Source organism: Sprattus sprattus (genome assembly GCF_963457725.1).
Source record: "Sprattus sprattus genome assembly, chromosome: 4".
Lineage (NCBI taxonomy): Eukaryota > Metazoa > Chordata > Actinopteri > Clupeiformes > Clupeidae > Sprattus > Sprattus sprattus.
The window spans coordinates 44,932,770-45,000,670 of record NC_137923.1 but is presented as its reverse complement, the minus strand read 5'-3'; the positions used below and the strand labels follow the sequence as shown (position 1 = coordinate 45,000,670).

Below are 67,901 nucleotides of genomic sequence, written 5' to 3'. Positions count from 1 at the left end.
GATCTGATTTGGATCCATGTTTTCTCTGTCTCTGTCATGTCTCTTGCTCTCTTGCTCTCCCTCTCTCTCTCTCCCCTGCTTTAGCTGTTTTTGAAAGACATTCACTCTGCAGAAAGGATTATTAAAAGACCCCTTTAAAGAGACTTTGTTGCCTTTGTCTGCGTTCTGTTCCAAACCTGTTTTTCTAGCCCTCAGCCGCTGTGACAGAATAATCCAGTCAGCAATATGGAACCAGAAGACAGTGATCCTGTTAGGGCAGCCGTTGAGGCACAGGGCACTCTTCTAGGGCATTACCAGCAGGAGCTCGCCCAGGTTCACCATAACCTTTCTACCCTGGGAAGTACGCTGCAGGACCTCACCGCCCAACTTCAACGGTTGTAGATCAATCCTCCTGCGTCACCAGCCGCTGCTGCACCAGTTCCTCCAGCACCATCTCCAGTGGCGGTTCTGCATGGAATTACGCCCCGGGCGATATCCCCTCCGAGCGCCCACCCCCCCCCCCCCCCCCCCCCCCCCCCCACCCGAAAAAAAAATCTTACTTTTTCCAATTATAACAATATAAGTCAAAGAAAAAATGAAATGTATCAATTGCACAAATCCTTCAATAGAACATTTGAATAACACACTTCAGATAATTATTGCACACATAATTTACATTAATGTTAGCTAACCAGCCATCTGCAAGTTATGTTGTGCAAGTGCAACGCTTGCTAGTCTAGTGGTGTCAAAAGGAAATCTATGGTATAACCAGCTAGCTATCGACCTGTTAATTATTAAGATTATACTAGTACTCTGTATGCTTTTCAATTGCACAACTCTTTCAATAGAGCATTTAAATAACACACTTTAGATAATCAATGCACACATCATGTGCATTAATGTTAGCTAACACCAGCTCTTTGCAAGTTATGTTGTGCAAGCACTCAACATGCATTATAGTTAGTTGAGTTTGCTAATAGTGGCTAATGGGATTTCGCTAACGCTTGCTAGTCTAGTGGTGTCAAAAGGAAATCTGTGGTCTAACCAGCTAGCTATCGACCTGCTAATTATTAAGATTATACTAGTACTCTGTATGCTGTTACATTATGTAGTTGTGGCTAGCGGGATTTCGCTAACACTTTAGCCTAGTGTCAGATGAATGAACATGTTCATACCCTATGGTCAAATCAGCTAGCTAACGCTAGCTAGCAAACAACTCAGTTGGTGCTCAACATTAGCTGGTTGCCTTACAGTAATAGAGTATTGGTTAAGCTACACTTGATAAAATAAAACACATTTTTACCTTGTCCACTCGAGCATCCTTCAATAGCTTTATCGATAATGTAATAGACTACTCTGTTAAAGATGTATTACATTTCCCTCGGGATGAATAAAGTATCTATCTGACTATCTATCTATCTATACTCTGCTCACTATTACCTTCACCAGTTGGATAAATTGATGCAGTTAGTGGTCTCCTTCCACCAATTAACCTTGCCCTTGGTGACCACATAATCGTTCTGTATTACCTATTTTTATAAGCCATTTCACACAATTCAGAAAAACAAAAAGTATAGGGTAATTATAATGTTTATTGGGAGACCCAGAGCTGAACTGCCCGCCGCCCCCTCTCTCTTTCTCTCTTTCCCCCTTTCACCCAGGATTGCGCTGCACCTTCTTAGCGAGCAGGTGCGCCTGCAGCTGCAGGGGGCGCCAATTTGCCAATTCCTCACGCAGTGATATGACATATAGAAATAGAAAAGCGCTTCGCGGCCCAGATTATTATTACTATTTTTTTTAAGTGCTCGTGCCGCCCCTCACGTGTCATGAAAAAGTGCCGCCCCGGGCGGCTGCCCGGGTCGCCCGTGCCTAAAACCGCCACTGACCATCTCCCTTCAGGGAACCACGCCTGCCACCTCCACAGCCGTATGCAGGTGAGCCTGGTTCCTGCCGCTCCTTCCTGTCACAGTGTTCCCTCGCTATGGAGCTACGGGCTATGGCGTTTCCCACGCAGCGCTCCAGGGTCTCCTATTATGTCACCCTCCTCACCGGCAGAGCACGGGAATGGGCAAAAGCTGTCTGGGACTCTTAACGCCCCCTACTGTTCAAGCATTTAGGATTTCACCAATGAGATGCTCAAGGTTTTTGATCGATCCCCAAGGGGACGAGACGCGGCAAGGGCACTAATGGGTCTAACACAGGGAAATCGTTCTGTTTACGATTTTGCCATTGAGATCCGTACACTGGCAGCCTGTACAGACTGGAATTCTAGTGCTTTGTTTTATGCTTTCTATCATGGTCTCAATAGCAACATCTTGGATGACATCGTCCCCCACGAGTTGCCTAGTAGCCTGGAAGGCCTCATCGATCTGGCCGGCAGAGTGGATAGCCGTCTGCGAGACCGCATCCAGAGTAGAGCTAGAGGACCTTTTGCCAGAACGATGTTGCCTGTGGCGGTCGATGCCCCTCTCCTTGACCCAGAACCCATGCAGATTGGGCGAACTTGCAAGTTCTCTGGGAATCATGTGGAGTCAATTACATTTTTTGCTATGGATAATTCTTATGCATCACTTGTTCTTGGACTTCCTTGGCTACAGCTCCATAACCCCCCCAATAATTGGCAAGACGGCTCCATCCTTTCATGGAGTTCTCACTGCATGGCTACCTGTTTTTCCTCTGCCCATTTTCCGGTATGTGCAAAGATCTCTGACCCTGATAAAGACATTGATGTTTCTAATGTTCCCCCTGAATACCTGGATCTACGCTGTGTTTTAAGCAAGTCTAGAGCTACCCTTTCTTCCCCCTCATCGCCCATATGACTGTTCCATTAATCTTCTCCCTGGCCCATCTCCTCCCAAGGGACACATCTACTCTCTTGCTCCTCTAGAGAGAGAGGCTATGGACAAGTACATTTGAGTCTCTTGCTGCTGGGATAATTCGCCCTTCATCCTCTCCGGCCCGGGGCTGGATTCTTTTTTGTTGTGAAGAAGGATAAGTCCCTAAGACCGTGCATTGATTATCGTGGTCTTAATGAAATCACTGTGAAGAACCGGTATCCCTTTCCACTCATGTCGACTGCTTTTGAGTTGCTGCAGCGTGTTCGGTTCTTCACCAAGCTAGACCTCCATAATGCATACCACTTAGTCACCATCAAAGAAGGGGACAAATGGAAGACCGCGTTTAATACTCCAACTGGTCATTATGAATATTTGGTTCTTCATTTTGGTTTGACAAATGTGCCTGCTGTATTTCAGGCTATTGTGAATGATGTTTTGAGAGATTTTATGAATCGTTTTGCATTTGTTTATTTGGACGACATTCAATTTTTGAACGCCCATCGTTCTCATGTGAGGTGAGTTCTGCAACATCTGCTGGAGAACTTTTCATAAAGGCTGAGAAATGTGATTTTCACCAGAAGTCTGTGGCTTTCTTGGGATTTGTGGTCTCCCCTGGTGTCAGCCAGATGGATCCAGGCGAAGTAGAGGCAGTAACTGGGTGGGCTGTTCTTTCCTTTCCCTCCTACAGCGCTTGGGCTTTGCAAACTTTTATCGCAAGTTTGTTCGCAATTACAGCACTGATGCAGCCCCGCTTATTGCCCTCACATCCACCAAGGTCCGCTTTCTCTGGAACAAGGACGCTGAGAGTGCCTTCTCAACCCTCAAGACCATGTTCACCACAGCTCCAGTGTTGGCCATCCCGAACCATCATCACAGTTCATTGTTGAGGTTGATGCATCAGGCACAGGGGTGGGAGCAGTTCTCTCTCAGAGGTTAGCAAGAGACAAGAGTGCATCCCTGTGCCTACTTTTCACATAGGCTATCTCCGTCAGAACTACGGCATTGGAGATCGGGAATTGCTCAACATAAGATTTGCATTAGAGGAATGGCAGCACTGGCTGGAGGGAACCGAGACCCCTTTTCTCATCTGGACTGATTACAGGTACCTTGAGTATTTGAAGACGGCAAAGCGTCTAAACTCACGTCAGGCTAGGTGGTAACTTTATTTTTCTCAATTTAATTTTGTGCTCTCTTACAGACCGGCCTCAAGGAACGTCAAGCCATATGCTCTCTCCAGACTGTATGCTCCGGTGTCTCAAGAAGCTTCCGACACTTTTCCCCCCCCACTGCCTTGTGGCTACCACACAACTGCATGTGGAGACCCTGGTCCAACGGGCCCTGGCACATTGTGTCCGTACTCAGGTGCTTCAGTGGGGCCACAGTTCACTTCTGGTCTGCCACCCTGGGATCGCTTGGACCCTCTCCAACCTGAAGCAGCGGTTTTGGTGGCCAACCATGAGCAGGGATGTTAAGGGCTTTTTGGCTGCTTGTGATACCTGTGCAGGAGTAAGACCAGTAACCAGCCTACTGCGGGTCCTCTCATACCTCTCCCTATTCCTCACAGGCCTTGGTCGCACATTGCTGTTGATTTTGTAACTGGTCTGCCTCCGTCTTGTGGTAACACTTGTGTCATCATGACCATTGTTGATCGGTTTTCTGAAGCCGCCCTGTTTTGGAAAAAATGTTGCAGGCTTATTGGTGCTTCTCCAAGTTTGTTGTCAGGGTTCTATCCTCAAATTAATAGCCAGTGGTGGAATGTAATGAACCTAGTTACAGTACTTAAATAAATGTTTACGTATGTGTACTTAAAGAATTATAATTATTACCTGTCCAACAGCACACGTGCAAGTTCGCTGTCCCTCTGCAGCCCGATCTTCTCGCTTAGCTTCCTCCATTCGTCAAATGTGTCGCCCAAGAGCATGTTTAAAAATAATAGTGCATACTTTTTACTTTGACTCCACTACATTTTGCAGCTATATCTATACTTTTACTCCGCTACATTTCTACAATATGTGTCGTTACTTGTTACATTTTATGAACACAGTTTCGCCGAAATGTTGCCTACACAAAAATATGGATTGCGTGATGTTTTGGAATTTAAACCAATGTAAGCTCCAATGATAGCAGAATGTGCGTATGGCAGCAGCACTAGTTAGTCTTGCATGTTATACTAAACATTCAACAGACAGCCTGACCAACGGCCTTTTCAACATCCAGAGTCAGCCTCAACTGAGCACTGTTATGAGCCACACTTGGCCTTATTTAAAAGATATGTTCGAGTTCAATGGCCCCAAGAATGATTCGTGGAGATTTTAATTTGTTCAAAGGGAGTTGCTAGCCTTCAAGAATTCAAAATTTAAAGTAGCATATCGAGGTAAGCAGAGTTCTTAATGAGTAAGTTAATGTCCCTGACTTTGAATATTAATTTGGTTACTGACATGATATTATACTGTTATCTAGCGAAATGCATGTTGACATACAGCAATAGCATCAAAATAACATGCTTTTATCTTTGTTATATTTGTAGTGGTAAGATAAAGCTGGTAGGTTAGTCATGTCAAGCTAGCGTGCCTTGTTCTGTCCAGTTTTACAATAACATTTGTTTTTCATGTTCCATGTTTCCATTTTTTACACGTTTACAATTAAATACAATATTTAAAAATATAACAAGTTGTCCTTATTGGTTTGGCTTAATGGAATTAACTTAAGATAAGCATATAATCCGTGGTAGATAACTTGTCATCCGCAGGGGTAGCACAATAAGTACACCAACCTTTCCAATAAACAAATGTTGTTGCTTGTTATTATTACTAGTAGTGACTTCGGTAGAGGCAGTATTACCAGTAGCTATATCAGCATTCTTTATAAAAATGGCAGGGCCCTAGACATTGAGAGACAACCGATTGCGTGAGTACTTTTACTTTTACTTTTAAAATAAATGTAAAAGTAAGTACTTTTTACTTAAGTAGGATAGTTGATGTAGTATTTTTACTTTTACTTCCTAATCTAGACTATCTCTTCCTAATCTAGACTATCTCCGCCATGGGACGCTGCTGTAGTCTCTCCACCTGGTCTACCTGTAGAAACCCTCGGCCAATTGCACCCACCGCCACCGCATTGCCATACACTTACCCACTTACTCACTTACACTTACTCACGTACTCACTTACACTTACTCTACCCCATACCCTATGCTAGCATTTATATACAATATACATTACTGCCACCACTTAAATGTTTCTCTGTCCCTACATCCCTTACCCCTGAAACAGTAACCCTATGGTATACCCACTAAACTGGTCTTGCCTGTATCATGAATTGAATATGAGTTTTATTTTCCTGGGTACTTGTACTTTTACTTAAGTACTAAACTTCAGTACTTCTTCCACCACTGCTCATAGCCAGACAGAGCGCACCAACCAAAAGATGGTGGTGGCACTGCGCTGCATGGTCTCTGAGAATGCTTCCTCTTGGAGACAATGGTTGCCTTGGGTTGAACTACTGTCACGATATGATCTGGATCCATGTTTTTTCTGTCATGTGCCCCATTTCTTGTGTTATCTCTCTCTCTCTCCCTCCCCCGCTTTAGGTTTGCCCTGCCCTTAACTCACTGACTCTTCCAGGTGCCTGGTCTAACTCACCCGTGGCTAATTGGACCTCGTCTCTTTCCTATGCCTGGCCTAAGGGTGGACTCACACGTACGCGTTGGAATGCGTTGAGCCATCAAGGTTGACGGATCCCCATTCACTTTGAATGGGGTGTCATGATCCTTTGTCGAACTGAATTGTGGCTCCGTTCAGTTTGGCAAAGTGAATGGGGATCCGTTAACCCTGATGCATCAACGCATTCCAACGTGTACGTGTGACCGGTGTGTTAACGAATCAACGCATTCAGACGGTAACCGTGTGAGCGCTCTGTAACACACCGGTCACACCTATGCGTTGGAATGCGTTGATGCGTCAGGGTTAACGGATCCCCATTCACTTTGAATGGGGTGACGTCATCCTTTTGCCGTACTGAACGGAGCCCCAATTCAGTTTGGCAAAGGATGAATTGAATGGGGATCCATTAACCCTGACGCATCAACGGATTACAACTCATAGGTGTAACACTGCTGTTGCTAATTGGACCTCGTCTCTTCCCTCTACCTGGCCTAACACTGCTGTTGCTAATAAGACCTTGTTTCTTCCCTGTGCCTGGTCACACACCTGGGTCTAATTGGAACTCACCAGTGCCTGTGTTAAACCGTGCTCTGAAGAGCATTCAGTGCTGGATTATCTCCTCGCTTGCCTGGACCCTGCCTGGAAACCTCTCTTGCCTCGTTTTTCTGTTGCATTCCTCCTGCCTATATGTTAGCCTGGAATTACTTTTGGATTCGGGATTTAACCCTTTGTAGGTTTTCTTGGATTGCTTTGGACTGTGGATCTAGCCCTAGCCTAGCCTGTGAGTTTTTATGTTTCTGTCTTTTGCTTCCTGCCTTGCCTCATTGAGATCCCCATGTTTAATCTTCTGAGCTTTGTTGTTTTTCCTGTTGGATCTCCTGCCTCTGTTGTTTTAAAGACATTTACTCTGCAGAAAGGAATATTAAAAGACCCCTTTAAAGAGACTTTGTTGCCTTTGTCTGCTTTTGGTTCCAAACCTGTTTTACTCGGCCTCAGCCGCCGTGACAAATTATACTGAAACCGGTCTTCTTTACACACCTACTTTTCATAAAACGAAAGAGAAAGCAAGATTCGGTAAATGACAACTACAACGAGAGGTTTCTGTGAAATACTAAGACTGTTTCTCAGGTAGGCTATTATCTATGCATTATAAGTTATCTGCTAGAAATACTTTTTGGTTAAACCTATTGCGTAGACGTTTATATTTTTATTAGTGCTGTCAGTTTAACGCGTTATTAACGGCGTTAACGCGAACCCATTTTAACGCCGTTAATTTTTTTATCGCGCGATTAACGCGGTGTAAAAAAAAACAAAACAAAAAAAAATAAACTTTTAGCCGATTGATTTGTTAATGTATGGCTGCTGTGAGCCACAGGTGTTGGTGCCTGTGCCTGTGCCGATGACACACCTGCTGATTTAGATTGGTTTTAGCCAATTAGAGGTTTTTGTCTAGGCTACTTTAACTCGCCTTTTCTTTTGTTCGGGAGAGTTTTCCTGTTTAATAAGACGTTAGTCTTAGGAGCTCTCACTGACCAGCTAAGATGGTCCTTTTTATGTAGTTGACGGGTTTGTTTGTATGGTGGCTATGCTGCCCATGTATTGTCATTTTGCAACGTTGTAATTATTTATGTAATATGTTCAGTGATCTATAGCCTTATGGGCCTAAGGATGAGGAAATAAAATCACCTCTTTCCAACATCTTCTACATCCTGAGTCCTCCATGAGTTTCCATCTAGCTCTAACCGTGACGGCTATCCAGACCTTTTACAATGGTCATAATAATTTTGGTATTCACACCACTTCATCAGAAATACAAACTTGAATTAAGCATCTTGTATAAGCCATTGTTTATACAGGTCAGTCAGTGGGCAGTGTTTTCGACAACTTTTCCTGTTTCCAATTTCTGATTAAAAGGACACCATCCGTGTACTTAACTCAAACCAATGTACCATAATTGAGAGTGAATTTTCAGACTAACTTGTTAGCAATCTTTGGAATGGTTATCTAACCACACTGCATTCCCATTACAAAACCGGTCTCTACAAATACAAAGCATACGATTCAGAAAACGTATCACTTGCTCGCTTGAATCAATGCCAGCTCCAAACTCTGAAACCGGTCTTCACACACCAACTTGTCACAAAACGAAAGAGTAAGCAAGATTCGGTAAATGACATCTGCAATGAGAGGCTTCATGAAATATTAAGATTGTTTCTCAGGTAGGCTATTGGTAGGCTATTATCTATGCATTGTATGTCAAGTTATCTGAAATTAATACTTTTTGAAGCATAGGGATGCACAATAAAATGAATAACCGCATACCATATTTGGGTAATGATACGCCAAAGTTACAACGTTTTATTCACTTGTTTGACTACAGGGAAGATGAACAACTTGAACAACCCAGACTGGAACATAAGCCCCGACCAGGGGGAAGGTGGGGGTAACAGCAAGTGGAATTATGCCCTCCTGGTGCCCATGCTGGGCCTCGCTGCATTTCGTAAGTACACTAAGTCCAAAACAATTTCCCTGGAAATAGTCTAAATTATCACCAAGCATTGAAGGACATTTGAAGGGCATTCTGTCAGATGAGAAGTAGTTGTGAGAATATTTTTGTATTTGATGAACATGAATTAACTCATAAGTATGAAAAGCCTCACTCAAAAAAGTTGAAAAACAATACCAAACAGGCTGGCTGCTGAGAGGTGGACAGCCTATTTGTAAACGAGATTAATTGACTTTGCCATGAGGATCCTAGGAAATGGGAGTGGTGCCAAACACACAGAAAACGAGAGAGAGAGAAAGTAAGAGAGAGAGAGATAGAGAGAGAAAGAGAGAGAGTTAGAGAATGGGGTTAGTTCTAATTGGCCTTGGAGAACAGCCAAAACACAAGAGAGTCTAGGTTCCATCAAAATGACTGACCAGTTATTCATACAGTGAGATCGAGCTTATCCATGAACCATCTCCTTATTGTGGCTTAATGGCTACAAACGACTTCAGATCTACACATGAGGCCTTTTGACTCTTGATTGTGGAATTTCAAAAAAGTAGCTGGTTTTCGCCACAACATAGTTTCACCTGCTATTTCCAGTGAAGGTGGGAAAGTGGTCTGTTGCAATTAAACCCTCCACCAAAAACATGACAGTGTGGTGCTGTAACACAAGATGATTTTAAAACACCACACATACACACCAATTAAAGAGAGCCTCGTCATCCACAAACCTGAAGATATGTAGAGGTAGAAATGTATTTATTGTAACCGTTTTCCCATCATCTGTACAGGATCGATTTGGTCTAGAGAGATCCGCAAGGAGACAGTACGGCTTGAGATGGAGATAGATATGGAGCGCAGGCGTGCCCAAGGATTAGAGCAGGCCTCGGCCTTCCAGAGACAGCAGTTTCTGAATGAGAAGCAGAAAGCTGTCCTAGGGCAGGTGGAGGAAAAGCTGATGGAGAGGCAGAGCATCTTCTGCAGCTACGTGGTGTCCAGGGATAAGAGGCGGGCGATTGAGAAAGACCTGCTGGTAATGGCTCGTGAGCCTCCCCTTGCTCAACTGGGCATAGATGACGGTCTCAGAAACATCTTTAGAAATGACCACAAGTGTGCAGAGATCCAGAACACAAACAAGCACAGGAACGGAAGTCTGATGTGGGTCTATCTGAAGTTCTGGAAGCAGCAGATGGAACAACAGAAGACTCAGGCGCCTCTGGTGGCTACACAGCCAACTGAGAAATAACATGATCAGGAGGATATTGTGACCTAAATTATGTAATTATGGTTGGATTTTTTGTTAGGATAGCAAGGGTGGCGGGAACCCCAGTGGCCAACTGGCTGTCGACAGCCGCAACACGTGTCGTATGCTGTACCCGGGATCCGTAAAGACTTTTCCTTCACAGTACAACATGTGCTGTCTGTAGCCCAGTTCTATTGATATCTGGAATTTGTATGTGTTTTGTTGTGGTGAGTTATGTTTAGGTATTTTGGCTGGCTTGGTGCATGGGGAATTTTAGTTAAACAAACATAGTAAGGGTGGCAGGATACAATAGTGCACAACTGGCTGGCAACAGGCGCAACACACATGCTGTACCCGGGATCCATAAAGGCCTCCTTCGCAGTACAACACGCGCTGTCTGTAGCCCACTTCTGCTAACACTACAACATGGCCAACAAGAAGAAGTGAATAATGTTGCGACGGGTGATGGGTTTTAGACGCAATTATTCATGACTATAGGATGCACTAAAGAGGAATGTGTTTAGTCTCGATTTGAATATGGAAAGAGTGTCTGCATCTTGGATGGAATCATTTTGATATTTACACCACTATATCAATAAAAACATTCTTAACATTTTTCATATTGTATAAGCCATATTTTGTGTGTACCTGGATTTAATTGATTTGCCCTGCAGAACTAATGTTTTTTACTGTGAGCAGTTCCCTTTTTGGTTTAGTATGTGACCAGTATCTACACATGAACCGCACATGCAAACAAGATTTGAAAAGGAATTCAACTTTGTAATTCTGGTAAATTCCTTTTGGAGGATATATTGCAAGTCACTTCCCTTTAAAAGGTAAGCCTATTAAAGGCAAGAATGTTAAATAGGAAATTGGAGTAGGAGTCCCTTTGACAGTTTCTTAACATTCAAACCAACCACAATTTCTCGTATTAAAGCAGCAATACCGAGTTCTGTTACAAAACTAGTAAGCTAACTACCTAGAAGGCATTGCAAACACCACCAGCACACTGATAGAAGATTGCCAACACACTAACTGCTGTCTTTTGGCAGTTTATCTGGCAATGTGATGCGTGTGAAAGCTCTTCTTCCATTTTTGCAGGGTGTACCAGCCCGTCACACAGAACTACATAGGGCATTTCCTGGATGGCTAGTGGGGAAGATACCAGTCTTAATCTGTCCTTCACATGACCATATGCTATCAAAATGAATTTGATGATGGTACCTAAACTAGTCGCCTATAAAACCATATCTCAAAAAGTGTCAAATTGTTGCAGTGTTACTTTAACATGCAAACCAACCACAATTTCTCGTAGTAAAGTTCAAACATTGCTATAGTGTTTGGTTACTGTACACAGTGCATGCCAAAATTTTGTCATAATAACCTGACAGAAAAATATTGCCATTCATACCACAGTTACATAGCTAATTTCAAAATGACTTGATGATGCTCCCAAGACACATACGGTCAGTTGTGTGTATAAAAAAATGCCAACTTCACAAACTACTCTCTGTTTGGTTTGAATATATATTGTCATTGTGCACGCTAATGTTGTGGCAGTCCACGAGAAGATGATCTGGAAAGAGTTTCTAGCAGGATGTTTGCAACATTTTGTACATCAATTACCAATTTACTCCATAGGGCTCAGTTCAGCTGCAGGGCCTGTAGAGGGCAGCACTGGCATTCATATATTCATTTGTTGAGAGAGGCATTTTCAAGTCAGGGACACTGACGGTTCATGGTCAGAAACTGATAAATGTAAACATTTAAAAAAGAAAAACAAGTTGGAATCACATAGATTTTTATTATTTATTTTCTACATCAGGATTACATTGTTATCTGGTGTGGTTATTAGGAGGTGGACAACTGGACGTTATAGCTTTGCAACTCCATAAGGACATCAAATGGGCTACTGTTTTGGAAGACCAGAGAAGGGCAGGAGGCTGAGAAAGAGACGGTACCATCTCATTAACTAATAGTCCACAGTAATCGTGCGGCCTCAGAGTGTTCCCTTACTCGTCCCATTCAGCGGGTCTTCTCCATCTTCCCCTGCCATACAAACAGCAGCCAATCCCCAGTGCCCTCTCTAAATATTGCAGCAGCTAGTCTTTCTCCATACTGCTGACACCTTTGTAATCTATAAACCCAGGAGGCTGGCTCTAGTTGCACTTGACATTAGTCCCTCATCACCCCTGGGTATCCAAAAAAAAAAGCCCAAGTCATCCTATACACAGTAGCCAGGTTACCGTTGACATGAAACAACCGTTGTCCTGGTACCCGGAGACATGCTTCCTCCCATTTCAGAAATTCAGTGGTCTGCCTCAAGCAGCTGGCTGCAATCAACAGCATTACTTAGGGTTAAATGTATACATTTGTGTACAGATATAGTAGATCTATTTCTAATCATTTACAAGGATATATACATTCAAGATTCGCTGCAGGCAAGACATCTGCACAAAACATATCACTGTCACACTAATAACAGCAATATGTATTTATATGTACACATTATATTTATAAATATATATATTTGCTATAGATGTGTAATTATATATATATATATATATAATTACACACACACACACACACACATATTCATATATGTATATAACATTTCTCCTTTTATCTAACCCAACAGATGAGACAGCTCATCATACTTTCTCGTAGTTGGCTGCAACAATGGAACAACAGAATGACAGTTAGCCAACTAGTATGGTTGAGGCCACCACAAAGTAATTTGCACAACTTCACATTTCTATAGCAACATGATACAGCATAAAGAGAAGGGGGCACAGCCTCAGATCGAACAGGAAGCGAGTATCAGCACAGGAATAGGATGCTATCATCACAGGTGTTCGGAGTATAGTCACTACAGTATGTGCTTCAGGACAGTGTGCTACATGTCATGAAAAGGCTGGTGGGTGAAGGGCCACACCTTGCCTCATGCTACACTTTCACTTTTGTTTTAGTTTGTTTGGTTGCTTTTGCCTCATGGAGCAATTTCCCTTCATATCTTTATTAATTCGAGTGCTTTGGTTTGTGATTGTGCACGAGGTCACTTGAAACGTAGACAATGCCACCTGTAATGGATATTCGTATGGGGTGAGGGGGGCATCATGATTCCAGGTTCTGGGACAGCAGCCCCTACTCGGCAGAGGAACAGAGCAGAAATGATGACATCTGCCCAAACCATCTTGTCCAAAAGGACCAACAGATGATCAGCACTCAAGCAATCCTGAAAACTCCTCGGGACGAGAGAAGCTTCAATTCCCTCGCACTTGGACACGAGTCCCACACACAAAGCAATACACATGGATGGATAGCGAGGGCAGAACACCACAAGGGGCTCTTGCGCTCTTGATGAGTGGGTCTCCGAGGAGCCAGGAGAGGGATGTGTGATTTAGGTCTGGGAGGTTGCTGATATACTCTGGGGCCCAGAAGAGCCTTTTATTTGTACAGAGTCAGGAGGAGCTGCGTGGGAGGCGTGGCCTACTCAAATGACCAGATTTCAATGTCCTGCACAACAAAGTCCTCTTTCTTGGAGAGCATTGGGTTGCCAAATGTCTTGCAGGAATGACTCCGACCACGATAGAGATCGCCGTCCAGCCACAGACCAATTTCACCCCTAAAACACAGAAAGGCATCCAAGTGAGTTTGGAGAAACAAGTCTATATACACACACAGTAAAAAAAATAATAGCCTGATGACAGAATAAGCTACGAGATAGGAGATGTTCCAACTTACCCACCACCTCCAAATGCTAAGGAATCCATGTCTCCTTTCATAAAAAACATGTTGTCCCCAGTCCATTTGAACACCTGAAAAAGGCACATTAAGTCTATTAGCATTAGAGGTAAGCCTCTAATTTCAATATTCTAGACCCTGTAATTCCAAACCTCAGGTCATGAAGATACACTGCCGATGCTTCCTCACCTCAAAGTCTGGACAGAAGGTGAAGAGGAATGTCTCTCCTGTGCCATAGAAGCCATCGCTGACCTTAAAGGGCTCCGAAGCCAAAGCTCCAAAAACCTGCCAACAAGAAAACCATTTATACCACAACTCAGAGTTATGAAGCAAAAACTCAACTGATTTGGTTGGCTTGCAATAGAAATGCTGAGGAACATTTTAATACCTGCCCGTCGTTGTCTTTAATGACCATAAGCACTGGAGAGTCTAATCCCTGCATTATGCGGTAGAGGGTCTTGATGCTCATGCCATTTTTGGACGTACTGAAGGCCAAGGTCCATGGATACCCTATTGTCCGAGGGGGCAGGTTCTTTGCAAGCTGGAGATGGCACATAACAACAGCTTTAGAGGGTACCAAATGTGCAGTATGATTGTTGAATTACTATAAACTACTAGCAAAATGTGTACTAGCAGGAATGTTTGTAAATCTGTGAAATATACAGACAAGGTAAGCCTTGAGTGTGTGGCAGTGGTCTGACTCCAAGTGGAACTGAATTGATTAAATAAAGCTGATAGAATGCTCCAAGAATGGTCAGAAGGATGGATGCAAAAAAAAGCCCTTCTCACCTTCTCAATTTGTTCAGTCTGTAGCAGATCACTCGGGTCACTCAGATTGGGCCGGAACACCTCTGGTTCTGGCTCAGTCTTTGCACTAGGACTATGCTTGGGGTTTACCTCCGCCTTTGTGGTGATCTGTGGACATAGGTCAGAAACCCATTCAGCAGGTGGGCAGTAGTATGGCACATAAGCCCAAGAGTCTCAGGCTGAAGAGGAGAGATAGAAGGAGAGGAAGGGGAAGGGGTTGAAAGCAAACGTCACTCAGCATGGGATGCTATGAGAGCTCAAAGTCTGAGGGCAAGTCTGGGGAGGAAAGGGGAAAACGTCAAATCTACATCAGCGACTTGTCACACTCAGCACGGATGTAGATTGAGAAGTGCTGCGTTTGGGGCCGCACTGCCATGCTGGAGGGTTCTGTTGCTATCCCTGTCTTAAGGATTTTCATCTCTGAAGCGGGTAAAGGGTTTATAGGGGTACAGGGCAAGAGGAGCAGGATAAATGGCAAAGCAAACCAAAGGCAAATATCCAAGAAGCACAGGACATTAAAACATTCCCAGTTCAACGTTTTGATTTTTTTAAAAATATCTGTTAGTTGAATGTGTATCTTGGGAATGTCTTCTATGCTTGTTTGAGATACTGTGCCAGGTTAGATTTTCACTCTTGGATGTTTGCACCATGTCCAAGCTGATGGTTATGGTATTAAGTGTTAGTGCTAAAGACCAGCAGCTTACTATAAAATGTTAGTGGGCAGGAAACGTTTGCAGACGTAGATGGGAAAACCCCTTTCAACCCTGTCAATCAACCCTGCAGTCTATCGTCAGTCCTCTAAATATGCCTAAAAAATAAGACTGGTTATAAAGTCGGCACTGCACTTCATGGCTGTCTCTTCCCAGCTGAGACAGGAAACAGTCCAATAACTGCAGTGCTGAATCTATTCCAGTTCCCTGACCTCTACTGTTAAATGGATAATGTGTCTATCTTACAGTCGCACAGCTTGTAAAGACATGCTTATGCTAACTTTACCATAACACAAAACACAATTTTTTGTCTGTGCCCTGCCTCCCACCCGTGTTAGTTCAATAACCAAAAATAATTTGGATGGCTGGGGGAATGCGCATCAAGGAATGAATGGGGAAGTTGTTTATTTATTTGGTTCTGAAAGAGAAATCAATCGGTGCTCTATTGGCATATCAAACTTCTGGCCAATCTCAGAGTTCCACTGTCTACACAAAGGCCAAAGCAGTCTGCTAATGAGAGAAGCCTGTGCCCCCACCCCCCCAAAACTATTTTATCCACGCTCTTCGGATCACTTTAATTTTCTAACGAGGCCAAATGCAGGCCGAATGTTACCCGAGCGTCATGCCATTAAAAGGATCCAAAAATGTTTTTACACCCAGTGCTCCCATAAACAAGCTATTAAATACGGGCCGTACACTGGCCGCATGTTGAAGATGGGCTCTAGTCACTTCGACATGCCCATCATTAGCAGACTGCGAGGGTCAATGCAGGAGCGCAGTGGAACTGGGCGGGCACCTGTAAGCGCTTGCAGAGCGAACGCAGATCCTCGCTGTTTAGTGCGTCAATCCGCCGGTAGTACTCTGCCACCGACACTACCTGTTACGGAGATAGGAAGAGCAGTGTGATGATACATCTGTCTGCCCTGAGACCATAGTGAGTTAAGGGGCCCTTTGGAGAAGGACAGGCCAGTGTTAGAAAAAAAACAGGTAGAGCCTTCAATCATTTGACACCACAACCAATGTTCCCATCCCTTCAGCAGTACCTCCACTCATTTTTGGAGAGGTGTAGGGTTTTGCTGCGATGGGGGATATATTTTGTGATTAACAGTTAGTAGTAGCTTGCCGTGGTTATACATCCTTAGTAAGTACAGTGATTAAGGCATTAGCATGAAGTTAACCTTTAGGACAGAGCACCAATCAAGCACAGTTATCCAGCAAGGGAACAGAACATGAGGCTTCATTGTTAGAACTCCTTCCCCCATATGGCAACAGTTGTGCCAAGTCATCTGCAGAATCCCATGGAGCTGTCTGGTCAGGACACGGTTCCTCCTCCCTCTCTTGGGAGCAAAAATGGGTAGGGTGACAGCTGGGTCACTCCCCCTGTACTTATGAGCAACAACAGAGAGCTAATGTGGACTAAATCAGTTTAACTTTAATCTAAAGAGATCTCCATGATAAAATGCACTACACAAAGCAGAAAGTAGGCGTGTATGTCCAACCCCAAGAGTTAGGCTTCACCGTGCATACGAAATATTTTTTCCAAATAAAAGATTCTAGATCAATCTTTAAACAACAAGAAAATACCAATGGCTCAATATGTAAGTGAAGATGGTCACCCGCGCACAAAGTTCAAGCATAAACAAACATATCCGAATCTACATTAAATAAATAGCCTACATTAATTAGTTAAGAAATAATAGGCCTACGCTACATCATCTAAAACCTACAAATCGGAAGTTCAACTTGCTATACACCCGTTTTTAGATCCGCCAAGCTTAACATCTTAACAAGCGAATCAATCAATCTTAAAATCAATCATTGCGAATTGTCATGAATGGCGTTTTGGCTGAATTACACAAACTTTTCCAAATAACCGTAATAAAGAATAATTAAGTATAATTTCTGTTTGCTAGGTCCATACTTCATGTAATGTGCTCCTCGTGCGAACGCTGTGATTGCAGAAGATCACCCCAACTCCCGAGGGAAATGCTCGTTCAAACATGCTGAAAGTTGGCGATGCCGCTCCCAGGGGCAGCCCGAGGTGATCAATTCTGACCTGGAACAGTGGCTTACTTGCACAACCTTAGATTTGCATGTAGCTTATAAGTAACACGTTTTTGGGAAAAGTTGCGCCATAATGCCATGCTTCCTGTATCAGATCACGCAAAGATGTATAGCCAAACCCTACATCCAGCGTAAACCACTGATACCGTGCTAAGATACAATATTAAAACACATCAGACTACTTGGACGCAGCCATGAGATAGAAACTCAAGAATGCAAGTATTACCAAGCCAAAGCTGTACTTAGGTGCCAGTTGCGGTCCTTCTTTGATTCTTCTGGAGAAAAACATGGTAATGCAAGGTGGCTCCTTGACATAAATATTATCCTGAGCCAAGTCATCCAGTGGTAGACCACGCTGAACTCGAACAGGCGACACGGACAGAAACGAACCCTGGATTTAAAAGGGCCCGTGCAAGGCGATGTCTGGATCAGTCATGAACCAATAGGAATCCAAGATAAGGGATTACTCATCTCCAATTCGTCGCTTATTCAATGAAGACTACAATTTGCTCACTCGCGACAGCAGAAACAAATCTATTTTCTATCTATGCATCATTCCCGATAAACGTTACATTTCGCAGGCAAGTCCATATACAAGTTTATTTAATTCTATATTAAATGAAAGATATCACTGAGTTTCTTTTACCCAAGGTAAAACTATTTTATCCCATTATTAATATACATATACATACACTATTTATATATATTTTTACACTTAACATTTAAAAACACACGAATACTATAAATGACCCTACCACAACCTATTGATCTAATGATACAAGCTTAACCAATTGTAACATGGAATTTCAAGCCAGAGGGTGATGAATTCAGTCAATATCAAACTTTTTTTAGGCTTATTGTGTAATACCTCAGTTTGGACAAACAGAACAATGTGATGTAATGGGCACTCAACAGTGGATTGCAGAGACAGAAACAGACCAAATTCAATTATGGAGGAAATGTATATGTATGAGTCACTACCAAGTCATGCATCTTCCTCATCCCAAAGCACAGCACTGAGACGTGAAGACATCACTACATACCGTTTGAGTGCATCCTTTCAAGAGAAATTAAGTCTTTATACATAAAAAAAGAACTAAAACAAGATATTTAATTGACACTGACAGACAACAAAAGCGTTCATGCGGTCAAACAAGCATAAATATGTGCATAAACATAGCAGATCATCCATATTTGCAGGCATCCACCCTCACCACAGAGCTTAGTTAAAGCTCTAGCTGCAGTGTAAATCACCGTTTAATGGGTTTGTTGAGGCACAAACAGGCAAATTAGACATCTCCATAATAAATAACCAAACAAGATTAAACCACAGTCAAACTGATATTGATAACACAAATCACACAGTTATATGTAGATATAACACAACACAAATATGCACACATCATACATAAATTGCAAGAAAATTAAATAACAGGCAAGACGATGAGTTGCAAGACACAAGTGACACAGACCGTTAGCAGGCTGTTGACACTGGATAACAGGGGGAGTGGATGGGAGAAGCATGTTTGCATCACTCTTACCTCCCACTCCTTGGCTGTGATGTCAGCCGGCGGCTTTTCCTCGCCGTCTTCTGGTCCAGTGCTTTTTTTCACGACTACGAAGCCTGGCTCGCGGGTCACACCACTCTCACCGTACATGTCAGGGGTCCACTGGACAAAGAATGAGAACAGGTGGTCCGACCTGGAACCAAGAAGGGGACGGAGAGGGTCTCCAGTCAGTCGTATGGGTTCCGAGGAGGGTAAAGAAACAACTTTGTCAGATACAATGTGTGCTTATTGTCATCAAGACTTTAATGGTCGCTGAAATGGGACTGGATCTGATCTGCTATGAATCCACCCACTCATGGTATAGCCTAATGGCCGAGTACATTAATAGTGAACTAGGTGACACTAAGAGACATTTTTGTTCCCAGCATTATTGCAGTGTTGCACCATGCTACAAATCTGTACTCAACACAGACACAGTTGAAAGGGAAGGTCTGGTCTTTAGGACTCAGGTAAGGAACACACAATTCCCTGATGACTCTAAAATCATGTGGTCAAAGAGAGCGGGAGAGAGCGCAGGAGCAAGGAGGCTGGCTCGATCACACACTGTTTGGACCAGTGCCAGCAGCCTGCTGGTTCCCTAGAGCTATACTTGCTAAGTAGCGCTATGAAATGTCCACTACACTGTGTATGGCATGGCCTGACCATTGTAGTGCACTGCACGCACAAACAGGCAAACACACAAACACATCTTCCGGGTGGCCACACAGCTGGGTCAGCCTGCAGCAAAAATCATAATCTGCAATGTCTTCACCAAAAAAGACTGCAGCAAGGGGTCTGTCTGATTTGGCCCATTATATTTAACACATAATATGTACCGGCACGACTACAAAAGAACTAGGCAACATGTTCCCAGAAACTGTGCAGAAATGATTGGTGTTTACATTACTGTCTGAGTGAGGTGACTACTGGAACATGGGGCCAGTGGCTACAATCCATATTTTCACTCCTGTCAAGTTATGGCTAATGAAAGGGAGCTTTGTTCAGAGTGTGCAGTTTCAATGAAAAGAATCTCTTATGCAATTTATCCCCCCCCCACGTTAACATGATGGGACTTCACAGACTGACCCATAATGCAATTACACTGTTATGGCAAATTAAATCGAGATTCACTGTCCTAGAAAAGAAAAAGATAAAAAAGCTGCGTACTGCATACTGCGTCTGTGCCTAATCTACTTTGAGGAGGAACATGTGAAGCCTCTCCACGTCAATCTCAGAGTTCATTAGGAAGCACTAATAAAGAATATTCCAACTGATACGACTCAAAGGAGAAGTCAGAGTCAGTCAGTGAGACATTTCTCCCATGGATTTCTCCCACTGCATGACCCTGGGATGCTTTTGGCTACAGTGCAGCACTCAATGCTGTAATCAGTGAAAAAACACATATTGACAGTTCCTGAATAAACGGCACTAGTATATTATGATCTTTTACTGTTTGATTGCTTCCTCTTCTATGTTTCACTGGGAAGACAGTGTTGCTCTGAGCAGGAATGGCCTTGATATACTTTTCTGTTTCCATCTTGGCTAACGACAGATGGACTAAAGACTATGGCTCTCTGTAAACGTCTGGGTAAATGGGCTAAGCAGGAAGTCTCCAAAAAACTGGCAAGATGAGTGCCCTATTTTTTTTTTGGGGGGGGGGGGGGTGTTCCAAGAGTATGTGTCACCTGACCTTGAGGCCGACTGAAGTGGAGTTGAGTCTGGAGCTTGTGCTACAAACAGCGCACTCACCTCTCAGGCGGGACAGCGAACCAGTACTCATGCTTGCGGTCCCTCTGGGCGTACTGCTGCATGGAGGCGCTGGCGTGGGACAGAAATGTCTTCCGCATGGCCTTGCCCACCCGCAGACACAGGAACTTGTGAGACTGGGCCTTCCCCTTCTCCTTGGCCTCCGAGAGTCCTAGGACAGGAAGCACAGATTGTGTTGGCCCACCAGTGCCAGAAAGACCTGACACGGTACCATATTATGCAATGGCAGAATTGGGGCCCTAAAATAACCACTAAGGAAAACTGCAGTAAGCGTTTGTATAAGCAAATACAGCATGCAAGTACACAGGATGTGGGGCACGCTACAATCCATGTCAATAACAAGATTAAAGAATCATATGATTATATTTTTTGAGCATTGTTACTGTAATACAATTACATTTAAAACCAATATGAAAGTCTTCACTTCAGTAATCTTGAGTGTGCAACTGCAATCTCCACATTTGCCTGCCTCAGAGGAGAATGCATTGAACTCATTAGCCTACGTCTCAGTAATCACTGCTCCAGGATAAACAGCAAATCAATGTCAAGCCCATTCCTCTACCGAAACAAGGCCCCACTGCGAAATTAAGCAGCTTCTCTTAATTTGAACAGACCTTGAGAGCGAATGCATCCCATAATCCCTTTCAGTTTCAGAGGCATAACCCAACCCGTATCTCACAGCATTCATATCAGCACACAATGTAGCTCTTAAAGGAACAGTTTGTATTCAAATGAAAAATCTGTCACTGCCTGTTCATACTCATGTAAACAGTCTCCCATTAAAGTTTTCTGTTTTCAGAGGATTCTAGTAGCAGTTTGAGACAAGAGTGTCATTCTAGAATGAAGGTCAGTTCTGTCTGGGCATTGACATTGACAATGGATAACTAATTTAAATAAAGTCTAATAGATTGGACTGTACCTTTAGCCAAATAGAGGGTTAGAAACCACAAGGTAATGGGAAAATGTTCTACCTTCTTCTGCACCTTGACCTTTATCTGTCCCATCAGGATTGGCTGGTGTGGTCTCGCTGGTGGTAACCTGACTTCTTTCCTTATGCTCACTGCCTGGTTGCAAAGTGTGGCTGTCCCCTCGCTGCCTGAGTTCCTCCTTGCCTCCAGAGGGCGCTAACTCGGTGTCACTTCCTCTCTCCACTTCCGGTCCTGAGGAGGGAAGGTCCGCTGCCACTGTATCTGAGCTCTGCGACTCCGAAGGGGTACGAGAGCCGACACCTATCCCATCACCTGGCGCAACGGGCCCCTTTCCTGGAGCATCCAGTCCTGCAGCAATAGCCCCAGATGAGCTTTTACTGTCCCCAGTGCTGCTGTCTCTCCTGCTGCTCTGCCGTTCCACCGGTGTCCCCTCCTTTGCCCAGGCCCCTCCCGCGCCCTCCCCTGCGGTCCCTGGGGTGGACGGCTCAGCCTGGTTGATGGTCTGCACGGATTCGGAGGAGGCGCCGGAGGACTTGTGGCGTTGCAGCTCGTCGGAGGAGGGCGACAGCTCGGACTCGGTGAAGACGTCCTCGGAGAGAGAGGCCTCTGTGCTGCGCGGCGCCGTGCTGGCGCTGTCGTTGCCTGCATCGTGCAGGCGCTGGGCAACCTCCTCGGCGTTCCCGCGGCCCGTCCGCTTCACATGGCTCACCTCTGGCACCGACGCCTCCAGCTCCAGATCACTGCAGAGTTCAAAACAAAGATAAGACAGTCTGAGCTAATCCCTTCCAGCTCTGATCTATCCCAGCCAGTTTGCCTCAGTTTATTGAAATATTTTATTCTATTAAAATAAATAATATTAGGTTGTGCCCCGATGGCTTTCCGAGGTGCTTCAGAAAACGTATAAAACTAACATCTCCCTAGAAATGAAATATAAAATTGTAATTTTGAATAGTTGGAAGCTCCAAGAAACAAAGGCAATAGTAGTCATCATTTACTAATCTAAAGGGATTTCATCAAAGCCAAAGTGATAATCCGTCAATCAGACTTCTGACAGACTGGAGATCGCAGTTTCAGGTCAGAACTGAGACATGTCCATAGAATGTCAGAACTGTGTCTGTCAGGCCTTAAGCTTGGATATTCTAAATAGCTGGTAAAGCATTTGAAGATTTCAATTAAAAAGGACTTTCTGTGCCATGTCTGGACAAGGATAATTCACTCTTGTGTAACTGGTTCAACCTCACAACCTCCCCTTTGACCTAAATATTCTATTCCCAACAATATTTTTTTCGTCTTGGCTGGAAACTGATTCATTCCATTTCTCAGCCCAGAAGCCAGAAAAATGACTGTGGTAGTGGGACATTATGGGTGGAGATATGGTCCACTTAAACAGCGTTCAGTCCAGGAACAACTTAAACACTACCATGTCCTTTATGTCATGGCTGGATCCACCTTACCGATACTCCCTAGGAATCAGTCCCCTTGGTATATAGCTTATTACATATTCCTACAGGACTAGTTGTACTAAAGCCATAGTTGCTAATAACGACAACGGATAATCAGCCAAGTAACCTTTTCCCCCCTTTATCACTGGTAACAGTTGTGTACAGAAATAGGTGAACTGCTAAATCTAGCACAAAGCACCTCTTCTCATATGACAATGACGTCTTTAACACATGGCCCCTGACGACCAAACCTAAAAAGTCAAACTGAACTCACTGAGGCACAAACTCGCGCATCCTGGTGTCTGTCACTTCGCTACGCATGGCGGCTGACACCAGCTCCTCCAGTGGGCACATGATACCGTACTCCTCACAGCCGCGCTCCTGCACCAGCACGTCCGCCTTGTGCGGGTCAAACATGATGTTGTTGGGTGTCACCAGCAGCACCCCGCTCACTACGCCCTAGTGTGGCGAGAAGAAATGGGGCCAAAGCAGAGGGGAAATGAAAGAGACAAATAAAATAAACTAAGATTGAATAAACACTGTTAGAATGTGGGTGTGGAGTACATAGGGGGCAAGATAATGTAGACCAAGAAATCCAGTCCTTAAAATTTCTTAAAAATACACCCCAACATTCTCTGACACTATGCTTTACTATCAAATAATGTGAATGAATTCAAATTCTTCTACATAGCTGGTAGCTAGCCCTTTAACTCTTTCTAAATCCTTGTGCAAATCTACCCACTACTCCTAAATTATTTGCTTAAAATAACATAAATAATGAACAGGACAGAAATACGAAACACGACAAAATAATATGAGATTCTAAACAATGAGAGAGAGAGAAGTGAAAGAGTGACCCCAGAAAGCTGCCCATATGTAAGAAAAATTAACAATAACCAGAAAGGAACAGAGAAACAGGGGACCTGAAGGGCAGACTGAGCACATGTTGGTAGCAGATCACAGACTGCCTCACCTTGCCATCAGTGATGTACTTGCAGTTGATCTTCAGGAACTTCTCAGTGAGGGCCTCCTCCTCCTCAGAAGTGGATGAGACCACCCGCACAGGCCGTGGCAGCGGGTGGGCGGGCGACGGGGGAACATTCCGGCGGTGCGTCTCAGAGTCCTGCAGGGGAGAGGGAACGGTCAGGAGAGCGTTGAGAGAGAGACGTCTGCGGGCCGTCATGCAGATGCTGACTACCAGCCCGGGGATCATGGCAAACAAAAGGAGCCGACAACCACACAGGTTCACAGCCAGTTAAAAGCGCACAGCTCTATACTACAGAGGCAGTGGCTGCGATAACAACAACAAACCTTTAACAGAGAGAGAGAGAGAGAGAGAGAGAGAGAGAGTCCCAGGTGGGCTCATTGCAATGAAAGGGCCTGACAGGAAGAGGTCCCCAGGGAAAGGGGAGCCTTTCGTAAGCGCTTATCAGCTGAAGCTATAGGATAACCATGTGACCTGCTCTCTGTTCACCTGTCACTGAAAGGAGAGAAATAAGCAACGTGTCTGTTTCGCACAAGCTTTCACCCCTATAGCAGACACGTATAAACACACACTATTTTGCACACACACACACACACACACACACACACACACACACACACACACACACACACACACACACACACACACACACACACACACACACACAGGGTTCCAGTAAGCGACAGCCACTGAGGATGAGCAACTTCTGAACCTCCTCGTCTGGTTTGGTCCAGGTCCAAACCCATCGGTCATCTGTCAGAGCTCTCACTCAAGAGATTACACGCAGCTCGCAGCCCCAAAACTCTTGATGTCCCCACGTCCCTCCAAAAGCCTGCTCTTGGTGTCTCCACAGCATGGATTCAAAGGGGTCAATTTCAAACAAGTAAGGACTGTGAGCAACGTGGAAACGTTAGATGCCTGTGCGTATAAAACACAGGAAACCTTAATGTCCGTTTTACGTGTTTATTTGGTCTTGATGGCGTTGCTAAAATCGCCAGCCTTTAAAATGGCATTTTTACAGCCTGTACCCAAATCTACTTAAGGAGCAATTTGTAAACGCAAAAACACTTACTCCACCTCACTTATTCAACCTACTCCCGAGATCTACTGACCTTCACTGAGCCAATTGCGTAACGCGGTCCAAAACAAATCTGATTTGTGACTGTGCCAAAGCGTCTGCACTCATGACCCGATCCAAAGGGAACCTAATTGGTGGGGTGATGAGATCCAAGGAACAGATCAGTACCCCCCCCTTCCCCATCCCCCGTATCAGACAAAGGCCTCTTTCAGGTGGGGCCTGGTGCTGAGGCGCATAGAGGTGCTGTGTTGAGGGAGATGACCCACAAGCTTTGGGGAAGAAAAGCAAACAGCCCCGAGTTTTCATTACTGGCAACATGAGCAAGAGGGAGAGAGAACTGCTGGCTAATAACGGGCACGCTGTTAACACCAGGGGCCCGGCAGCGAGAAGAAGCTGCATTCCGGTCCCCTAATTGAGTGTCCCTGGTTTTTAATTGCTTGTGTACGGATTCATTCAGCAGCTCTACTTCAAAAACAAAAACAGTTCTGCAAAATAGCTGGGTTAGGGTTGGGGTTGAAGGAGGTCGTGTTCGCTTTCATACATAGTCTAGTGTCAGTAACGGAGATGTTTTACTCTTTACCCTGGCAGCATGGGCTATAAATGGGGAAACAATTCAATATCACAGCACAGCATTCCATGACTGGGACTTTTCACATACCAAACCTGGTAAACATGTTCATTATCACAAGATCCAGACCAAAACAATCTTCCACTTTACTGCCTGGAGACACATGGTGTGTGTGTGTGTGAGTGTGCACAGAAATGTGTGGTCTCCATGTGAACGAATTACAGACAGCAGTGTGTCAAAAGTGAACAGATCACTACACTCCTTGGCTGACAGACTGGTCAATTTGGAATGTGTCTGTGTGTGTGTGTGTGTGTGTGTGTATGTGTTTGTCTGTGTAGTGTGTGTACACCTGCATGTAGATATGGGTGTGATTGAAATTCACATGATGTATACAACTATACAGGCACTACATTTCTGTCTGTATACCTACTACCAACCTGTGTGTGAGTGTGTCTATGTATGTGTGTGTGCTTAGCATGCGTATACACAAACTGTGTGTGTGTGTGTGTGAGAAAGAGAGAGAGAGAGAAAGCGTGAGTGTGTGTGTGTGTTTGTGTGAGAAAGAGAGAGTGTGTGTGTGAAAAAGAGAGAGATAGTGTGTGTGTGTGTGTTTGAGAGTGTGTACCTGAGAGAGAGAAAGAGAGAGAAAGAGAGAGTGTGTGTGTGTGTGTGTGTGTGTATGTTTGTATGAGATAGCGTGGTCTGGTGACTCATGAGGCAAATGGGCGCACTCCCTCTCCTGCGTCGCTGGCACGGGCCGCCTGGCAGCCTCAATCCCCGACCATCTGGAGCCCTCCACTAGTCAGCCTGCTGGTATTAGCCAACCATGCTGTCACACACACACACACACACACACACACACACACACACACACACACACACACACACACACACAATGCACACTGAAATAAACACGTGTGCTTAGATAAACATACAGATGCAGCCAAACAATCAGAGAGACAAGCTACTACAACAGACAACATCACGTACACGCAGTCAAGCTTGCAACCAGGCACGCACACACACTTGGATCCATGCACACCATCCAGGCACGTGCATGCAAACACAAAAAATACACTAAGCCTTAACAAATGAACAGTTGTTTGGCCCTAAAAAACAACAACAACCAGATACACTTCAGCCTGTTAAGAGCCAGAAATAGATATTTTGGAGTATGAAGCCATTTTTTACTATCTGCAGACCTTTGTCTTACTTTTGCTTTGGTCAAGTCAAAGATCCAAACATGCTGTTTCAAAGCCTTGTAAGGCACATGAAACCCTCTACCTACCCCTAGTGGTCATAGAAGGGGGTGAAAATGAAATGCCAAACACACATTACGACAATTCACATGTAAAAATAACACCACAACAGCAGTAATACTTCCAGGTCATATGCCTTTTTCCAGATGTCAAAGGCTAGGGTATGAACAGGACATTAAGCTTGACCCAGATTCAGATTACACATTGCCAAACACTCCTCTTAGCAATGCTGTATGTCTGGCTGGATAAATGTTTGTAAACAGATATTAAAGCAGGTTATATGCAGACAGGAGGAATGTCAGCTTAATGCCCTAAATCCCACAATTGGTTTCTGCCTGTTGACTTGACAATCTCACACTGAACCGTTTTTAACATTTTTTAACACTTTTTAACACACAAAAAACAAACATTTCTGTAGCTTTTCTCTACAGGACTATGTTTTGTAACAACAACTAGTAAGAAGGATGGTAACAAATGACCATTTGTGATTACTTGAGTTACATCTATGGATTCAAAAAGTGGATTCACAAAAGAAAGCCAAATCTAAGCAGGCCAATACAACACGCTTTCAAATTTGAATAATTTTTCAACCAGTGGGACTCCGTGGAATAATCAACTCTGCAGGAGAATTTCGGATTTTTTTTATATTCCACAAAGCAGACAGAATACATTATACATGTTGCATGGCAGAACCATGGAGAATCACTCCATTTTGCACGCACACACACAGACACTCTCTCTCTGTGGTTGCAGGCTCTTATCTGTGTGCACATCATGAAAAGCTTTCACATAAAGAGCCAATTAAGCTCAACTCAGCAGAGGGCTAATTTTCCTACCAAAAAAAAAAATCTCATCAGCCACTTGCAAACACATCCTGTGTAAACACTGCAGCTACTGATTGGAAGTTTGTCCGCCCCTTGTGTGTGTGTGTTTTGTGTGCTTGAGTGAGAAAGTGTGTGCCTGTTCTTGTGTGGATGAGTTTGTAAACATGTGAGATGTGACCGTCTGAGTATGTGTGCGTGTCCTTGAACAAGAAAGCATTTCAGTGTTGTGTGTGTTTGTGTGTGTGTGTGTGTGTGTGTGTGTGTGTGTGTGTGTGTGTGTGTGAGAGATATTGGCTGGGTGTGTTTGTGTGTGATCACTGTGTGTACGTGCTTGTGCAAAGCCTCTACAGGTTCCTTAACAATGTTCACAAGCTGTTGGTTGAATCTCTATCGATTTTGTCATCGTCTGTTCCATCTGCCACTACAAAAAACAAACAAACTAACAGAAAATCACGCCTTCGAAAAAAAACTCCCCATCCCCTGTTGGTTTGACCAAAAACATATAAGGGTTCAAAGGTTCATGACCTTTCAGGGACAGACCAAATCCATCACAGACGGGGGGGGGGATGTTAAGCATGGCGAGTTGGGGACAACTGCATCAAAACAAGCAGAGGCAGTAAGCCTGACCCAGATTCCTGGTTCAGCATAGATCCCCTGCTATCCGTGACTCAGACTCACAAATCGGAATGCACTGGTGCCTTAACCTCCCTGACAATGACTGCTTTATCAGCCTGGTTGACTTATTAAAGGCGTATAGATATATATAAAATGTTAACCAGTAAGAGAAAAACAAAACACCGCAATTCCACCAATTACTTAATATTTTCAATCCTCCAAACGTGACGAGGGAGGAAAATACCAAGATCTTTGCAGAACTGTCCAACTCTCATGCATATAATATCGATGCAATCCAGCCATCTATACTGCCTCTGACCTTATGCAAAGCTAAATTTGCCATCTAACCACCACTGACCACGCAGAACCATCTCAGATTTAGAACCCCTTACAGGAACAGGATTAGTGCTAGATTTACAGTCAGCCATTTTCCGATGAAACATGGCCGCAAGTAAAACGTAAAATTCCTATCTACTGTATGCAAATCACTCATCTGCAGAGAAGCTCAGAAGTTCATGCATACATTACTGTAATACAGTGACCACCACTCTCTGCAGATCTTAAATCACAGGCTGCTAGGCAGCACGGGTGGGGGTGGGGGTGGGGGTGGGGGTGGGGGGCTGACGGGCTGACGTCGCGAGGAGCTTTAAATATTAATTGCTTCACCTCCAGCTGTCTTTTTCAGGGGAGTTTTACTCCATTACTGTATGCATATCAGCAACTCTCTCCCCAGTCATAGTTACGGTGGTGGAGGAGAGCTGTGATCCTGTACCAAGAGGAAGAAAAAAAAAGATGTGCCATCTTCAGCCATTCAGGGTTTCTTGATCTCATTAGAGAATAAAAGGACCCAGTTGAAGAACCCTTACAGTTTCAATATTGGACACAACAAGATCCATCCAAGTTCTAGCCAAACAATTTATTTTTCTTTCTTTCTCTACAAGGAGTTTGCACTCTCTGAAGTAGAGGGATTGTGTGCCGAGCTGGTGACTGTTTGCTCAGTCAACTTCAGAAAGAATCACTAGTGTGTGTAATGCAAATAGCCATAGGCCAGCATGGTGGGAAGCTCTGTGTGAATGGCCAATACGACTAGTGACTTTATAATCCATGGTGTTGCCTCAAGGGGGATTATGCCTCTGATGAATCTAGTATACATTAACAAAGTTGACCATGTTGGGCTCTGTGTGAATACAGCATAAGCGTCAGGGAGACCTTCACTGTGTAAATCTTTTGTCGGTTCCTCCTTAAACATTTAGGGACTGATTTACTAACAGGATTGCGCCCATTTCTGGCGTAAAATAGCGGTCGTAAACATAAAACGGTATTTACTAAGAGGGCGCAGCGCATATTAACGCTTTGAGGGTGTGTACCTGAAAACAGGTGGGATGGTTCGGAAACGTGGGTGGTAACGTAGGCGTGAAGCGCTATTTAATGGGAGGAGTGCGCCTAATGATGAACTGCGTGGTATTTACTAAACTGCCCAGCGAGCGAACATCTCTGATTTGCAGGCTAATTCTCCGCCTCATAAAAGCACGTCTTAACCAGGAAGCGCATTTCCACATTTCCACTGAGTCTGAAAACGTTGATATGGCAGCAGCAAGGCAAAGACATAGACAGAGACAGCGAACAGAAATATTTTTTTCAACTCGTATAATTCATATATTCATATATGAAATTAAACTTTCCGAACGTAATTGGAGAAATTGATCGCACCCACATGCAAACAGTCCCACCTTCAATCCGCGAACACGTTTACCGAAACAGAAAGCACACATATTCAATGAATGTCCAGGTCATATGTGATGCCAACATGACCATTACTTACGTGGTAGTGGTCTGTCCATGACAGTTTTATCTTCCGGAATAGTGCCATCTATCCATGATTGAGCAACGGTGATTTTGGAGAGGCCTGTCTACTTGGTAAATGTATTTGTTTCAGTGGGGATATATTGTAGTGAACCCATGTCCCTTGAGGAACGTATTAATCTTGCCATGTACACATATATATTGTTATAATAGACAGTTTATGCATTAATGCCACCAATAGCATATTATTTATAATCGTGTTCTTTTAAACATCTCTCTGTAGGTGATGGCGGGCAAAACAACAATATAACCCATTGAATCAGGTTCAGTGATTGAGCGAACGTGAACCAATATATCTATCTCGCTATCTATTCTTCCTCGAATCTCCATGGTGGCAGTAACTTGCTGGCAAGTTCTCCAGTCTTTTAACGGTGCGCTAAATAATGATTGCCCAGCGCGTATCTGGCTTGATAAATATCAAGGAAAATGCGGGGAATCACCGTGCGTTAATGTGCGCCTGGCAAAGGCGCAGATTAAGATGCGTTCGCAAATCAATCTTAGTAAATCAGGCTCTTTAAAGGGCGGAGTAAGCACAGTTTGCCCAGCGCAGATCTGGCTTGATAAATACCACGGAAAATGCGCAAAAACAGCGTGCGTTAATATGCGAACGCAGATTAAGCAGCGCTCGCATATTAGTAAATCAGGCCATTAGTGTGCAAATGTGTTCACACAGGGAGGAGCTCTGTAGGACGATAAGATGAGTGGTGACCTACCGCGGTCAGCTTCTCCAGGTCAGCTTCGGAGGAGGTGGGAGAGTGGGGACTGATGGGGCTGAGCGACGGCGAGCTCTCCGCGCTGGACACATACTCAGTATCTGGGACGTACAGGACCTACAGGAAATACAACCACAGCACTTGGGTCAGAGTCAACACCATAAGGAACACAACGTGAAGAACAGTGAAGCACATTTTTAAAAAAAAAGGAAACAAAAAACAAACAGAGGCGTTTACCTAAGCACGCAAGCAGGAGCATGTTAAAAAATCTAATCTAATGTACACACGAGATGTACACATTTTATTATAAATTGATTAGGTGTAGCCCAGAGAGAAATACCTCGTTGACATATAGCAGGTGAGTACTGTACAGTGTAGCATGTCTACACATAAGGGATGCTAGAAGCAGAAGTGGACACAGAGGGATACACATTCATGCACAAGAAAGAAGGAAGAGTTAGAGGCATTTACATGCAGACCCTGCCACACATAGTGCCAGCACACAACTATATAAATGGATACACAGCAAGAGAAATACAGAAAAATGACAAACAATTAACATTTCCCTTTCTACCACTTAGATGTATGCCAATCACACACACACACACACACACACACACACACACACACACACATACACACACACACACACAATTGCAATTACACAGAGCAGCAGGCACCAAGAAGGGCATGGAAGGGTGTGAGTGTTTTGTCGGCAGAGTGAGATCATCCCTATCTCCACTGAGCAGATGCCTCGACTGAGCAGCACAGGGCCACGGAACCGTCCTGTGAAGCGGAGTCTCTGTGCCAAACGGAACGTGAAACGAGAACCGTCCCCCGCTGTTTGTTTGATTTTGTCAGCCGGTGCCTTTCCCAGCAGGGTCGGGGTGCCGGCTGATAAAAAAGCGCCTCTACAATGTCCCCTCTGGAAAGACGGTGTTATCAGAGCGAGTGACGCGGTGGCAATGGCCCCTTCCAGCGTGGGAACACAGCAGGGGCGTCTTGGTTATATGCTAACAACTCGGTGAAGAATGGCCTTGTGAGTAGGCCCCCTGTGTAGCCCTCTGTGCCATAGTCAATCCTTTAAATATAGAAGAGTCTACAGACTCGCCATCATAATAATTGGAGATTTATTGGATGATCAATATTAACTCAAGTTGTCTACCTGACAATGTACTGGGAGCTTTTTAACAGTACATATTGTCTTTTATTATTCATGTTTAAATACTCATTACTTAGATCATCTCCAGGCTAGAAATTGATCATTCCTTAATTTTATTTTAATCACGTTGCCGGTTTTGGTGAAATATGCAAGGCTTTCACCTTGCTCCGCCTCAGGAAAAACCTGTGAGTTTTATGTGTGTGTGTGTGTGTGTGTGTGTGTGTGTGTGTGTGTGTGTGTGTGTGTGTGTGTGTGTGTGTGTGCATGTGCGTGACAAGAGAGGGCCACAGAAGCAAAGCAAACACTGGCAGAGTGCAAGGAAGAGTGTATGAACACAGACACACCACCTGATGTGTGCATGAATTTATAGACACACACTCCCCAAGGCATTCAAAAACTCACACACCAAAGACTGTTGGCTGGAAATAAGTCAATACATGGTGTTTGAGCAACGGTCTCATGACTTGGCTGATGTGTAATTTAAGCTTCAATCATCCCATTACATATTATGTTACTCCTATGCTTTAGGCAATGATTGTGCTTGTGCAATAACGTTGTATACAAGTTAAATTATCCGTGATTTCTTTGTCATCTTTGGCTCAGAGGTAGAGTCATTTATTTGTTGACTAAATCCATCAGAGGCTCTATGCAGAGTATGTAGGTGCAAGCATGAGGTGAAGTCATATGTTACCTTCCCAGGGACAACCGCCCTGGAGAAGAGCTTGTTGAGCTGAACCAGTTCATTGGGTGTGGTGTCAAACTTCAGCGCTATGCTGTTGAGGGTGTCCCTCGATTCCACCTGTGAGAGCAAAAACAACAACAAAAAGTATATTATTCTGTTGTATGCTGCCAATTACTTCACACTGGAAGTAGTTGAACTACAGCAAAGCTACTTAGAAAAAGTACTTAAAATTACAGTTTTTTTTTATTGACAGTGTACATGTGAAATATAACAAAATACAATACAAAAAAGGTCACATGCCAGTGAAAAACAACACATAATTGAGTTTATTGCAAAAAAAATGCCTGCTTGTTCACATGTCATTAATAAACCAAAAAACAAAATACCCCACAATTAATGGGAAAGTGAAAGGAAAGTCAGCCTTGGTTCTGTTGACTGATGGACATGTGTAAAGACACCTGCCTTCCAGAAACTAGGGTCCAGGTGGGATTTTTTTGCACCAAGCAGGATTAATCAGTTAGTCAGGTATCTTTTGAAATAGCATGAAACAACTTCTCTAAACATTTGTTAATAAATAATTCTGAATCAATGCTAACTGTCACCCAATATATTTAAGTTAAGTTTTAAAAATTTAGATTCAAAAACAGCCAAATAATTTTCACAGGTGAGCTGACAATTCAGCTTGAGACCTTAACCTGTACTAAAGTAAACAATTCCATCTGGGCTTTTCACAAGGACAAACTGGGATGTTATATTTCTGTTGTAAACAAATTTGGATATGGTATTATCTGACTACAACTAAAACAGAAAAGAAAAAAATCCTTTTCATTTTGTAGTTCCAGTAGTAAAAAACTCTATGCAAACATGTAGTTGAACTACCAGCAAACTAATGCAAAATGTAGTTCAACTATTAGTTTAATTACATGAAGTTCACTGCTTCCCAGCACTGAGCTCATACCTAATGTAGCATTCATGCAAGTGCTTAACCTGTTTTTATGTTCTGTAGGTGATCTTGCTTAACTGTGTATTTTAATGTGACTATGAGTTGTAAATCACCAGGGCATGATTTTTTAAGTGGTGTTTCGCACCTCATTAGATCCCTTGCTGTCTCATCAACTTTTTCATGGAGAGTTTTTCAATACACTGGGATACTCTCATGGCATTTAAATACATCAGGACAAGCCACTGCATGCAGCTCCACCAGTTGCTGTAAGGAAAGCTCTTTCCCCCCTTAATAAGATCTGGACACACCCTATGATTCATTTTGCCAAAACCCAAGCCATTTATACAGTGCTCTAAAAGCCCTTAGCCAGGTCTAAAGCACTTATTAGGAAAATCAACACTCATCCAGTTTATTAGTGCTTACATCTTGGTGTCTTATTCACATGAGCTTAGAGCAACTGATCAGAAGTAGATCTACTGTATAGAGCATCAGGACAGAGGAAGATCTATAGAGCATCAGGACAGAGGAAGATCTATAGAGCATCAGGACAGAGGTAGATCTATATAGCATCAGGACAGAGGTAGATCTATAGAGCATCAGGACAGAGGTAGATCTATATAGCATCAGGACAGAGGTAGATCTATATAGCATCAGGACAGAGGTAGATCTATAGAGCATCTGGCCACAGGTAGATCTATAGAGCATCAGGACAGAGGTAGATCTATAGAGCATCAGGCCACAGGTAGATCTATAGAGCATCAGGACAGAGGAAGATCTATAGAGCATCAGGACAGAGGTAGATCTATAGAGCATCAGGCCACAGGTAGATCTATAGAGCATCAGGACAGAGGTAGATCTATAGAGCATCAGGCCACAGGTAGATCTATAGAGCATCAGGACAGAGGTAGATCTATAGAGCATCTGGCCACAGGTAGATCTATAGAGCATCAGGCCACAGGTAGATCTATAGAGCATCAGGCCACAGGTAGATCTATAGAGCATCAGGACAGAGGTAGATCTATATAGCATCAGGACAGAGGTAGATCTATAGAGCATCAGGACAGAGGAAGATCTATAGAGCATCAGGACAGAGGTAGATCTATAGAGCATCAGGACATAGGTAGATCTATAGAGCATCTGGCCACATGTAGATCTACAGTAACGGAATACAGCATAGACAAGCCCTGAGGGCTGTCTGTTTGCTTAGCACACAGAACAGTGAGACCTCTTGTAGATTCTTTAAATGTCAGGCAGGCACACACGCACACACAAAGCATTACGATGGGGATGAGCTATCCAAGGGTACAGGTTATACACACACACAGACGGCACAGGGAGATGGGGGAGGGTCTTCCTTGGGGAACACACACAGTGATCTGAAAGCTTTAAGGGAAACATTTATATGTGGGACATGCTTTCCCATGTCACTAGCTGTAGGGGGTGACCACCTTGAAGTGAATGCAAAGGTCAGATGCATGCTGTATGTAGAGGACAGGCAATCAGGAACATGCAGTGGGAGACCATCAAGGATAATATGGTATCCTCTTCAAATGTCAGTGGACATTCTCCAAAGCCATTGTATATTCACCAAAAGTGGTGCCTTGCGTAGAACACAGGTTCGTGCATACATAATAATAATTAATTTGATTTTTAACGCACTTTTCATTCCAAAGAATCTCAGAGTGCCTACATATTAGAAATTAACTATAATAATACAATAAAATTAAAAACAAATTTAAATATTAACATAAGCATAACAGAAAAGATTTAACACAAGGCCAGAAATGCCTTCCTGAATAAAAAAGTTTTAAGTCCAGCTTTAAAGGAGTCCAGCGTCTTCGTTGCCCTTCAGGGAGTCTGTTCCATAAATGTGGCACTGCAGAGCAAAAGGCCCGGTTGCCCATGGTGCGGAGCTTGGTTTTGGGGACGCGGAGGAGCGAGCTGTTTGAAGACCTGAGGGTGCAGGTGGAGGTGCATGTCCATTAATGCATGTATGGGTGATTATAAGGACTTTGTAGTCTATCCGGAAAGAGACAGGGAGCCAGTGTAGTGAGTGTAATATTGGTGTTATGTGCTCATATTTCTAGCCTGACGATGTCATACTCATAATTCTAGTCAGAATATGAGTCTGAGACCGGACCACTGGGCTGTGATTATGGGGCGTGTTTCAACGAACCAGGAAAGAAAATTCCTCTTCGCTGAATTGGATACCTAGAACCAATCAGAGCAACGTAGTATTATTACCATCTGATAGATTAAACTTTTACCTGATCCCGTAGGAAGGACGGCAAAAACATCTTTTCAATCGACAAATGCCTTGATCGCGTTTCTCTGTTCCTCTTTCAAAATGAATGCGCTGTCAATATCTGTTGAGACGTTACTTAATTAGCACTCAAGGCTAGAAGCTACCATTAGTTCTAATGTTCTTTTTGTCTACGCTGTTAGCATAACCTTTCAATAATGGTCTAGAGTGCATAAGTTAAGACCTACAATCCTAGGCAACATTGGTGTTGCGTATACACAACTAACCGAGTCAATGTAGACATAAAAAAAGTCGTGTAGATACCTTAAATCATATCAAATATGTCCCACTAAGCTCCCGAGACGGCGCCATCTTTGTTCGATGTATACCGGTATTCTATCTATGTCTGTCCATCAACGTATAAAGCCCGCCCTTACAATTTGAATGGTCAGATCCCTTTTCGGGGCCGTTTAAACCCTCCCAACTAGCTCGACTCCAGACTGAATCTCCCGGACCAAAAATTTTGTGGGCGGAGTTCAGGCTGGTATCCAGGCTATCATATTTCCGGACCTTCATCAGAATCCTGGCAGCGCTGTTTTGGATGTATTGCAGCTTCTGGATTTTCTTGCCAGTGATCCCATAGAAAAGGGAATTACAATAGTCCAGTCTTGAGGAGATAAAGGCGTGGACAAGCTTCTCTGCATCTGATAGGGTTAAAGTGGGGCGGAGTTTGGAGATTGATGATAAAAAGAGGTTTTGCACAGTTGTTTTATATGATCATTAAAGTTCAGGTGAGAGTCAAACCTAACTCTGAGATTAGTGACTGTGGAGGAGAGGGGGATGACCGGGCTGTCGAAGGTGAGATGAGTCAAGGAGGATGACTGAACCTGGTGTGGAGTGCCAACAAGAAGGGCTTCAGTTTTGCTTCTATTCAGCTGGAGAAAGTTATTGCTCATCCATGCCTTTATCTCCCCAAGACAGGCGTTGAGAGATGACATGGCTGCAGTGGGGCTTGGGGCAGTTTTGATATAAAGCTGTGTGTCATGAGCATAACAGTGGAAAGACATCCCATGTCTGCTGATGACGCGTCCGAGGGGGAGCATGTACATAATGAAGAGGATGGGGCAGAGGACCGACCCATGCAGATATAATAAAATAATCATGGCATTATATATTCCTGGAGAGTCAGAAATGGTTAAGAGCAAACCAAAAAGAGCAACTCTGTTGTGTACCTGAGTGCTGATGCCCCTTACCCTCTTACATGTCAGAGCTTATTGATATGGGTTCAAATTTGCAATCGAGCTCATAGCCACCATAACATAGGCACCACAAGTTCTAATTATGCAGTCATATTTTGAGATCTGTTAAGATGACTATGAGCCTACAATGAGAATAACACAAAACTGCACCACCACCCCTTAATTCATAAGTAATGAATATAAAGAACTGTGTTCCACTGTTCCCACTTGCAGTAAACAAGGAAGACTGCAATGAGGACTGGAGAGGGGCCATGGGGCAGACTGCCACAGGACTGGACAGATCTCTGACTAAACCCCCAGGTCAGGGCATAACAAAACAGGAAATGGACAGTCTAGATAGGTCACCGATTCATTCGAGTTCCGACATGTGGGAGTGGCAGTCCAATCCCTCAGTGGCCAAGTCTCGGATCACAGGATCACACAGCCACCTGATCCGTTACAAGCCAAATCAATGAATCTCATTGGGTATCACTTACAATCCAACAGCCAATCATGAATTATTTAATGGATGCATCTCGTCACATGCTTTCTAATTTCCCCCTTTATAGGATGGTATGGCAAGCTCTCTGGGCTTCACAAAAGTATTAAGAATAAAACAAATTTTCTAATAGCTTATATCAGTTCAAAGCACAAGGGTGACACAATGAATATTTGTGCTTGGCTAGTAACCACAGAGAACGTCCAGTGTTTCAACACAGACAATGATTTAAAGGCAAATAAATCAATACTGGCTACTAAAAGGTCATCCCTCATCGAAATAATGGCTGAAATGGATCTGCTATAAAGTGTTGAGTTTCACAACACAGACAAAAACTCACCCACAGCTACACTCCCTCACTAGACATATCTGGTGCTGTTCACCGAAAGAAGTTCAGCCCACTCTCTTATCTACGTCTTACAAAACAAAACAAAATTTTAGGAGTCACTTAGAGACGACTCTTCAGAGGGCTAGCTTCAATAGCTAGCAGTGCTTTGACTAACAATAGCATTCAGTCTTTTGAGGTGACCTGCCTCTGCTTGGTGATAACTCGTTGTTTGGGTGTAGACTGTTTATGGATACATTATATGCCCGGTCCTTGGAAATAGGGAGAAACTGTGGCGATCACTCTGTTATGCTTCTTTCACAGCCTGGTGTCAGGCATGCTCCATTTACCCTCTACACGGATGACTGATCTGAGAACAGCCAACACAGACTCAGATCTTGCAGTAATTGCAATCAAAACTTATGAAAAGCTGTGCTGGAACCAGCCAACACCCAAATAAATCCTGCTTTTAAATCACAACAAATTGAGTTGCTGAAAAGGTGCACAAATCACAGTCCCAGTTGAGGGAGTGTTTGTTTGAGAGTGTTTTCTCTGGAACGGATTCTGCTGATCTGTAGCTGTGGATAACACTTCCTCCATGGTGCCAACTTCCTCTTGAGGGAACTTGCACTTTTCACACACCCTCCAGCGGTGGGTAAATATGTACCATATGCCAAGCAGTTGGGTGGGAAGGTATACGCTTTTGTATGGTTGCAGAAACAGCAAGGTAGGCAACTTGGGGGTGGTAACTGAGCTATGTTGTTTTGTCGATCAGTCGAAGGGAATAAACACTGTTTATTGTAAACAGGTTTTATTTTCATGTGATCTGTGTTACAGAACAAGTTGTTATGTAACAAGCATTCCACATCTATCTACTCAAAGGGATCTGGATACTACCCTCATTTTGTAAAATCAAGTTATGGCCACCGATAGTGATATGACTAAGGAACTCAATCTTAAACCTCATTCTTTCCGTGTTCAATGAACCCACTGTCTACAGAATTTCACCATTCTTAGAGTTATAATACAACATACATCATTCACATTTACATTACAAGGCCTATGTATGAAAATATCCAGTGCATAGTGTTGCACTTTTAAGATTTTCTTTAGTTTTTGAGCTTGTATGCCTATAATTGATAGATTAGTGAAGAGTGCAACAGGAAATGAGAGGGAGAAAAGGTGGAAAGTGGACTGGAGAAATTACCGGATTCTAACCCGTGTCCTCCATGGGCGTCAAGCCCGAATGTGGTCGGGGCTACTGTTTGCGCCACAGTGCCCCCTCATAGTGTTGCACTTTAACCCAAAAGGTCCTACATCTAATCTGGGGGACTGACAAGTCAAGCACAGGGTATCACATGTTCATGGTTCTGATTAAGTTCATCACTATGCAACACTATGACAACACAACCCCGTGTCAGTGATGTCGGGTTCTCCATGTTGTCAAAGTTGCCATGACTCATGTTTTGTGAACCGAACGGTCATCCAAGCTGCTAACTCAGGGCTGTGAGGGCAGTGCTGAGGTGCTCTGGAGAACAAGCCCTTCCCCTTCCCATGTCCCTCTCTCAGCTCTTACAGTACGGAAGACTGGGAGCACAGACTCCACACTGACTGACAGTGGAACTAATCGTATAGAATAGCGCTCAGAAATAACACATGTCCAGAGACAGGACCTCCACACCGGATCAGAGAGGGCCAATGCATCATTAGAAGGGACTGACAGGAGCAGGCTGCCTTGAGGATAGATTAGCTTGTAGGGTCTCCATATCGCCCTCTCCCTCTCGCCCCCTCTCTCTATCCATCCCCATATACCCTTCCTCTAATCTCTTTATTTCTTTCTTGTGCCCTCACTCCTTCCCTGGCTCTCGCTGTTACCAAAGGAGAGACGGCAGCCCCAGATTTGAGGGTCATTTCAAGAGCACAACAAGGAGGCTACGGCTCAGTTACCAGTTGGGGACAGGGAACCAGATCTCTTTTTCTCTTTCTGTCTCTCTCTCTCTCACTCTACCACTCCATCCCTATCTTTCTCTCTCTTACTCCCTCCCTCTCTCCCCTTTACACCAAATCAATAAAGATGATAAATGCTGGAGGAAGGGTCATTCCTGAGTTCAGCACGGAAGCATATCTGCTCCCACATAAAGATGCACAACCAGAGAGAAACATAGAGAAAGAGAGAGAAAAGAAACAAATGAGAGGAAGAGAGAAGGAGTTGTGAGGGAGATAAGCGTGCAAAAGAGACGTAGAGAGAGAGAAAGGTCGGGATAAATGGATGGAATGATAGATAGCGCGCGCGAGAGAGAGAGAGGGGGGGGAATAAATATAGATAGATAGATAGACAAACAGAAAGATATATAGAGAAAGAAGTAGAAGCAGAGGTAAAGATAGAAAGGTGGGGTTATAAATATAGATAGACAGATAGAGAGAGGTAGAGGTAGCTAGAGAAAGGTGGGGTTATAAATATAGGGCACAGAGAAATGGAGGGAATGGAGAACAGGAATCATTCAGATGAGAGAAGCGGTTCTCTGTCTTCAGTAGAACGCCAGCCCTGAATCCCACCACACACCAGGCACGTGGCAAGATGAGAAATACAGAACTTAGCATGTCACAGATAACCTCTGGAGCGATGTGTGTGTGTGTGTGTGTGTGTGTGTGTGTGTGTTAGACAACAGACACACATATACAAACACACTAACGTGAGCGCGCACACACACCAACAGCAACTTATGTAAACAAAGACACCTGGACTTATTATATTGAAGGGGAGAGGGGGCACAGCACCAGACAAACACACATACACAAACATACACGCACACACACACACAGAGCAAGGAAAACAATAGATGCACGCATATGGGAAAAGAGAGGAGGAGACAGACAGAGGAGGCAGAGAGAGGGAGCTCAAGAGAGAAAAGGAGAAAGAGATGGAGAGCAGGGAAGAGAGAGGACCAGTACTCACGCTGTACTCGATGGTGCCTTTGGGTCTCTGGAAGGACATGCGGCGCCCATCCTTGCGCTCTGTCTTCTTCTGGCCAGTATCTGAAAGCAAGCGAGGGAGAGCGCGCGTTACACCGGTCATGGTCCTCCTCTCCCGTCTCTTCATCTCACCCCCGCATGTCACCCCACCCTGCCACCAGCTCCCCTGCCAGCCTGTGCTGGCTAGCCACCGAGAGGAGGGGGGAGTAAAACAAAAAACAAAAAAAGAGAGAGAACGAGGGAGACAGGAGGAAGAGGAGAGGGACAGATCTGCTCTCTCCACAGTGAGCCTGGTGTCTCCTGCCTCTGTTGTGTTTGTGCGAGGAGTGGCTGCTTTCTCTCCGTCTCTCTCCCCCTCTCTCTGTCGCTCGTTCTCGCCTGCTGTCACTAGTGCACAGGTCTCTCTTCACCTTGCCCCCCCTCCACCACCAATGCCCCACCCCCTCCTCCTCTCTCTGGCATGGCTGTTCAGAGCCGAGATCCTAGCAAGGGCAGCTAATGTCTCCACTCTAGGGACCCAGTGCAAAGGAGAGTGTGAGTGTGTGTGCGATGAAGGAAACTGCTTGGTATTGTGCATGTATGTATAACGGTGTGTTACAGAGATGGCACAAATATGCAGATAGATAAACAGAAAGACAGTAACAGAGAGGGTTTGTGAGTTAAAAACATTGGGCCTCATTCTCCATCATTTTCTGAAATTCTTCAGAAATGTTACTTACGCGACTTCGTAAAAACAACGTAAGGGAAACACCTCCGCCGCATTCCTGCACGCTTGAAAATGCGTTCATAAGCAGCCGAAGTCTTCTCAGCTGTGTTCCCCCGGATTAGTTTCTTAAATTGATGCGCGTTCTCGGGAAACTGGATTTGCATACATACACGCCCCGCCAGCTCCTTATTTGGGCCCGCAACTGTACTAACTTGTGCTGTCGGAATCTCCCGAATCCACACGAAAGCACCTCGTAAGGCGAGTCATGTCTAAGCGGAAAGCGAGCAAAAAACGCAGATTTAACTTAACCGGTGCAGACATGGAGGTACTGCAGGATGTATACGTGTCCATTCTATTCCACTATGGCTATTTTAACGCGATTGGGTTTAGTGTTTATTTATTTATTTACTTACTTACATTTGCAGTGTTCGTGTTGCCTACATTTACATTCAGATCCAGGCATTTAGCAGACGCCTTTGTCCAAAGTGACGTATAAGGGAGAGAACAGTCAAGCTACGAGCAATAGAAACCTAGTGTAACAATACATTAGCCTGACGATGTCATACTCATGATTCTAGTCAGAATATGAGTCTGATACCGGACCTTTGGGCTGTGATTATGGGGCGTGTTTCAACGAACCAGGAAAGAAAATGCCTATTCGCTGAATTGGATACCTAGAACCAATCAGAGCAACGTAGTAGCCTATTACCATCTGATAGATTAAACTTTTACCTGATCCCTAGGAAGGACGGCAAAAACATCTTTTCAATGACAAATGCCTTAATCGCGTTTCTCTGTTCCTCTTTCAAAATGAATGCGCTGTCAATGTCTGTTGAGATATGCCTGCTCACGTTAATTAATTAGCATTAAGGCTACAAGCTACAGTTTATTTCGATGGGTTTTTTGTGTACACGTTAGCAATGATATAACAATAATGGTCTAGAGAACTTTAGTTAAGACAAACAATACTCTGTAACATTCGTGTTGCACATGCACAACTAACCGAGTCAATGTAGACATTAAAAAGTCGTGTAGATAGCTTAATTCACATAAAATATTCCCCACTAAGCACCCGAGACGCGGCCATCTTGGTCGGAGTTCGAATCTACCGGTTAATTCAACTCAAGCGTTGGTATCTGTCCATCAACGTATAAAGCCCGCCCTGCCTATTTGATTGGTCCGGTTTGATCCTACAGATGAAACTCTCTCCCAATTAACCCAGAGCCAGACCAAATCTCCCTGACAAAATGTTTTGTGGGCGGGGTTTGGGCTGGTATCCAGGCTAACAATACATACTACTTTACATAAGAAATAGAAAAACGAGGTAGAAAAGCAAAAAGAAGTGCAGTAATGCAACTGCTGTAAAGTAAAGCACTAATCGAAGTGTCAGTTAGGAAGGGAGGTGCTCTCTGAAGAGTTGGGTCTTCAAAAGCTCCTTAAAAGGTAGAGAGGGATGCGCCTGCTCTGGCAGTACTAGCTAGGCAGTTCATTCCACCAACGTGGATCTACAAATGAGAATAGTCTGGATTAGCATCCTGGTGTAGTCCTTTTATTTATTTAATGACATCACGATGCCTCGTAGAATCATGACTATAAATGTGAAACGTAATTGTTAATGATACAAATATTCTCGTATTTATTATTATTATACATATTTTAATCCAAGGATGTCTGTAGAGCTGACGTAAACGCAATTACCAACGGTTTCTCACAAATTCAGCCATTAACCCCCGTCGGCCATCTTGTGGTTATTTGAGGAATTGCATTTGAGAAGTTTCCGGCAGAGTTACGACCAGGGTGCGATTTGTCCAAAAACCAGAGGGGGGGATGTTTTTTTTTGTCATGAAAAAAAACAAGCAATACATAGGCCTAATTCTCTTCATATACATGCATCATATATGTCTATGATATGATAATCGCTGCTAGACGCTCAGTTATTGTGCTCCCTCTCATTCACGTTGAAATACTGAAACCGAAACTGAAACTTTGAAACTGAAACGCAACTGTTTTGGACAGAACTCGCTAATTCAGTGAACAAATATTTTCATATTCATTGTACAGTAGCCTATACACGGAAATGAGCAAAGCCAGCGAATTCTGAGAATGCCGACAGTTAGGGTAAGGTGAACGTTTGTGCCAGCGATGTAAGCAAGTGTAAGAAAACGCTGTCACAACCTTTTTCATTGTTTTTTTTAATAATTGAGGGTTATCCCCCCCATGTATGAAATTCATCCAGCTGAGGTGGGGATGTAAAAACCAGAGGGGGGTCAAATCCCCCCCATCCCCCCCCGGCAAATCGCACCCTGGTTACGACTGCTATTTCGCGTTCTGAAAGTCTTCTGCAGTTCAGAAGAAATCCCAGATGAGAAAACTATGGAGAATGGCAAATGTTTTCCTAAATCCACCGAAGTGGAGTTCAGAAGAAAGTCCTTCTTAAAGTCTTCCCAACTGCTGTCCAGAATGAGGCCCATTGTTCATTTTTCATATATAATTAAAGAAAATCGATGAATTACCTTTTCTATTTTTTATTAGAGAAAAAGCTTTTCCTTGTCACAATTATGACTATCAACAATGTAATAAACGATGCAACTTGCATTTCAATACAAAATGGATGTAAAAAAAAAAAGAAAAATCGATTAAGAACTTTCGTGAATCGAGACAGAATCGTTCTAGAAGAATCGATGTTTTCCCCCCACCCCCATTTCATTCTGTTAAAAATAGTAGAGTATGCTGCTAACCACTCATGCCCCACACTCATTAACACACTGGGGAGCCTAGCAATTAGCAAATTATCATTCCCTAAAATCAGTAGATTGTTCTCTTGGATAATAGGTTAGATAAGAGTTACGTGAATAAGAGTTACGTGAAACGGATAGAACAATTTTTCTCTCCATCTACCAAGGTAACCTTGAACCACAACTCTCACAAAAGAGAGAAATTAGCTGACAGCCACTCTACTAAAAGATTTACTGGGAACTGGAGCCTTTTGCATTTCATGGAGGAACATAGATCAGAATCACCTGTGCCAAAAGTGTCGTGTGGCATGCAGGAGGCACTCCACCTCTTCCAGTTGTGGGATCTTTGACATGCTCACACACACACACACACACACACACACACACACACACACACACACACACCTTGACCAATACATGGACATATTTGAATTTAATCTTTCCACAAACTACATTAATTTTTTCAGCGAACAGAGCCCAATCAATTGTTTTACACATGAAGGCAGAATGAAGTCCCCGTCATACAGAGGATTCAAAGCGAAAAACGTACAGGCAGAAAAAAAAGGAACCTTGTAGATCTGCATGTATGCCTTGGCTATTGCCTTGCAAACTGTTAGTTCAACAATGCTCACAAGAAGTCAAACCTGTTTCGTGTTACCTGGCTCAAACCCCCCCCCCCCCAAAAAAAACGGGAAAACAAAATCAAAACAACCCTGACTAATCTGTCACAACAGTACATGTCAGAACTACCGTACACCACCAGGTTCACATCTCAAGACACATCATAACAGAACATGCGTGTTTGAATGGTGTCATGTTAACAAGACCTCCTACTGCAGATGTCTTTTGGAAATACACTATAGTGCAGCATAAGGTAGATTCTTATTTTGCATGAGGGAAATGGAATGGAATGAATAGCATGCAAAGCAGCCTGGGACCTGATCTTGCACAGTGTAATCTAATGAGGAAGTCTGTTCTCCTCTGTACATATGCTGACCAATTTATGTGCATGACTATGAAACCGACTCCTATACTTGTGCTGTAGCATGAGAAGCAGTCTGCAACAGAATAGCAAATTAGCAATAGCTAATCCATTCCATCCGTAACTGGGTGGGGCACATGATCTTGCTTATTACAGAAAGACACCTTTTCTTCCCCTGGTCTACTTAGCTATTATAAATCAATCTGTTGAGGACGTGTCAAAACAGATGATTTATGTAAACGCAGAGGGTTGGCCTCCTGCCTCCCTAGCTGACAAATTACTTGGGCTTTCTACCACTGACGCCGCCAAGACACCTGTCCTGGCAAGCAGTCTCCGAAGGGACACAGTAATGAAAGCACTGTTCAGTTAAAAAGCTCCGACTGCTGTTCATTATTTTCTTGCCGGGAACCATGATGAGCCTGTTCCCCCTGACAACGGCCTGTCACACTGACGCGCCACGTTGGGGTGGGGGTGCACAATTTACCCACAATGCCCTGCAGAGGGTCAACACGTAATGCAAGAGAAGACAAGTATTGTGCACAACCGGCAATCAAGTTCTGTGTTTACAGCCTTCAGCGGTGGCTAGGAAAGCCGATTATTAATTTTGCTATGGATACGAGTCGGCACGGTCATCAATCAATACATTTAATTTTATGGCAATGGTTTAATGGTCTCTGAACGATTAAGCAGATCAACCAAACGATGTCCCCATGATTTGATAATAACATATTCCATGTCTGGCACAGAACAAAGCATCACAATAAATGTGGCTATATTTGGCCATATGCAGCAGAGTATTCTATCAATTCCTTTGGGAATTAAAGTTAAGAGCCATTTGTAAAATTGCCAAACATTTTGCCTTGATTTGCTACCTTCGTCATAAATATCTAGGTTTTTGGAAGAAGTATTTCTTGCTATTAGATCTAACCCTATGCCTGCAGAAGTTGTAGTGTTGCATGGTGCTAACACAACATAAGAAGGACACATAAACATGTGTGTGATAGAGAGATGGTGTTCCTATCTGGATCTTTTGGAACTTGGTACTTTAATGTGCTTCTAAGATGAAAAACTGAATTCAGCACAACAAAAAGAAGAGACAGTTTCCCCATCACCCACATACAAACGTTTGATGACGTTGGATGACACTCATAGGCAACCTACTGAGTCACAAGCCACACACAAAATGCCCCTCAAAAGCAGTGAAGACAGCACCGACGGCTGAGGCAACTCAAAATCATTCACACCCCCACAAGGGACAAAAAGACACAGAAAGACCTGAACTGCCCCTCTCCCCCACTGCAGCAGGTACTATGGTGCACTGTCACTGGCTCGGCTTGCCTCAGTGGGTTATTTATAGGCCCTGGTACCACGCTGACTCCATGCAGGCTTCACACAGGCAGCGGAAGTGACTGCTTGGCCGGGGATCGAGGAGCAGATGCCCTCCACAGACGTGACCAGGTTGGGGGTTGGTGGTGGGGGACGGGCCTGTCCAGGATACAAGGAAGCCTGACCATACAGCCTGGTCGGATGACGGTGTGGCATTGTAAAGCTTATGAGTGGAGGTGATGTGTGCTGGAGGGGTTGGTTATGACAGGAGATGAGGAAGTACTCAAGTAGATGGCCTCATGACCAGGAGTCAGCGTAAGAGAAGGGGAAGTGGTTAGCACCAGGAAGGGAATGCGGTGTTCTGCCTGCCATTTTTGGCAGGTGTGGATGAAACCGCAGGTGTAATGCAGAGATCAGCTCTCGCAGCATGATCCTTTTCTCATGAACACACGAGAAATGCTGGCAAACTGGCACACAGAGAGAAAATCAAAGAAAAGAGATCAGACTGACTTGTATTTCCTATTTCTTTTAAGGCTCATTCCCATCCCATCAGGATGCAAGAGAAAATACATGCATGGGAAAGGTTAAGACCGAAGAAATACAGAAGAAAGGTTTGTTGTTTTTTTGATGATGACACAAACCATAATCCATAGTTTAAAAAAACGTATAAGAAAATCAAGCTAAAGAATAACAGCTTTGTATTTTTGGAACTATTCAGTATCCTTGCATGTATCCTTTTCCTTATGCCGATAACAAACCTCAACTTTAGTTATGAGCTAGTCTAGTTATGACTATGCCTTCTCCGGTGTATGCTGTCGAGACAAAATAAAAACCAATCTCAAGTCACAGACCAACTTTCACACAGAACTGCTAATTGTATTAAAGTTCAATCGAATTCACTGTACTCACACTATCATTAAACAGGAATCATAACCTGAACGCCTACTGAAGCATTATAAAACTATCAGAGCAAAATTACTCTTGGTCCTGCATGTTTTCCAGGCAGAGGAGGGCTGTTTAGTATCGACTGTGCAGACTGGAATGCCGTGCCAGTGTCACCTGCTTTGCCCCAAGACAGGCTGAGGGCCACACCTTAATGAGAACGAAGCCATGCAAAGGCTATGGATCGAAGGGATAGCATCTCTTGTTACCATAGAGATCAATATGGACGAGACAGAGACAGAGACACAGAGAGAGAGAGAGAGAGAGAGTGAAGCAGGATGGAGATAGATAAAGAAAGTGAGGGTAAGGGTGAGAACTGGACAGAGTGGGAGAGGGAGGGAATGTGGAAGAGAGAAAAAGAGAGAAAGAGAGAGAGATGTATATGGAGAGACAGGGAGAGGAAGAGTGTTTAGGCCAGCTCGAAAGAACACAAACTCGTCCCCACCCCACCCCCACCTCACACACTGCTCTCTGCCGCCTGTCAAATTAAAAGCAAGGGGTCCAGCCTCTTGACAGGCTTTCGTAACAGAATCGTTACATGGATTTTTAGACTGCTGCCACTCACACGCCTTGCCACCAGGCTTCCGCCCTGGGCTGTCATCTGTCGCGTCCAGAGGGACACTACCAGCACGCAGCAGCTGTAACTAGGCCACTACTTCCCTTGTAGGAGGAAGTCACACAAATGTACAGGACTGCAAAGACCATGTTTGCTCACTGTAACAGTGTCATTTAACATGGCTTCTGCTTTCAGGTGAGGTTATTTAAAAGTGGCAAGTTTGCTGGCATATGGATTTTCTCTTGGGCCTTATGGCACATTCAGTATGACAAGGAGTGTAGAATAAATCTGAAAGGTACCTGAACAAATTCTACCTAATCCCAAAACTAATCGCTGACACAGCATCAGTAAAAGTGTATCCAGCATGTCACCTCATTTACCTCTTCGTTATCACAGAAGAGTATGTCCGCCTCCTCTTCTGGGCAGTTGAAAGTTCTTACAAACGCTTCTGAGATACTGATCGAATAAATTACTTCCACAGGCTGTTATAGGATATAAATAGGCCTCGGAGTTCAGCTGTATTCTATATGGCACATCCAAGAGCGGCGAAGACGCAAACGTCATGGCAAATTCCGCAGCTGACACAAACAGACCACCAGGTAAACACCTGAGAGCGGGACAGGTGTCTGTGTTGCGCTATACAGCAGACACACTTACATAAAAAGTAATATATTATGCTATATGTTTGGCATACAGTCGAGATTTTAACATTACAATTTTTTGTTACGCCTTTGAAAACACAAGGAGGAAACTATTTTAAAGCCCGCAATTTTCGAGGAAATTAAGGATCACAAAACACACTGGCGACATACAAAAACGCTGGTCTAAATAGGTCGAGCAATTTCAAAATTACACATAGGCTACATTGGATGCATTAGGTCGTTTGATTACCCTATTGAAAAGTGGTGCATACTTTAAAAAGTTCAGTGTACAAAACCTCTCAACTCTGCATTGGTATTTGGAGAGTGAACAGACATGCATGAAGTAGAGAACTGCCTTTACTAAAGAAAAGGCTACACCTTTGAATGCTAAGTCGGCGTCGCTATCATTTTAATACACTTTACATTGGAAACGATTGCTCTTTAAGACAGGATTACCTTCAGCATAATAGTCCTTGAAGGAAATTCCACGCACAGGGGGACTGTCATGAGTTAGTATTGATTTTCGGCTGGACCGACCGTCCTTTCCCGAGAACGAAAAGATTAAATCCATACTCTCAGTTATGAAAAATAAGACATTAAACCTACATGAATGAAACGAAATGTGATATGTAGCGCCAGTAACTCAATCCAATTCCAAACACAAACATGTGCTGACAGAGGGAGGTGCTTGAAGCAGGAACTAAATCTCACAGAGGAAACTTACTTCACGGCATGCAGGCTACAGCATGCCAAAGGAGAATTATTTAATAAAGTTAACGTAGTAGTTGTCGATTTATAATTGCACTTCTAAATCAACGGGCCCCAGTTGTGGCTGAGCCCGGCGCTCACAGTAATTAATCCGTTTGATGGCTATGGAGGGATGCGCAAAATCACCCTTAAATCATCTTGATATCTTACATTCCTTTTCAGATTTTGCCATGAACCTTACATTTTCATGTGAGATTAACCTTGAGATGCAACGGCTTCCTCCACTGTACTATATATTAACAGCTATTTCATTAGCTTAGATTTAGCCAAAATACTGAGTTTATAACCTTCTGCAGGACATTAGGGTTACTCCGTTAAACTTAAAAAAAAATCTAACCGTTGATAGTACACTCAATTGTTTTACCATCTAGTGCCATATTTGGGCATCGCAGGGGCTTGTTCTTGTGAAAGCAACACTTGAGCACCGACTACTGCAATTTGAGCTCTGCATTCTTCTTACCACTAGGCCTATACATTGAAGCAATTGCACAACTCTTCAGGACCTTTATCTTCTTCCTGAGCCAGTGAGCTTGCAAATCTGAACATGAGCCAGGCAGGTCGTCAAATGTACTTGCTTGTTTACTTGCCTGGTTCTTGCGAGGGACTGCCCTATCAATCAACCGCAATGAGTTCAGTATTGATTATATGGCTAAATTATCCAATACATCGCAAAGGGACCCTTATACTTTTAGTAGTGTTCAAGACAACCGTTCTGCAAGTCATATCTTGAGTCATAAATCAATAGCACAGGTCAAGGGCAAACGGGCACCAGCTTAGGCATAATGAGATGCCCCTAATTGAATGTTCAAATTCAGTGTGACCTTTCAGCAGGCGGCACCGGTTGGCTTATGGCCGGTTTATGTCTGGGTATTTCATCAGAGAGAGAAGACCCATCACTCCCTTCCCATGTCCCTCCCACCCCCTGTTAATAGACTCAGGAGAAACGTCAAGGGCAAAGCATGTCCAGGTGAGACCATAAAGTCATCAATCTTCTAAATGCTTTGGGAACCTTCATGCGTAGGGATACATCTGGTCTAATAGTTGCCAGGGAGAAAAAACATGCATCTCAATTTGCACTGGCATACAGTTGGGTAAATGCATTGTGCTGCGAAACGTTACATTTTGCCCGCAGCAAGATAAAAATAGGGTAGCCAGGACATTTCATTAGTGTTTTTAATACATTATGTATGTTTTAAATACATTTGCTACATTAAAGGCCAGTATCAAAATAAACAGAATGTCAGAGAAATGACAAACAGTTAACATTTCCCTTTCTACCACTGAGATGTATGACACACACACACACACACACACACACACACACACACACACACACACACACACACCTGAAAGCCAATGCAAAAAAAAGCCAAGCACAAGAAATGACAACTTTACCGCTGCCCTGCATGACACAGTCGGTTCCTCAGCTGTCCCCTGGTGATGGAGGTGAGCGTTAACAATGTGAGGGCACACCCGCTCCCGCTCCCGCTGCCTCTGCCACTAACCTGCACATCAGCCACCATTACGGAGCGGCTCTGCACAAACGCAGCAGCGACCGAGCCCCCGCTCCCACAGACACAGGGGCCGTGCCAGGGTGACTCACACGAGCAGTCTGCATCAGCATGAGCCCGACGGTGCAGCGTTTTCCCCACCTCTTGCACTCCCGATCTTTACGACCTAGAAAGACTAAGTCACCAGCCAAACCAATTATAACACAACACACTGCCCATCACCACAGTGCAGACATATTGAGCGTGACTCACAGACAAAAATAGTGTGAAGGGGAACTTTTGTCGGAGGAATTCAAAGTTCCCAATGGCTAAGGAGTGGGAGGAAAAGCATAGCTGTGGTATTTAAACTAGAAGGCCTTTTCGATTGGCCTTGGTAAAAACTACTGCAGAGACAGTACTGCCATGCACAGTTACCTCCCTCAACTGATTTCATAGACACTGGCTCAGCATGATGACAATAACAGGATCAGCAGAAATTCAGGCTCCCTGTGCCTCCCTCTCGCTAACAGTTATTTCTGAATGTTTGCACAGGAGCACAACATCGGGCAGGAGTGCCACAGGGCTTTTGTTTTCCCTTGTCTGGCCTTCACCTCAGTGGCAGAGTACAGCAAGCAGGGACAGTCTGGATTGATTTCTTTCTCTCAGAGGGGAGAGAGGAGGGAGACAGAGACAAAGAACGAAAGGTGGGAGGGCTGGGTGAGGAAAAAAAAATATATATATACAGCCGCGGAAAAAATTAAGAGACCACTTCAAAATTATCAGTTTCTCTGGTTTTACTATTTATTGGTATGTGTTAAAGTAAAATGTACATTTTTGTTTTATTCTATAACCTACTGGCAACATTCCTACCAAATTTCAAATCAAAATATTGTCATTTAGATCATTTATTTGCAGAAACATGACAATTGGTCAAAATAGCAAAAAAGATTCAGGTCTCGAAATTGGGCTGGCCATGACAGGGTCCTGATCTGGTGATACTCCATCCACACCTTTACTGGCCTGGCTGTGTGGCATGGAGCATTGCCCTGCTGGAAAAAACACTTCTCAGAGTTGGGGAACATTGTCAGAGCAAAAGGAAGCAAGTTTTTCTTCCGGGACAACGTTGTACTTTGCCTGGCTGAGGTTTGTAAAAGACCATAAGGATTGAACCAAAGCCGACTGGAGGGTCTCCTAGTTCGTCTTCTCTGATGAGTCCAATTTCACAGTAGGTGCAAGACTCTGTGGCTTGTAGGCCTCTCCAGGTCTCCGTCTAACCATCAGACGACCATGTGTTGGGCAAAGCTGAAAATTGGACTCATCAGAGAAGACGAACTAGGAGACCCTCCAGTCCGCTTTGGTTCAATCCTTATGGTCTTTTACAAACCTCAGCCAGGCAAAGTACAACGTTGTCCCGGAAGAAAAACTTGCTTCCTTTTGCTCTGACAATGTTCCCCAACTCTGAGAAGTGTTTTTTCCAGCAGGGCAATGCTCCATGCCACACAGCCAGGCCAGTAAAGGTGTGGATGGAGTATCACCAGATCAGGACCCTGTCATGGCCAGCCCAATTTCGAGACCTGAATCCCATAAAAAAAACTCTGAAATGTGATCAAGAGGAAGATGGAAGGTCACAAGCCATGAAAAGAAGCCGAGCTGCTTGAATTCTTGCACCAGGAGTAGCATAAAGTCACCCAACGGCAATGTGAAAGACTGGTGGAGAGCATGCCAAGACACATGAAAGTTGTGATTTTAAATCAAGGTTATTCTACCAAATATTGATTTCTGAACTCTTCCTAAGTTAAAGCATTAGTATTGTGTAGTTTAAAAATGAATATGAGCTTGTTTTCTTTGCATTATTCGAGATCTGAAGACACTGCATCTTTTTTGCTATTTTGACCAATTGTCATTTTTCTGCAAATAAATGATCTAAATGACAATATTTTTATTTGAAATTTGGTAGGAATGTTGCCAGTAGGTTATAGAATAAATGTACATTTTACTTTAACACATACCAATAAATAGTAAAACCAGAGAAACTGATAATTTTGAAGTGGTCTGTATATATATATATATATCACACCCCACACACACACAAAATCCATACTCTCAGATAGACAAAATGACAATGAGACATCAAAATTACATGAATGAAACTAAATGGGATATGTAGCGTGAGTAACTCAATCCAATTCCAAACACAAACATGTGCTGACAGCGGGAGGTGCAAACACATACACTTTTCTGTGAACTCTGGGCCGGAGTAGCTTGATTAAACATCCTGTCACAACGTTAGCCACCATGGCCCCTCACAACACCATCACCACCACCCCACCCTCACGAGTAAACAGACAAAGACTGGACTATTACCATAATGTATGCTTCTCTGGGCCCCGCTAAAAACCCTGGCTAGAGGACGTTTTCTCTTTACAAGTGCTTTCATTAGGTGGCCATCCATCAAGCGCCCCACAACAAAATAAAGACCCATACCTGCTCCTGCGCCTTGTTTCTCTAGCTCCCCTTGCCCAACTGTGGGGGAATCTGGAAGAGTGGCCACAAAGTCATGTCAATAATGAAATCCACTTGCTGCGTTCAGCTCCCTCGCTCCCCTCCATGTTCCTCCTTTTTACAAGGTTTCTGTATTGATTGGGTATTCCCCCGGGGGTGGACTGCACTTCTCGGTTTGTGGCAGCTCCAAGTCTGGCCCATGCCCAATTCTTAGGGGGGGGGGGGGGGGGGGGGGGGGGGGGGGAAGTAGCATGAGGCTGAAGACCGCTGCACTGAGGACGCTCCATGTAGGAGATGAACTACCTAAAAAGATTCTACTTAGAATTCCCAGAGGAATTCTAGAACCAACAGGTTCATAAAAATATGCAGGTCTTAAGACCCTTTAGGGGGCAGGAGTAACCTACTTGCCCATGACTGGGTTTTGTTATAGACACTACACGGTTCAGAACTTTTCTAAAAGAGGTAGTCTTTAAGAGTGCCCTAAATCATGCACTTGCCCCTGTGATCCAGGCGATTCAGAACATTACGAGACCTCAGAAAAGTAATAATACAAGTGTATGTCCCACCTCAAGGCCAAAGGGGCCTATTGATATCTTTTTCAGTTTGGTATTGACACCAACACTGCTTTTTATTGAAGAGACATGCGTGATATATTGTGACACAGAAGGACTCCTTGAATTCTGGAAGATGGGTAAAAACGACATACCAAGCATTTGGCTACACACTTAGAGAGAGTGAGGACATATCTTGATGAAAGGGTCCCTTCACCACATGCTCATTCTTGCATTAGCACTTCTGGGATCTAGAGCAAAGATGAGAGGTTATGTTCCCACCTCCAGGCTGATTCCTGTAGGGGAGAGCTAGGTGCAGATATTACCTCCCAAGAGCACTGCAGAGTGTGACTTATGTGTTAATGCTTCAAAAAACCTCAGGGATTCTCCTAAACAGACATGCCCTGCACTGCAGTTGAACCCTACACGGCTAGTCACTCACTGACTGACAAATTGTCTTGTGAACAATTTCCACATTGTTGGCTCCAGTTTTTCTTCTTCACTGGCTAAGATTGGAGTTCATCTGTAGAAGGTGGGGCAACCGACACTCCCCCCTGCTGGGCCAGGTGTGCAATGCTGATCAAGAAATTTTAACGATTACAAATAAAACGTGTTTTCATAAAATCCCCGACTATCAATATCACCAAATATAAACTGCATTACAGTATTTTATGTAACTTTACAAAACAAACCAGTGTATTGCCCGTGACAGTGTATTAACCACAGTTTATTAACACTAAAAGGTCTATATCCCTCGTCCGGGATATTTTTATTTTTTTGTCAAAAAAAATGTTAAGCTCCGCGAGTTTTCGTCTTAGAGACATAAAAAGAACAACCACGGAAACATTGAACCCTTTTCTTTTATAATATATACAGTTCAAAATTTTAAAATAAATAAGCACTTTGTCAGAGGAATAGAACTGATGTGTTGCACTTTCTAGTATCTGAGTGGGGTTTCTGCTGCTAAGGACCCACCCATTAGCAAATGACAGCTATTCATATGATAAGGAGATGGTGATTCAGTGATCTCCATTGGGTCATGGTGTGGCAAGATTCACTCCGGGGGTTTTGGGCCACAAAGACATTCTAGGGCCATTAGGATATGGCCTTTGTCTTTGTGAGAGGTGTCACAGGTTTGTTCACACCAACTCATCAATATGCATTTGTAGGGGCACAGATTTAGGAATGGCACAGGACACTCTGAAATTATAAATATGTGGTAGTGAAACAAGACATACTTTCTGAATGCTAAACTAACATGTGTTTAGCCAACACCTATGTTTACAAGGCTCAGAAATAAAAGGTCTTGTGAATAAATCTTTACAATGTGTTTTTGTACAAAGTCTGAGCACCTCTGAAACAAGGTTTTTCCAAGGGTATGTTTACATTTGATTTAAATTAAACTTTTTTTTACTACATTCCTTTTACTTACATGATATTATTGCTGAGGTCTTCTAGAATAGAATCATATATTCCATTTGTGCATCAATGTTTTTAGTTAAGCAAAATGTACAAAAACATCAAGGCATGTCAGACAACTTAGAAAAGTCTAAAAGGCCTTGGACCTTAGAGTGTTAAATGTTACATCTTCCCCATCATGATAAACTAAATGCCATGTAGTTGTGCATGCACTACTGCCCTTTTAAAAGTTGTGCGAGATGGGTATTTCAAGGCATGACTCTCCTCGCACATATGCACACACACACACACACACACACACACACACACATAGGCTACCGCATTCCCACTCACAGTGAAAAACATGCATTTATTAAGCCTTTATTTAGTGTTATGGTGTTGAATGTGAATCATTAATAGATCCCCTGGCAACCACTGAATTTATGTTTGAGAGGGGGAAGAGGGAGGGGGGACCTCCTTCGTTCACTACATTGGTATCAGAAACCAATGAGGGTAACCAGAGAGGGTTAACCCTCTTACTTGCTCCAAATATTTGGATGCCACATTATTTCTTTCAGGATTGTTTAATCTCTAAGTGAAGCCATTTGACATCACCCACAAGTGGCTGTGATCACTCTGAACCCAAGACTGCCGTTCATTGGTGAGCCGATTTTGAGAAATGAAACCTTGCTTCAGGTGTTACTTTGTTGCTATGGTTACCTATTTGTAATGCTAGCAAAAAAAAAAAAAAAAGAACAGAGTTCCATTTGCATGACACGCTAGCTAGTTATCTAGCTGACGTTATAGTCTCCTCAAAATGATAATAGGAGATGGTAGAAACCCTCATGGTGCCTGTGCAGATTCGTATTAACAAGAGCTCATATTCACTTCATATTAAAAATTAGTTCATATTACACACACACACTAGCAAATACCAACTGTTAAGATGGTTCCCTAAGCTAGAGATGGCAAGTACAGTTCATAGCCAAGTTAACCTTGCATGTTTTACACACCTCTCACAGAGGTTCGAGCTCCGAGCTCCGTAGCATCCAGTTAAATAGGCTAGTTAGGTGGGAGTACACACAGTAGTTTCTTTATAATTATGGAAGGCCGAGTGTGAATGGAAATGTGTTCCATCACATGTTGTTCTTGACACATTAATGAGATTGGTATGTGAAAGAGGAAGAGGGAACAATTCTATCTGGCAGAGTTACTGTGCGCATTACTAACTTCCAGGCGGGGAGAAAAGCATTTCCATGTATAGACCGCACCCAAGTATTACCCGCAAGGCAGCAGAAATGTGACAAAATCAGTGCATAAACTGCGGTTAATAGTCGGGAAATTGCGATGGAGCGATTGATCTAGAAACAATGCCTCTGGAGCAGCAGAACTGCCCTTTTCACAAAATTCATCATTTTGAGCAAAGTGCGTGTCTGTGTGTGTCCCTTCCTGGCACTCCTTATTGCAGACACTGCTCTGCTCAGCATTATACAGTAAAGCAAGACATAGAAAGGCAGGGTGTGCGGGGGGGGGGGGGGGGTGCAACAGTTTCCAATTAGTGCTCCTGCCGTGTCGGCCCTTTTTCTTGGCCGACACCGCAGCCTGACAGAACGTCTATGCCTCTAATGAATGTCCCTTCACCACCCAGCAAACTTATTTACCAGAACTACTTCCACAGATGCCTTCCCAGGAACCAGAGATGCGATCACAACATGTTCAAGGAACCAGAGGTGCAAATCACGCCATGTTCCCGGATCCTGAGATGCGATCACAACACGTGCCACGGCCAACTTCCCTCATCTGCACCTCCTCCTCTCCCTGCACTCGAGGTTGGTATGAATTCATCAGGTGATGATAGTGGCTTCCCCGACCTTGATATACTGTACCCTGATCAGGCACCAATGTCACATTAAGCACAGGGGAAAGGGGTGAGGTAGCTCTGATGGATTTAGTCAGAGGCACAGAGGTTAGAGGAAGAGTTGTGTAGAGTGAAGGGCAATAGGGAGAAGGAGGCTCTAAAAAGGTTAAGTATAGATGACATCATATCTGTGAGTTGCAGTAATTGATATGTGAGAGGTAAGAGGGTTACGCGGTACAAAAGGTGAAACTGAAGACTGGATAGGATCGATGTGCTTGAAAAAAAGACAAGGAAAAAAAAGAATTAAGGTGAGGGGGGTTGGTGGGTCCTGTTGCTGGGGAGCAGCTACTTGTTTCAAGGTCACAAAAGGACATGGTGAAGGAAGGCAGTCCTTATGCTCTGGTCTGAAAGTCTACCCATAAGTTCTGAGGTCTCATCAGTGGTGTATAAAGTACCCAAAAGCCATGCTTGAGTAAAAGTACAGATACCTAACTGGACAATTACTGAAGTAAAAGTAAAAGTCACCTTTTAAAATACTACTTGAGTAAAAGTATTAAAGTATCTGATCTTTACTGTACTTAAGTATCAAAAGTATTTTCATGATATTAAATGTACTTAAGTAATGAAAGTGAAACAACAAGTAAATGCTGTTAATAATATTTTTTTGTTGAGAATTATGACGTTTATGCAGACTAAAATGAGCAAACTTATAAACTTGAGCTGATTTTAACACAATTTTAATACAATAGGCAATACTAAAGCAGCACTGAAAGTCACAACCCAGTCATTACTTACAGTTTTTTACAATTGCTAAAACACATTCTTGAAACAGTCACTCATTTTCTCTAAACTCTAAACACAAAACCTCATCTTCAAGCACTATTTACAAAACCTCTGAATCCTCTTGCAAAATGAAACTTTCGCCTCAAAACAGTTTTACCTGTGCTCAAAATCAAACACTGCTCTCAAATCATAAACAAAGTGATCAAAATGATATACACTTTCAAGCAGTCAGTAAACAATACACCAAAAAATAGAAAACACATTGTTCAAAACATATAGTTCTCAGGGAGAAGTACATTTTTTTTTAATCTCAAAACAAATTTCATATTTATCTATCATTTTGATGAATGAAAACATGTTCTCTCATAGTAGCGTTACAAATGTATCAGAACAAATTACAACTTTGCTTTGCTCTAATTTGTGTAGGTTCTTTCTCCTTCTTGTACCCCTATTGTACTGTACCCTGCATCTCACTACTCACAACTCACTCTTGTTCTTTGTTGATATGAACCTGCAACCAGTCAAAATCTATTGAGCAATCAGTACTGTTACTGTACCAAATAGAAAGCACAATGTTCAGGGCCATACAACTTGTTGTAATTGTCCGTATACAGCCTACAATGCACTGTAGGCCTACTACAGTATACACTACCACAGTAAAAGGGACACAAATCAAAGGAGTCAACGTGGTGTTTACTTGTCCTCCTCCCCTCACATTGTTTCTTCTGTTTGCTCCCTAAACTGGCTCATATTGGTTGTGTCACATCATTTGATACAAGTTAAATCAATTTTGAGTGGTTGTGTTCAATCAATGACATTTGTTCTCTATTTGTATTTAATTGTTGCCACTTGTGTTTACCAGTATGGATGACATGTGAATTAGAGTGCAGAATGTGTTTTAAGACTGAGAATGTGTTTAGAGTTTTGCTGAAAATTCTAAGTGAGACCTGCAAATTGTGTTTTACCATGTGAAATAGTTTAAGGTATTGATAACAGACTGCACAATTAGCTTCATGAGTTCAGGCAACTGAGAACTTTGTTCAGCCAGTGGGTTTTAGTGTTTTAGCAATTGTAAAAAACTGTAACACTGAAAAATGTCCAGTTCATCTTCAAAGGAAGTTGGTTCTCAAAATTGCGAGAATTCAGTCTTGCTCTTCTTGGGCTGAAGACTATGAAACACTTTCAGTAACATGCACACACATCCCTTGAACAATTACGTTGCTAGCATCTATCTTGCTCCACACTGCTATGTTACTGTTCTGTACTTTAGATTAACACCATCTGGCTAGATAGATAAATCGCCAGAGATAGAATAAAGAATACGAATAAATAATCTTTAGCTATTAACTAGCTTGAAATATTATATACAGATCTTACCCAGTGGTGAAAGAACATGACTAGTTTACAAGGTTGTGCTGGTGGCATTTAATGAAGAGATCGTTGGGTTTCTCATTTTTTGATTGAGACCTGTATGCTTTTGCTTCGATTATTGTTGTGTCCCCTTCGTTGTTGATCTTAATGTTTTGGATACAACCTTCCACTGCATATTGCCGTCTAGTTTGCCTTGATCTGGAGGATAAGCACGTCCTAGCCATGCTTTTGTGTTGACAGTCCTAGGAGTTTTATCCGACGTAGCAGCAGTAACTAAGTAACTTTAAGGGGGCTTTTGCGAACGGTCAAAAGCTCATTAACGTGCGCTAGGACAGCTGATTCGCCATACCTGCTTGCAGTCTGTGTTCTACCACTACGATGTTGGTCTCATCACTCTCATGATTATTTTTTTTTTCAAAAGATGATTTGATTTTGTAACAAGTAACGAAGGTTTCAGGGGTAATGTATCGGAGTAAAAGTATCAGTTTTCTTTTCCAAATGTAGCAAAGTAAAAGTAAACAGAAATATAAGTAGTAAAGTAAAGTACAGATATCCAAAAAAACGACTTAAGTACTTTGTTACTATACAACACTGGGTCTCGCACACATACGTATGTGTATATAGACAGCAAACAACACAGCAACCCTCTCCTGAAGAGAGGAACATTTTGGATGTAGTTGAACACCACTTAGGGAAATGGAGAACAAAAACCTCCCAGGGCTTACAGAACACCATCACACTCACAGCACAAGCAAGGGGTCACAGAAAAATAGAACACTACCAGCACACACACACGGCACTCCATGGAAAGCCAATGCAGACTGCATTTCAGAGGCACTCTGAGCTTTTTACCCCCAGTTCAGAGGTGACCCTCTGCATGATATAACCATTCACATTCACAAGATAATTCCCTATCGGTTATCTTTCTTCAAGAAATACATGATTGAAAATGCAAAGACTGGGATGTGTTACCGGTCTCCACTCTGGCAGTGCATACCTTTCATGATGTCCTTCAGACCAAAGCCATCAGTGCTTGGTCCTTGCATTGTGGCTCTGTGGTCACTAAGTGGATTCCACATACCAGCAGGAGATGCTATCCAAGGGAGGCTGATGTATCTGTACAGAAGCTATTAGCCTGATGGTCCATCATGGGGCTGATTGTGTTGCTTCTGCCCTCAGTGCTGGAGGAGGGTCATGTTTGAAGGTCAGTGAATGTGTGCTTTTCTTTCTTTTGTCCAAAGGTAGGATGATGGGGGTTGTCTCCCCCCCTTAGAGACAATAGGTTTGCCATATCCAGGATATAACATTAGGGGACATTTAGTGTGACATGTATCCTAATGGTCAAAGCTGATCATGGATCACAGAGAGATGGGTAGATTTACTTTCACTTTGCATTTGTCATTGGGGCATAAGGACAAACAATTTCCCTCTCTCTACCTCTATTTTTTCTCCTTAATTTTATTACATAAATTATTTATTGATTTACATCACTCAGAATGAAGGTAAACAGAGCATGCGCACACGCACACACAAACACACAAAACGCACACACACAAATCTGTAAGCTGGACTAATTATAGAGTGTTTTATACACATTTCAACAGTAGTTGCCCACTATTGGCTAGAACTGCTGAGATTTAGCACACTGGGAATTTTAAACAATGACAGAACGACGGGCGCCAAAGCGAAAGGTGAGTACAGGTTGTGCGCCTCCAGGGGAGCAATTAGTTGAAAAATACTGAGCGATACGAAACACCCACAACCCCCATTATTTTGAAAAATGCTTTTTTTTTGGCTGAAATATACCACAGTCCAATTCATCCCAAAAGAATTGTCTTTGTTTTTCCTTTAGGAAACCACACTAAACAGTAGAACCAAAGCATGTTAACATCAGGGCATGGGGATATTTAAAGCATTGTTAGCTGTTATTCTGGGCTTTTACCAGTGGAACTCCTTCCTAGGCCATTCCACTGGGAATACTGGCTCTCTGTCCCAATGAAGAACTCCACTCAATATTGTGCAAAATTAATTGGGAAGAGCCTGAGAGAAACCAGACTTCATCTTAGCATCCCCGCTGTGCACAAAAAAAAACAATGGATTAAACCACAAACATTTAAAGTTTGTCACTGCAATCCATCCCCATCCTATTATAATGGGCTGAAAACTGTAATGGATGCTGACATTGGCAAAGTCGTATTAGAGGAGTCTTTCAACAAGCACACTACCCATGCATGCACACACACACACACACACACACACACACACACACAGAACACTACTTTAAATGGCAACGTGTTGTTAAAGTCATAAATAATGACAGACTCTGTCTCTTGAACCCTCTTGCTGCTATACGTCTTTACAGGACTTGTGCCAATCCCGGAGATGCCAACGTTCTGGTTCTATCCATCACTGTTCCTCCCCTCATCCATCTTGGGCCTCTCTACAGCCGCGGAAAAAATTAAGAGACCACTTCAAAATTATCAGTTTCTCTGGTTTTACTATTTATTGGTATGTGTTAAAGTAAAATGTACATTTTTGTTTTATTCTATAACCTACTGGCAACATTCCTACCAAATTTAAAAAAAAAAATTGTCGTTTAGATCATTTATTTGCAGAAAAATGACAATTGGTCAAAATAGCAAAAAAGATGCAGTGTCTTCAGATCTCGAATAATGCAAAGAAAACAAGCTCATATTCATTTTTAAACTACACAATACTAATGCTTTAACTTAGGAAGAGTTCAGAAATCAATATTTGGTGGAATAACCTTGATTTAAAATCACAACTTTCATGTGTCTTGGCATGCTCTCCACCAGTCTTTCACATTGCCGTCGGGTGACTTTATGCTACTCCTGGCGCAAGAATTCAAGCAGCTCGGCTTCTTTTCATGGCTTGTGACCATCCATCTTCCTCTTGATCACATTTCAGAGTTTTTTTAATGGGATTCAGGTCTCGAAATTGGGCTGGCAATGACGGGGTCCTGATCTGGTGGTACTCCATCCACACCTTTACTGGCCTGGCTGTGTGGCATGGAGCATTACCCTGCTGGAAAAAACACTTCTCAGAGTTGGGGAACATTGTCAGAGCAAAAGGAAGCAAGTTTTTCTTCCGGGACAACGTTGTACTTTGCCTGGCTGAGGTTTGTAAAAGACCATAAGGATTGAACCAAAGCTGACTGGAGGTCCCTAAGTTCGTCTTCTCTGATGAGTCCAATGTCACAGTAGGTGCAAGACTCTGTGGCTTGTAGGCCTCTCCAGGTCTCAGTCTAACCATCAGACGACCATGTGATGGGCAAAGCTGAAAATTGGACTCATCAGAGAAGACGAACTTAGGGACCTCCAGTCAGCTTTGGTTCAATCCTTATGGTCTTTTACAAACCTCAGCCAGGCAAAGTACAACGTTGTCCCGGAAGAAAAACTTGCTTCCTTTTGCTCTGACAATGTTCCCCAACTCTGAGAAGTGTTTTTTCCAGCAGGGCAATGCTCCATGCCACACAGCCAGGCCAGTAAAGGTGTGGATGGAGTACCACCAGATCAGGACCCTGTCATTGCCAGCCCAATTTCGAGACCTGAATCCCATTAAAAAAACTCTGAAATGTGATCAAGAGGAAGATGGATGGTCACAAGCCATGAAAAGAAGCCGAGCTGCTTGAATTCTTGCGCCAGGAGTAGCATAAAGTCACCCGACGGCAATGTGAAAGACTGGTGGAGAGCATGCCAAGACACATGAAAGTTGTGATTTTAAATCAAGGTTATTCCACCAAATATTGATTTCTGAACTCTTCCTAAGTTAAAGCATTAGTATTGTGTAGTTTAAAAATGAATATGAGCTTGTTTTCTTTGCATTATTCGAGATCTGAAGACACTGCATCTTTTTTGCTATTTTGACCAATTGTCATTTTTCTGCAAATAAATGATCTAAATGACAATATTTTTATTTGAAATTTGGTAGGAATGTTGCCAGTAGGTTATAGAATAAAACAAAAATGTACATTTTACTTTAACACATACCAATAAATAGTAAAACCAGAGAAACTGATAATTTTGAAGTGGTCTCTTAATTTTTTCCGCGGCTGTATGTCTGTCTGTCTCTCCCTCTCTCCCTCCCTTCCACTCGCTCTCCTCCACTCTCCACTGCAGAGAGAATTACTTCCCTGGAGAGGGCCCCGTTCACAGGAACTGCAATCAACCATGTCCCTACCGCCCGGGATCCACTCCATCCCAAGGAATTACCGCCTCCATCTCCCATCAGTCTTTGTGGAGCCGCGACGATGGCAGATCCACTACCTGAAATATTATCAATGCTTTACAGTAGGCCTGATTCTTATGAAGGACGCTGGGACATAATTCACTCATAACAACCACAGAATACTAAAAGGGACAATGTCACGTTATCATTGCACCAGCATGATTGAATATGTATTTGTACAACTGCAGAAACATGAACCATCATCTAACTAGACAATAAGAAACACACAGTAAAATAATTGTGTAATTGTAATTATTGTAAAAGTAATTAGTCGCTCCTGTCATTTGAGGATGGTGGCAGGTAGACACACAATTCTCATAACAGAGCGAGGTGACAGATATTGCGTGTAGTTTAACAGGAGAGGCTACAGGAGATAAATGAAACTAAATGCCAAGCATCACAATAACACGGCAGCTTTACTGCTTCAGGACGGTCCTGGATGCATTTCTGGTTCCTTTAGGTTATTTCTTGCATCTGTGACTATGTATTACAAAATCAGTTCCTCTTTTGCGTTTCCTTCTTGGTTCTCATGCAGCATTTACAGAAATTCAAGTTTCCACTGAATGACAAACATACCAACTGGACTTGAACCCAGGACAGTCATTTCAAATGTACAAATTATAGGTTTACAGCGTAGACGACTACCAGTCAGGAAGCCTCACAGCAGTCACACTGCCAGGGCACAGTGGAATGGGCTTGAAATGGAGTGTTTTGCACCATGTTGATGGGCTGTCTCAAACATCAACGGGGCCTCGTCACAGTGAAAAGCTGTTGAAAATGAAAACCCCTCTATTAAGGTCCCTGCAAGCTGCTCTCCTTCAGCCTCTGCACTGCTGCGGCACCAGCAGAAACAAGGAGGATGCAACGGTCAAATAATGCTGAATGACTTCGACTACATACGTGTGTGTGTGTGTGAGTGTGTGTGAGCGATAGAGAGAGAGAGAGAGAATGAAAGAAAGGGTAACAGTTTAAGTGTGTGCATGTGAGGGGGTGGCAGGCATGTTATGCATCCAGGTGAAGACAAATTGCTCTCCTTTTCTGCGATTAAATATTCAGAAAACTGAACCAACCAACAAGAGCTTGAAATGGCAAGCCATCTGATGTTTTAAAATATTTCAAACATTGAAGTTAGTGAAACATGCACACTAGGTCATCACAAAATCAAAAACATATCCATGACCTCAACATCGTACTCTTACCTAACCCCAAACATTAACACAGAGTAACATGTCAATAGCTCAGTTTACATCCATAGATTATGTGGGTGAAAATGAAGGATATTGATGGCTTCAATGATCAATCATATCTAATTGATCAATGCAACTGATTGATCGCTTGACCGATTGATTGAGAGATTGATTGAGAGATTGATTGATGGATGGCAGTTAAAGTGCAATTACATCTCATGCGCTTACCTATAGTGTAGCCCCTCTTGAGTTCTCCACGGCGAGGAGTGCGGCCTTTTTGGGCATTGGTGGTGTTGTTCTCGTGTTCCTCGGCGATAGTAGCCCGGGCGATGTTCCTGATGATGGGCGACCCAACAGGGTTTTTGACGAGGGAGGCAGCGAAGCTCTCGTCAGAGATGTCCACAGACTGGGACTTCTTCTTCAACCTGGCAAGTGACAAAAAACAACAAAACACAAATCAGACGCTTAAACCACTGAACACTGTCAACTGAGCGATGAGTAAGGATACTCAAAACACAAAAATGCATGAATCAAAGCTAACTATATAGTGTGCAATGGCTCCACAACAAAGAGCATGTGCAGTTAGAGACAGAAGGGCAATGTAGTACAAGTATTCAGAGATCGATCAGTGCTGAGCTCAGTAATAACACACTGCCTTTGATGATGTCTCTGAGAGATATGAACACACACGCACACGTATGCACGCGCGCACGCGCACGCGCACACGCACACGCACACGCACACGCACACGCACACGCACACGCACACAATGTTTCAGCAGTCCTAAAAATAACCCTCGGACTGTTTGATGCTTCAAATACAGTGCACTCAATACAGCATCATTGCTTCAGTTCAATTACATCACTGCACTCATGCCCCCATACTGTTTCACAGACTGAGTTTGACATTGAGCTCCACGTACTGTCTGCATCTTCCAGAGCGTAGAACTCTCTACGAGTGGAAACAGAGGCTGCTAACAACAAAGACCAAGGAGGGCCAAGGTAGGTAAGCAGGCTAACACTAACACAATCTGGCAACTGGAAAAAGAGGGAACAGCTCTGAACTGCAATGGGGGCTCTCCCACCCCCCCCCCCCCCCCTCCTCCCTTTCTCTCTGACATAATTGCCCTCCCAGCTCAACTAAGCCCAAGCCCCCCTGTATGGTGAATCCCAGACACGGAGGAGGTAGGTGGTGAATTATGAGCACTAATTCCACTAAGCAGATTCACAGTGTCTTAAAGCATTATCCCCTCTGACTGCTCCTAGGAGGAAACCTGCCTACATGTCTGCTGCTTAGAATGATACAAACGCACAACGTGGGCGGCCTGAGAAAGATGCTGCTTTCGTCTGTAAACAATACCTTTGCAATTCTTTGGCTGCAGGCTGCGTGCTTTGATTTGTCTTTGGAAACCACTCTCCAACATGCCCTCCTTGGCTAAGTATAGAACAATCTTAGGTGAATAGGTTAATACCCAAGTTTATTGTGCGCAGAATCCTTTCAGTAAAAACAGGACCGTTAACCTTCACCTATACATTGGTGCCCGTGACATGTTTGTCCTTAGGCACATACAACCTTTTACTGTGTAGTCAGTACAACTCATAAAGTGTCATAAATCTGAGCCAAACTGATTAGCTAATGGACTAGGGGTTTGTTTTTATAGAAAAGTGATATTGACATTTACGCCACTGCGATATCTTATCTTCCATTTAGTCACATTGGTGAGGATAATGAGTTGGAATTAATGCACACCAATACCACACGTTTTGTACAAATGCCACCGGTTGCTCCGAGGTCAATTTAATTAAAGTTACATGTTCCGAAACACGCCTTCCAGAAAAAGCCCTCCAACAGAGGTCACGACCTGCTAATATAGTCAGAGGTCACGACCTGCTAATATAGTCGGAGGTCATTGGTGATTGGGGTCAAAGGGACCAATTTCCACAGTGGAAGATTTAACAGTTTACAAGGTATGAGGCCACCATTCACCTTGGAGTGATCATGAAACCCGGTAGTAAGAGACTGATTAAATCTAAGGTGCAGGGACTAGAGGGGTAAAGCAGAAAAAGGCGGACACGGAGATCCATTAGCGCATCAGTCATGAGGGCGAAGAAAGGGCTTCACAGCAGGGGGGGGTACCTCAGTTGTTTCTCAGTAATAATACATGCGCACACCCACACAAACAAACAGATACACAACACACACACACACACACACACACACACAATCCTCCGCTACCTCTCCCTCTTGCTGAGGGATTAAACCAACAGGAGATTGGCTGACAACTAAATATTTATACCATCAATTTCACTCTACTTGAACGTGGGTGTTTTTAATTAAGCCTCCTCCAGCTTCGAGTCTGAAACAATTCAATTAGGGCAGGCCCTACATGCAGCGGAAGCTGGGTTTGTGTACGCCAAGCGAGGGGCCGTTAAAGAGCTCTCTAGCGTGGTGGCGGCCAGCTGGGAACGCAGCAAGAGACACTCGCTGAGGCAGGTTGGCCATCACATCACACACAGTGTGTGTATGTAATCCTAAAGACATATACATATACACTCAGACACACAGACACACAGAGACACAGAGACACAGACACACACACACACACACACACACTTCCTGGGGACAGGTTGTGCCAGCACAGCGTCTGCCTCAGTGGTAGTTTGGCC

At 43.5% G+C, this 67,901-nt stretch overlaps 2 protein-coding genes across 2 annotated transcripts; one reads left to right on the top strand and one right to left on the bottom strand.

The window, feature by feature from the left end:
- Nucleotides 1–8,863: 8,863 nt before the first annotated feature.
- LOC308363529 (coiled-coil domain-containing protein 127-like) lies at nt 8,864–10,215 on the top strand (the record flags this gene model as incomplete). Its single annotated transcript, XM_080836334.1, has 2 exons — nt 8,864–8,978; nt 9,761–10,215. 2 exons carry the CDS (start codon nt 8,864–8,866, stop codon nt 10,213–10,215), a joined length of 570 nt encoding a protein of 189 aa, XP_080692460.1.
- Nucleotides 10,216–13,701: 3,486 nt separating this feature from the next.
- On the bottom strand, nt 13,702–41,254 carry oxr1b (oxidation resistance 1b; the record flags this gene model as incomplete). Its single annotated transcript, XM_080836721.1, has 14 exons — nt 41,175–41,254; nt 32,981–33,088; nt 31,128–31,244; nt 24,196–24,345; nt 23,497–23,681; nt 21,823–22,520; nt 20,834–21,002; nt 19,079–19,238; nt 16,270–16,350; nt 14,746–14,871; nt 14,345–14,497; nt 14,146–14,241; nt 13,957–14,030; nt 13,702–13,837 (listed from the first exon to the last, which is right to left on the bottom strand). The coding sequence occupies exons 1-14, from the start codon at nt 41,211–41,213 to the stop codon at nt 13,702–13,704; spliced, it is 2,292 nt and encodes a 763-aa protein (XP_080692847.1). The 5' UTR covers nt 41,214–41,254.
- Between the last annotated feature and the right edge of the window lie 26,647 nt (nt 41,255–67,901).